The sequence below is a fragment of the Hemiscyllium ocellatum genome, chromosome 31, assembly GCF_020745735.1.
Source record: "Hemiscyllium ocellatum isolate sHemOce1 chromosome 31, sHemOce1.pat.X.cur, whole genome shotgun sequence".
In the NCBI taxonomy this organism is placed as follows: domain Eukaryota; kingdom Metazoa; phylum Chordata; class Chondrichthyes; order Orectolobiformes; family Hemiscylliidae; genus Hemiscyllium; species Hemiscyllium ocellatum.
Genome location: NC_083431.1, coordinates 35,434,029 through 35,506,117, shown reverse-complemented (window position 1 = coordinate 35,506,117; position 72,089 = coordinate 35,434,029). Strand labels below are relative to the sequence as shown.

At 40.1% G+C, this 72,089-nt stretch overlaps 2 protein-coding genes across 2 annotated transcripts; both read left to right on the top strand.

The window, feature by feature from the left end:
- The first annotated feature begins 2,176 nt into the window (after positions 1–2,176).
- Positions 2,177–12,948, top strand: LOC132830256 (collagen alpha-1(X) chain-like). The gene is made up of 4 exons (XM_060847801.1): positions 2,177–2,243; positions 2,878–2,956; positions 7,896–7,954; positions 12,197–12,948. Exons 1-4 carry the CDS (start codon positions 2,177–2,179, stop codon positions 12,946–12,948), a joined length of 957 nt encoding a protein of 318 aa, XP_060703784.1.
- Positions 12,949–56,058: 43,110 nt separating this feature from the next.
- LOC132830254 (complement C1q tumor necrosis factor-related protein 5-like) lies at positions 56,059–66,100 on the top strand. Its single transcript, XM_060847800.1, has 5 exons — positions 56,059–56,069; positions 58,118–58,179; positions 59,773–59,934; positions 63,146–63,307; positions 65,343–66,100. The coding sequence occupies exons 1-5, from the start codon at positions 56,059–56,061 to the stop codon at positions 66,098–66,100; spliced, it is 1,155 nt and encodes a 384-aa protein (XP_060703783.1).
- Positions 66,101–72,089: the final 5,989 nt, after the last annotated feature.

Genomic DNA, 72,089 nt, shown 5'->3' with positions numbered 1-72,089 from the left:
CAGTCAATGCTCCTGTTTAATATTATAAGAATTCCTATCTTATTCATGCCTGAAGAATGTCAGTGTCATACCAACTTTAATATGGTTGCTGCAGCATGTATGTAATGAGTGGTTCTTGGAAGTTTTCTTTCCTCTGAATTGACACTAATATAGCAGTCTGACTGCTATATAAATATCACTTCCAAATGGATAAACAATCTTTTCCTCAGTTTCTAAGAGTAGCAAAGTGGGTAGATTGAGTGAAACTGTCCTGGCAGTTGAAGTGTTGAAAAAACAGATGGGGATAATGAAAACAATTAGCAACTGGCCTTTCAGAAGTCAGATTAAGAAACACTTCTGCATGCTAAAGGTGACAGAAGTTCAAAACTCCATTTCACAAAAAATAAATGATGCCAACTCAGTTTTAATTTCTAAATTGAGATTGGTAGTTTGTTTTGTTAGTTAAAGATATCAAATAAAATGAAGCAAAATACGTAAACAGAGTTAGGTCATAGATTTTCCATTATCTTATTGAATCACAGAAGACATTCATGGCATTAAGTGACCTATTCCTGGCCCTATGTTTCTAAATGATTTTTTTATTTGAATGCTTATTTAAATTGTGTTCTAAAGAATAGTCATACTGGATTTGAAATGTTAGCTCTGGTTTCTCACTCCACAGATGCATGACAAGTTTCTCCAGCACTTTCTGATTTTATTTCAGTTTTCCAGAATCTTCAGCATTTTGCTTGCAGTCCTCATTCTTAGAGCCATTCTCATCAAACTTAAATGTACCATCTTCAATCTCATAATATCCTTCTCAAAATGTGATGCCCAGAACTGGATGCAATTGCTGAAGTCAAAAATAATCTTTTCAATGGTGTTTTCATTAAATTTATTTCATTATAAACTTAGTTTATATTTTTTTCCTTTTCTGTCAGTGATATTTGTCAATCACTTGAAAGATCAAGAGTTGAACTTCTCTCCTATACTCAAAGCAGACCTGAATGATAAAATTGTTCACATTGTAGCCCAACATTAATTCTCAAATAAGTTTGTCTTGTGGCCCACAGGAAATTCTACCATTTGGATGGAAGCAGCCTTTTTCACTGGCTGTGAGGAAAAATAAAACTGGATAAGTTTAAATTGTGACAAATTTTGGACACCATTCTGGAAAGCATGAGACACCTAATTTTTCATCACACAGACCAAGCTTACATCTGAGCCACTTGTACTCGAAACTTCCATGCAGAACTCGATATAACCTACTGTGCAGAACATTTAAAGGATTTTTAAGAAGAACAGCCATCAAAGACTAATTGACCAGTTATCGAAATAAAGATAACTGATTGGAACAATTGCATTAGTTTGATTAACTTTACTGTTAAAGTTCCATCCCTTTATACAAAACCTGGAGCATTCAGCTGACACATATATCTCTCTGAAAGAATTTTTTTAGTCAGTAAAACTTATATGATAACCTTTTGCTCATTTGCTATGAATGTCACAGTATGCTGTTTTTACCTTTAGTTAGAATTATACAATCACCTCTAATTATGCACGATGCTCAGTTGTATGCTTTATGTGAAGGTCTTTTTAAAGCTGGTGACACTGATGATTGATTCTGTGCGGTGCCTGGCATTGTACAAACCCATATAACTCACCGGGTATAGTGACAAGCCAGAAAGGAACTGAAATATGCAATTAATGGGAGGGGCTATGTTATTTAAAAGGCTGAGAATCTGAAACATGTTCAGAGAGATTCTGAAAGCCTGAGGTGAGTGACAGTCTGCCTCCCAGTCTGGGGGATGTGTAGGTCACTTGCTGGCAACCAGCAGGCCCCTGTTATGTAGAGACTAGAATAAGGGAGCCAAGCGTTCATGCCATCCAAATAAGAATATTGAAAGAGCAGATATAATTTCAGGATTGGATTAAGGGAGTAAGAGCTTTGATATGAATCTGAAAACACAGAGCTTCATTTTCAAAATTGGGATTAATTTAATAAGTTAGGGTAAGGACCATTCTTGCATAAAACAGTAGATTTCAAGAAATATTTAGTCTTTAGTGTTTGACCATATTAGTTAGTCTTCAATCATTTACTTATTTCCATTCTAAAGGTATGTTTCATTTTTGTTATTTCTGCGTCTATCTCTGACCTGCCAGTCCTGACTCAAATGCGGAATGTGTTTCTTTCAGAATGGTGCCCATGTGGTTGCTGTGCCTCGCTGGGCTTCTCCTCCCTCAGATTTATGGGGTTTCTGCAGGTAAGAAGCTCCAATTACTTCAGTAATCTTACAGAGTAGGACAAGCTATTTTTGACTTCCCACATCTGCAAATGCTGGGAATGGAGCGACTGCTCAGAGAGCACTGAGGGACTGGAGTGAAAGATAAAGATATGAGACAGTGCAAAATGAGAATCCGAGATTTGAACAATAGAAAGTAGGAGAATTCCAACCAGAGTTTATAGCAAGATTGAGGCTCTGCAGAGTCAGAGCTTGGTATTGATGGAAAATAGCTTTCTTACTTATTTTGCCTTGCTATCTGGGATCACTGTCTTTACATACAGAGTACGAAATTGTGCCTGCTGCTTTTTGTGGAGATTTTATTTCACTATGTTGAAACATAGCTAGACTGGAGCCAGATTATGATATAGTTTTATTTGGTGTTTATCCATAATAAATTATCAGTGTTGCTTTTCAGACACCTGAGTTGCCTGCATAGGTTAAATTGAGTCATATGTTTGAGGCCAGAAACTCAGAATGTGAATGTACTTTCCTTTGGCTGCCCAGTCAGCTGGAGTCTACATTCAAGGTTACAATTCTAAACAGCCAGTAAATTGTTGATAAGGATAATAACATTATGTCACTAATATGAATTCTACCTCAATTGTATTTTTAGATTCTGGAGCTGCCGTGGCAGATATTGCTGCACCGGATCCCATTGGTCTAGTGGAAAGAGACTACCTCTCTGGTGCCGAGTAGGTATCCATCGCAATAACTCTGCTCTCTATTGGGTTGTCAGTAAATATTGGCATTTTCAGTAACAACATTAGTCCAGGATGGAACTGTAATATACAAAATAGAAAACTAGAATATTCCAATCATGAACATTCAAATATAGAGGAATTTTGATCACCTTGGACACCTTGAAGCCATATGAATCTCCCTCTAGCATGTTAACCAGAGGACAGTGGGACTCATCTCCTAATGTCAACTGGGTCCATCACATGTTAAGGTTGGGACTGGAAACCTGGTTGTAAAGTCCCAGAGTGTTATTTCTACTGCCCACATTAATTATTAAGTAGTTAACTACACCAATGACTATGGAGTGGCCAATCAGTGACAGGTTATGATCATTCTTGTGCCATGGGAAGCTTTTCTCTGGAACATGGTATTAGACAAAACAAAATCTTTACTTTTATTCTTTCATAGGATAAGGCATCTGCTAGGTCCAACATTTAGTACCCACATCCAATTGCACATAAGAAAATAGCAATGAGTCACCAGTTGATCCACAAACACAATTTGGAACAAACTAATTGCACTATGCAATTCTGTGAAGTAGATTTAATTCATTGTAGTTGAGATTCTCCTGCATTTCAATATTATGATTTATATTAAGTCTAAACATGAAGCAACCTTAGATAGTACACAGATACCTCATTTTGAGGTTCAGCTAAATTGATACCACTTGGCAGAAAATAGATATAAGCCCATCATAGATAAGGTCCATTTGCCTTGTAGCTCTGTGATACCTTATGCTCAATGCAGAGAGACATTTCGGTATACAAAATTAAGTTGGTAGTGAATTGAGTCTCACTGTTCCATTTATGAAACTAATTAGTTTTGGGCAAAAACATATGTGTCTCAGCTGTACTACAGCTAATTTTCATCCTTGTTTTATTCTTTCAATGATTATAAATGCTTGAGTCATTGGATATGTTTAACAGCCCTGTAACCGCAGTCGTAAATGAATAATGGAAATTCCCAGTTTTATTCATTATTATTCCAAAAGTGAAAAACATGTGAAGATTAGGCATGAAATTCTAATCAATTTTGTTAAGATACTATGTGGAAAGATCATGAAAATATTGAAGACAAATAGCTTATAGGTGGTGTGTTAACCAGAAAACAGAAAGTAAGAAGTGTAAAGGGTAATAATTCAAATTGGTTGTTTCATAGGGTCAGGACTATATACTAATTAGCAATTTTCTGTGATATATGACCCTCAAGTTAAATAACCATCAGTCTCTCTCCAATGAGAGAGCAGCTCCACGGTCCAGAAGACAATGTTGACTTTATTCCATTCAATTAATGCAATTTCCCACGGAATTAAATTTAGGTCATTTCTGATTAAAGACTGGTGAGGTAGCTACACTCAGGTAATGAGTGAAAAGGAGAAAAATGGATATATCTGGAAGCTGTAAGGACTTAGGAATATTGAATAAGAAGAATAAATGCATGAGTAGGATCGTACTATCTTACTGGATGTTATCTAACAATGGAATCTACAGCAAAAAAAGCAGAGTTATGAAAGATCTTGTTCACTTAATATGGAAGTCATTGCTTAAGATTGAAAAATGTAATTAGTGGGTAAGGGGCCAACTAGAACAGGAATGAGGCAGAAAATGATCATTGGTCGAGGAAGAAAGAATTCCTTTTACTAGGATTAAGGATTACAGACACGTGATTGCTTATTTTAAACGTAGAGTAAATACTTGGCTCAGATGCTGAAATCTGCAGGCAGAAAGTATCTTCAAGACCCTTTCCAGTTTTATTGTTGCATTTCATTGGAATTTTGTTAGAGAAAAATTGCAACTGATAGTATTTAGTAGGGTCGTAAAATAGATTAAATCAACAAATAATTTTAAACAGCATCAGTCTTACACTTTCATTGAACTAAACATCTTAAATATAGTGGTCAAGATTACACTGATAGTTGAACATGATTTCAAAAAAGGAATTGACTTGTAATAGCTTTTAAAATGTTTCTGTTTATTTAAAAAGAGGGTCAATGTGTGTAAATCTGTTTAGTTCGACTATACTTAAGTGTGGTTCACTAACATGCACTACACACAAGCAGCATCTGATTACGCACAAGTCCCAGTTCTTTGCGAACAAAAAGAGAACATCCACATCTTGCATTTTTTCTGTATTGGTGAAATTACCCATCACAACTGCAGCACCAATTCTACACATTCTTACATTTTGTTCTGTAACACAGCTAGTTTTGTTTCAGGCAAACAACTGGATAATTTCTTAATGTGTTGCAAGTAAGATGTAAAGATTAAGCACAGTATTGAGATCAGCCAAATACAGTTACTAATTGGATCTGGATGAGGTCAGACAAAAAGGAAAGAACACAGACGAAGTGAAAAGGGAATGGAAGAGGATTGGAATAGATGAGAGTGGCACCTCGGGTTGAGGGGTAATGGGAGAAGGAAATGGGAGAAAGAAAGGAAAGATAAAAGGAAAATATGGAAAGGCATGGGATTGGAAAAGAAATGGAATAGCGAAGAGGAGGGGTCAGCGGACAAGGACACAAGAGAAAGGCATGGCAACTACCTCAAATGAGATTGAATGGTTGTCAAGTCATGAATTGCTGACTTAAGGGTCGCAATTAATAGCAGGGAAGGAAGACTGTTCATAGACCTTCCTGGTCCAGACTTTATTCTGACAGAAGTGCTTAGGTGGTGGGGTCACCACTTGACACCCTCCCACCCAATTAAATGATCATCCACTCCCCCCACTGCCATCAAACTCTCCAAGGGATAGACAAAAGATTCTGCTAAATGTTTCAAGTTAACGACTTTTCAGCAGAATTGTGAAGGTTAGCAATATAACAAGTTCTGGGCGAGTGAAAGGAATGAGAAATGACAAAAAGAGGAGGTTTGTAAAAGGTGAAAGGCCGGAGAGATTGAAGGAGATGATGATGGTGTAAGGCCAAAGGCAATGTATGGAACAAATAAAGAAACACAAAATGTGTCTCAAGGAGGGGTGAGAGATGAATTCCGGCAGACTGAGCAAGAGAGTAAGACCAAAACTGGTAAACAATATGAAACAAGATGGAGAAGAGGTTACAGTCTAAAATTGTTGAACTCAATGTGAAGTTTGGAAGGCTGTAAAATATTTCATTTAAAGTAAAACATTGATCTTCAAGCTGATGTTGAACTTCATTGAAACAATGCAACAGGCCAAGAACAGAAAAGAATTTCTAACACAAGTGGCGAGAAGCTCAGGGCCAAGCTGGCGCGTTGAACAGAGGTCTTCTGCAAAACAGTCACAAAGTCTATTTTGGCCTCCCCTATGTAGTGCAGTTTGCATTGTGAACAGGAACATAGTATAGTAATCTGACAGGAACATATAAATCACTGCTTCACCTCAATGGTCTGTTTTTGGGCTAGGACAGTGATAAGAGAGGAGTCTAAACATGAGATGGTACATCTGCTGTTGCAAGAAATGAATCATGGGAAGGGGCCAGAGTATTGGGTATGAGTGAGGAGTTGATCAGGGTGTAGCCAAGAGAATGGTCACTTTGGAATGCAGAAAGGGGGAGGAGAGGAAGATATGTTGGATGTCAGTATCATGTTGGAGTGTGAAAAGTATGAAGGGGGCTTTTCAGTTGAAAATAAAAGAAAGAGATATCAGAAACACACGAATAGAAAATTGCATAATTAGAACGGATGCAATAGAGATTGCAAAATTGGAAAAATTAAGAGGAGAATTTACAGGATACAATGGGTGAAATTTAATAACTGCATTCCCTTGCAGCAGATCGGAGGTAAGGGTGGCATTTAATGGGTGGGAGGGTAGAGACCCTGCTACCTTTCCTGTTCAACCCAATTAATAATTCTGGTCAGAGATGGTGTGTGTATGGCTTACCTACACAAATACTAAATGGGACCCTCGACTGGGAATTTGTTTCCCAGTTCACAACAATAGCACTGATATAGCCATTGTTGTAGCACAAAAAGAGGTGAGGAATGGTGCCTCAAAGACTGAAACAAAGTATATTCCACATATCTCACAATGCAACAAGCTTAGCTAGGACCTATATGGGTACCCAAAGGGACATCTTTTAAATACAAGATGTGAGTGGATTAAAAGGGAAAGTTGTTCGATCTGAGAACAGGGTTAGTCAGGTAGTGAATGCAGATTGGTTGGGCCTTCATATGAGAAAGGAACAAAGAACCCTCAGAACTTCCTCGTAGAGAACCAGCATGCAGAAAGGTTAGATATTCATGAAAGTGAGATCACCATGGCCAAGAAATCTAAACCTGTTAAAACAACTAAGGGCAAAGAAAAAGTCATTAATGTAGGTAGAGACAAACTGAACAAGGATTGAAGTAGCACAATTAATGTGTTTTGGTAGTAAACTTATCAATAATATGCCTTAAAAAGATTTATTGCAACAACTATAGAGTTTTGTGACCAACCTGCTATCTTTAATATATTATAGATTGATAGCTAACTGTTAATGTGACTTTGCAGAAAGCTCCCCAGTCATGCTATTTTCTAAACAGTGCTGGCCTGCTTCTGACTTGTTGTAAATGAACTTGCTGTCAGGAAGCAATGAATGATGGATACAGTCTGCAAAGCAAAGAATACAGACAAAATAGTGGATACATTAAACATAGTGGGACGTTACAATGAGGAGAGTTAGAATATTTAGTTTAAGGACTTAAATGGGTAAGTAAATGGCTTTGTTGGAAGATTTGAAGTATGGAAACATTCATAGCTGTTAGATCATTGATTATTAATGGGACAGGAGAATATTTGGCTCATCAAGTCTATGAAGGATACCAAATGGTGGACTGCATTGAAGCACTGCAGAATAACCTTGCTTATAAAGAGTTCTTGTTCAGTGGTATTCCCTTTATTAGGTCAGTTCATCTGCTTCCTTCTTTATTCCACCAGCTCTGAAATCCAAAATATTGAGGGCGTGGATGAAGTTGATGGTCTTCAAAAACGTCACTGTGAGTCAAAACATACTTTAGCTGCATTCAGAGAAAATACAATGGGAAATAGGGTACAATGTAGAGCAGTAGGCCAAAAATTGGTACTTATTAAATTCCACTGAGATGGAAACAACTTTAATATAATACCTATCTAAATGTGTGACCCTATGTCTCCACCCAAGGCTATACAAAGCATGTTGGAGTGAGCAGTATTAAGTAAAGTGACAAAATGACTTCTGGGCTGCAAACTGACAATCCTGCTAAAGTTGCATAAAATGGCTTTTCAGTTACTAACTGCTTCAAGAGAGTGACATTTTTACTCATTACAATCAGGCAAATTTCAGGGTTCTAAGCACAAATTTAGCTGTTAGTTTGCTCTATAATGGGGTCCAGGAGCGAACAATATAAACTCAGAATCATTTCCCACGAACTACAGCAGTTTTATAGATTCTGGAACATTTACTTATTTAATCTTTAGTTATGTTTGACTAACCTTGTTGGGTCCAGCTGATCTTCAAAGAACAAAAAGAGTATTTACACAATGACTCATGAAAGCCACAGAGAAGAGCGAGAAAATGTAAAAAAATCTTATTTGTTTAGAATTCACAGGAGTCGGAGATACAGACAATTTAATAATTGCAATAACAGACATGAGGGAGTTTAATATTCACATGTGGAAGATACAGAGCACATTAATCATAATAACAGGAGATATAGATTTCATATTCATTGTATAAATGTTTAATTTCCTGTCCCTTAATATACTTTTGATTTCAGATCGCCATTGTGGCAAAATACCTGTAGTTACACATGGAACCTGCAAGATATACCAGAGAAAGGTCATTTTCACTTGCAAGAAAGGATATGCCCTTCTGGGATCAAATGTTGTTTTCTGTACTGCCAGAGGTTTCTGGAGCTCTATCCCACTATGTTTACGTAAGTATATTAATGGACCAGTGGGTGTTTAACATTTTCATTGATAGATTGTCCCATTAATTATATCTTATCACAGTAACAGAAGAAATCATGGAGAGTTTCATACAGATGATTTATTCCATTAAATCTATGTTAGTCTAACAGTGAACACAGAAATTCCTAGGCTGTGAGAGGATGCAGTGAAGTAAAGTGCATTTGGAAACTAACATATTGGAGTGGATTTTCATTTTAGATCTATTTGAAAATTTTGATTAGTAATGCAGATGGAAGAGGAGGGTGGAGTGCAGGGTGCAGTTTACACAACTATTGTGAGAGTTTCTGTTTTGTCTAGATGTTTCATCCATCTTTCAATTAGCCACCTAACTCCCTATTGACATAGTCATTGGCAATGCTACATAACATTTTGAGAATTCCATATCCTAAGCTCTGCATAAACAGGTGGCATGGTGGCACAGTGGTTAGCACTGCTGCCTCACAGCGCCAGAGACCCAGGTTCAATTCCCACCTCAGGTGACCTACTGTGTGGAGTTCCCACCATGTCTGTGTGGGTTTCCTCCCACAATCCAAAGATGTGCAGGTCAGGTGAATTGGCCATGCTAAATTGCCTATAGTGTTAGGTAAGGGGCAAATGTAGGGGAATGGGTGGGTTTCGGGTCGGTGTGGACTTGTTGGGCCGAAGGACCTGTTTCCACACTGTAAGTAATCTAAACCATTTCTTTACCTAATTCATTTTCCCACGTATTTAAATATGCTCCACCTTAACAAGCAGAAGCAAATTATGCTATTACAAGCCCGTGTAATTTCTATGCCCTGAAGCCCTAAAATTCTCAGTCTTTCTTCATTATTTGTCCATCACATCTTTCACCTCCTAACTAATATGGCCATGTTACAAGTACAAATTGGTAAAGTGCCAGAGAGGGAAGTTGAATAACATTCCTTTGCCTCACACTGACTTCAAGTAATGATTTGAAGGTGCTGGTGTTGGACAGGGGTGTACCAAGTTAAAAATCACGCAACACCATGTTATAGTCCAACAGGTTAATTTGGAAACACTAGCTTTCGGAGAGCTGTTCCCTCATCGGGTGATTGAACATCTACCTGATGAAGGAGCAGTGCTCCAAAAGCTAATGCTACCAAATAAACCTGTTGGACTATAACCTGGTGTTATGTGATTTTTGACTTCATGTAAATTATTCTTATTCCTTCACATCAGATTGAAAGCAGGTTGGCCATTCTTGTTTTCCTTGTGTTACATCCAAGTACTTAAAGTATCTCTTTGCTTGTCTTTTCGATGGAGAGTTTTGATAAAACGATTAAAAGGCATACTTACATCAAAAAATCCAAGTATGTCAGATGCTGGAAATCTGAAATAAAATCTGTGAATGTTGGAGAAACCCAGCCAGTCTGACCTCACAAAAATATTACAAAGAACCGTCAATATCCGTATATCATAAAAAGTGTCACATTCACACTGGAGAGAACATGCACAAGCTTGGTTAAGCACCAAACACTAGTGAGGAGCCAGTGAAGATGGTGACAGATGGAAAGCAACAAGTAGGAGAGAGAGCTAGTGACAAAAGTACATCAGGATCAAAGGAATTGCATATTTCAGATGTCCGTAAACTAAGTTACACTTCTTCAGAAGATTGCCATATAGTCCTTTGAGAATCTACACAAAATAGCGGTGAATATATATTGTGAAAGCTCCAGCACACACATAGGTACGTGAGAGTGTTTGGAAATTCACAAGATATCATAGCGCAAGTAGAACCACCAGAATCTACTGCAGAAGAACAACAGAGAATGGACTTCCCAAATCCAAAGGCAAGTTTACTGATCAATAGCACAGCTGGCTCTCTCCAAAATAACTCTAGGAAACCAGCTCCATGCCTTTTACTTCCTTAGCCACCTCAGTTAAAAAAAGAGCTATTTCTTTGACTTCAGAACTCCGGAGTACCAGGCTGGGGTAGATTGAGTTGCTCCCTTGCTAGCACGTACAGCTCTCTCCAATTCTGCAAATTACCAAGTGCCAAAAACCGGAAATTGAATTGTTGGACTCAGAAAGGTTGGCAGACCTGCTCCCCCGTGACACTAGAACAAGCACACAGCAATGTGTAGGACTGCATTCCTTCTCCAGATCTGCTCTCAGAACAACTCTGAAGCAGCAATGCATTGCAAAAGGCAGTCTTTCAAATGAGATATGAAAGTAAAGGGCTGTTTACCCATTTAGGTGAGAGTCAATATTGCTATATCACTATTTGAAAAAGAATGGGAAATCACTCCTGTTGCTCTGACTAATTCATTCCCCAACCAATATTTGAAAAACAGTGTAATTCGTCATCTCTCTATTACTGCTTGTGGTACCTTGCTGTGCAGGAATTGCTCACTATTTTACCTAAAATGCTACAGTACCTACTCTTCAGAAGCACTTTATTAGCCAGGAAGGGTTTTCGGTGTTTAATCTGCTATCCACATACATGTTGCTTCTTTTTTAAAACCCTGTCTACACCAGTCAGTAGGACTCTTGAGCACCCACCCCCACCTACAAATGCACACAAACACGCACATGCGCAGGCGTGCACACATATACACACACACACACACACACACAATCATCACATTTTCATTCTCTGAATTCAGGGAATCATTAGAGGATTCTTTGGAATGACTACATTGAGGATGACACCTGTGAAGATAGTAATCATCTGAGTATAGATACCTTTGATAAAACAAAACCTGCAGAAAACAGCAAGAAAAATATTGCTGCAACTCAATGTGACGTCACAACAAAGTCAAGGTTTCAAAATCCCACCACTTGAAGTGAAGATGAGCTGTATGGAAACACCCAATGGATAAGCAGTACACTCAGAGTTCATTGCATAAGAATGTTTTTATTTTGCGGGGGAGGGAGGGTGTGACATATTTTAACCTGTAATTTATTTCAGGATTTTAAAGAAATCTAGCAACAAGTGGAAATATAATCTTTTTTTTTCTCAGCTGGGCAGTGGCCACGAGATGTGTGTTCAATTTCATGGTTCATTCAGATTCTCTCCCCAAATGTAACATCAAACAAGCTATGATATCTTGCAAATTTCATGTTCACTGCTCAACACCTAACTTTCTTCCAATGACATAATGTCATCTTGAGGGACTTCCTACTTCATGTTGATTCCTACACTGACATCTGCTCAATTACACAACAATATGTCAGTTTTCCCTATCAAGAGTCTGAATGTTGCACTCAAATTTTGTGAAAGAGCATAGATTGCTTTATCAAATGATAAGCATCAGTAGTAAACTAAACTCTGCATATTTCTTTTATAGCAATGCCAAAATTCTATCCAGGGCCAAAAGGAGAACCAGGTGACCGTGGAAGAATGGGGCCAAAAGGTGAACCAGGTGAGGCTGGACATCCAGGAATGATGGGACGTCCAGGACGCCCTGGAAAGAATGGACAGCCAGGTCCTAGAGGTGTTCCTGGGACTCCAGGAGCAAGAGGCCGACCAGGTTACCCTGGAGCAGCAGGAACACCAGGTGAAAATGGCAGGAATGGAATCAATGGGCAAAGAGGAATGGACGGTGACACTGGAGCAACTGGAGCGCCAGGACCTCAAGGAAACCGAGGAGAAACAGGAATGAAAGGTGAAGTAGGTGACCCAGGACCACAAGGCCCTCCAGGAACCTTCTTTGTGTGGAGGCCATGTGCCTTTGCAGTCAAGTTGGGTGCTGGCAGTACAACATCTGGGCAACCAACTGAATTCCGAGAAGTTCTGTATAATGAACAAGGTGCTTTTAACCTTATCACAAGCACTTTTGTTTGCCCATATAGTGGTGTATATGCCTTTTATGCTCACTTAGAAGTGAATAGAAGAGGTGCCCTTGTTTCAATTGTGGTAAATGGTCAGACCATTTATCAAAATTACCAGTCATATTCTTCATATTCTGAAATGTCAACTGTGGCTACAATTGTAAAATTGAAAGTAGGTGATAAAGTTTGGATACAACCTGAAGATTCAGAAAATGGTATTTGTCATAACACTTACTTCATGGGATACCTGATTTATGAATGTAAATAGAAAGTATTATTTGCAGACATAAATTCATACTTCATGTGTATCTAATTCCAATATTGATCTTTACTACATCATCTATTTGCCATCCACAGCTCCACATCTGTTATGTTTTCACAGAAAACTCGTTAAGTAATTCCCTCAAAAATCAAAATGCATTTAATTTAGTTTTATACATCTGGTGGAAAAGTACAGCAGACTTATTAATAATTTCATTCTTGCCTGTATGTAAAGAAAGCTGAGTTTCATGACTTCCCTGTTGCAGGATTGGGAGAATAAATTCCACTCTTTTTAATCCTCCTCTTTGCTCCAGTGATTGATAAGGGCCAAATTTGAAAGGTCACACTTCAGAGCCTGGATTCAGACCAGCAGATTGATCTGCAGAGCAGTAATACATTTAATTAGTGCATTCAGACAGATCAGCCACCAAAATGACTTCTTAATAAAATATGATAAATTTGGCTACCTTAAATTGTCATCGCTGAATTAGTTTATTCAGGAGATCTTCATTTAAAATAATAACATTGAAAAAATAATAACATAACTTATTTGAGCCTTTGAGCAGTTTATACAATTCTCTGTGATTCTCAGAATTTAGATGTGCCCCATTATGAAATGCGATTATCAGGATTATCAGCAATAGATCATTAGTGCTGTAATAATAACACTGATGATCATTGCATCTGCATTAATCAGACAGTCCACAGCCTCAATAATATGCTATCAGTAACAGAATATTGTGAGAGCTATGAATCCGAGGGGCTTTTTACACCAACAAATATTTAACTTTAGAAAGGTAAAGGCTCTTATTTGAGTTCATTTACTCTCACGGGATAATGGATCTTTCCACTTTAATGCCATCATCCTTTCTACGATATTCAGCAGCTCTGATCAAGATTACTTTATGTTAAGTAACACTTATCAGCTCTTAAAACTCTGATTTGTGTGCACCTTTAGATTGTAATCCTTTGTTAATAGAAAAAAAACAAAGTCTTCTGTTCCATCCTATCAACTATTACATCAACATGTCAATGGCATTTGTGATCGAGATAACTTGCTGAAGGTATCTGGACCCCAGTTCTACAGTTCACTGCTCAATGTTACTGGCAATAAATTGCAGAAGATCTAAAATACTAAGGGACATTTCTCCTCTTTTTATCCTTTTCATGTTCTGGATTTGTCTGCCTTAGAGTCCCTCACTTTCCCTGTCATAATTTTGACTGTGACTCATATTTAATATGTGTATAAAGGAACTGATCATTATTTGTTGAATTACAATGTGCACTGTAATTCATTCTATCAATGCCATGAATGACCTACTATGACACAGTGGCTGGATTAGCAGTGTAACAAAGTCCAGTAGGTTAATTGGACTGAAATAAAATTTCCTTCAATTTTCTTTCCAAATGTTCGTCGTTCTCATATGATGATTCTATTGAGATTTTCAAAGATACACAATAAAGAATATCCTGCTTTCACATGCATTGTGGCTTCAACTGTAACTTATTGGTTTTGTGTTGTTGCAAGTTTAATATTTTGTCTTACATTTTCTGTTCAATACGGCAGTGCAAGCCAATTCCTTTAGCAGTCTTACATTTAGTGGTGTGTCCCTATTGTCAAAAGCTATTTTAATAGCATAACCCCAAGGTGTAGCAATCCTACCCCTTGTTTTGGGAACTTGATATCCATACATCCTAATGACATATGCTTCCTTAATCTACTCAAAGAAGATTACAAGGAACATTTGATGAGATAGGGCCTGATCCGACAAGTGAACACTCAGAGAAAGAGTTGAGATCAGATTTCCTTAACACAATTAAAGTCATCATTGTCTAATAACACAAATAATAAATACACAATACTTCCTCAGAAAAGTGATAGACTTTTCACACTGACTGTAATCCAAGTTATAACCAGGCACAAAATATTTCTCTTCTTGAATACAGGGCTTTACAAGTATACAGTTTTATAAGATGGTGATGTTTTGGGACTGTGTCTTTAAGGGAAAATGAAGCAAATCATATGACTTGTTCTGAAATCAAACAACGGGCCTGGGTGATGGGACCGTTAATAAGAAAAGGAAGATCCCACCGGTTTTGTTGGGAAGCAAGTGTAATGTGGAACCATGGTAGCAGTTTTTGGAGTTTGAACACTATTCTCCAAAGTCTGAGAAAGGTGTTAAAATGTTACATTATAAACAGTTGAACTTTAAACTGTCCATTTGATTCCAGGGTAAGGTACAGTTGGAATTAAAGAATAATTCTTCAGTTTTTCTAAAAGATGTAAGGCCCATGGGAATCACATTGGATTGGGTTTGAGAGGGGTTAGGTACAGAGGAGACCATTGTTAGCTTGGGTCATATGCTTTAGTACAACACCACTGAATACTACAGACAATATTAGTCTGCCATGGTTTTGGAAAGGGAGAGTAGTATATCTCTGTAATATGCCTCACAGGAATACAGGTCAGAGCTTGTGTTTGGAGCAAAAAAGAGCAAATTTGTGCAGATTTGTGCTAGAGGAGACATTTCCAGGAAAATCCCTCACTGTGAACGACAGTGCTGGGGTAAAATGTGACATGTGAGAAAAAGAAAGGAATAGAAATAATCCCTCAGAAACTCAGAATGCCTTTGGACTGGGTTGCAGAGAATGGAATGAGAACTTAAGGGAAATCAATGAAATTGTTTGTCGATTGTGTTGTAAGTAAGAAGGGAAGTTCTCTGTTGTGCATTGCCAAAAAATAGTAGTCTTTAGTCAACAGTGTTTTCATTTTCAAAAAGTAAAACCATAAAACACAAAATCATGTCTTGTCTAAAGTTTGAATTTCATTTCTAACTTTACACAGCTGCATTTTCCTTCAACAAAATTAAATAAGATAGGTGCAAAAATAGGGCAGGAACTATGTCCAACGAAAGGAGCTGGTAGGAGAAAAATAATACTTTCTGATGGATGATCAGGCATTTAAGCTTAAATGCTGACCTTGTCGACTGTGACAGTGAGTAGAGTTGAAAATAAATTTAGTGAGTGAATGAAGAAGGCATTTATTGTATGTGCAAAAGAACAGAGATTGTGAGAGGAAATTTGAAATGCAGGTACTTTCGATCAGATATTTTCTGTCCAGTGCTCCACCTTTTCTCTCATAAGTGAGGTTGGAGGCATTGTTTCTGTCAAGCACACCCCAGCAAGAGGACTACATTTGATGAAGGCAGGCATCTCTGACGAGACGTTGGTGAGAGTAAGGTATTGTCACAAGGGTGGCTTCCTGGCTAAGGGTTGGTCAACCTGGAGACCCCACCCCAAGCCCCGTCCCCCACCCACTCCTTGGGAAACTGTCAGGTTTTAATATGTTGTGTTTTGATGAGGTGGAGGACCCATGGGAAAATACTAGTGGCAGGGAAGACGCCACGAAATGGTCTTTTTCAACAATTTGGAGTTGCCCTCCACTTCTATTTTCACAGGTCATGTGTCATTCAGCCAGAAAGAGAACTGTTGCATTCTAAGAACCAGAAGATGGATATGTTTAACAGTAAAAGCTTTCTGAAGGAGATGTTTACTTTCTAGACAGCAACATTAAACTACACTGTTTCCCATCCAAAATGATCAATGATGTCATTGTTGTCACATGATTGGACTCTTAAAGTGACAGGCAAAAAAGCTTACACAAATATGCAGCATCCCTTCCCCATACATCAGAGATTTCTGCAATGAAAACATTCATAATATGTGCAATTGTTTACACAACAGAAAGTAGGTAAGACATTCTGAAGGAGGTGGATTCCTTCTAGTTGTTGATACATTTCAGGTATCAGTTTATTTTTCTCATTCACTTTAACCTCTGGTACTTAGATGTACCAGGACTGTTATCTGTTGGTGTCTTTTCCTGAAATGATTGAATGTTTGGAGGTTCACACCATCTCATGGTATTGTCCACTAAGGCACACTACCTCTCTCACATGCTCCAATTACTGTTCTGTCCTTAGGTATATCCTGGTCCTTTTTTTTCTATTCATTCACAGGATCCGGGCATTAATGGCTCAGCCAACGTAAATGACCCATCCTTAATTGTCCACAGGGCAATTGAGAGTCAAGCAAATTGGTGTGGGTCTGGAGTCACATGTAGGCCAGACCAGGTAAACACAGCAAATTTCCTTCCTGGAGTGTTCTAGATGGATTTTACCAAAAATCGAGACCAGTATGTTCTTAATTCCAAACTTTTTTTATTGAAATTAAATTTCACCATCTGCTGTGGCAGGATTCAAAACCAGATTCCCAGAACTATAAGCAGAGTCTCTGGATTAATAGTCCAGTGATAATACTCCTCCCCTTGTACAGTTATTTGGGGATCTTTAATTCATGTGATCTCTGAAACATTCTTTCTGTTTGCCACAAATTGTTTTGCATGCCTCTCACCAATGTTTCTTACCTGTCCAGTACAGGGGACCATTCCAATCTGATCTAGAGTGATGGCTGGTAATTTTCTTGCCAGTGGTGGAATTCCTCACCAACACTTCTGGAACTTGTTGGAAAACATGGCATTTGGTCTTTGCCTCTTGTTGGAAAAGCTGATTCTGTTGTCTCCTGTCAACAATATCTTTTGTCATGGGTGTTTTCAACAAACCAAATACTGTGCAACCGTTTCCTAACCATGAGCACTGTTGGAGAACTTTGAATCAGGCGGGTTGTGTTCTGATATCTTAACAAAAATTGGCTCAGTCTTTGGATAGTGATCCTTGTTCTCGAGTTACCCTTACAGAATGTTTTATTGTCTAAACAAATCTTCCTGTGGAACCATTTGTGGCTTTGTAATATGGAGTAATTGGATATGTTGAATTCCATTCTGCTTCAGTCCACAGACCCTTGTGATATTAACAAAAAGTTGTTCTGATAACCAAACTTCATTCGCATCTCCTAAATTTGTCAATGGTTTTCTCTGAAGATTTCATCTTCATGGTGGCAACTTCAGGCCAGTTAGTATGGGCACAAACCATTTTGAAAATCATTTGCCCTTCAAATGGTCCAGCATAATCAAGAGAGATTCTTTGCCAGGGGCTTTCTGGCTATTCCCGGGAGTGTAATGGTGATAATTAAGCTAGGTTGCAAACTCTTGCACAAGCTGCACATACTCCCACCTCCTTTGCAATTTTACAGTTGAGCCCTGGCCACCAAAAAGAGAAGCTTCTAGCTATCACCTTCATTCTGACAATGCCACAGTGACTTACCTTGCAGTTGATTTAAGACACATTTCCTTAGCTTTGATGGAATAAAGACTTGGGCTTGTGCCCGAAACGTCGAATTTCCTGCTCCTTGGATGCTGCCTGACCTGCTGCGCTTTAACCAGCAACACATTTTCAGCTCTGATCTCCAGCATCTGAAGACCTCACTTTTTACTTAAAGACTTTTATTCCCAAGATTGGACATCCTGCTTGTTCGGATAGGTCTAACTTTGATCTGACATATGGCTTCAGTTTTGGGGTTGTTCCTTGCCACAAAATACTATGACTATCACTTTTGACAGTAGTGGATAATTTCAGGTGTACTTCTTAACTTATCCTGCCTTACCAGAATGTTCCGCACTTGTTCAAAGTAGAAAACATCTATGCAAGAACTGTTTGTAGTCAACTTATTTAGCAAAGGTAATCTAGAAAGCCCATCAACATTTCCATGACAGTTGAATTGCTGATACTTCATTGTATGAGCTGATGGCAACAACATCTCAATCTATGTATACACTTGCTGGTAGAGAAGGTATTCCTGTATGATGTCCAAATTATTGTGGTCAATAGTCTGGCGTGCAGCTAGAGTAGAGAACATGGGTCAAATAGCCTCCTTCTGACTGAAACATTTCAGTCTGTTAGTAGACCTGCACATTTTTGGACTGTGGGAGGAAACCAGAGTACCTGGAGGAAACCCATGCAGATGCGGGGAGAATGTGCAAACTCCACACAGCCGGTCACCCGAGGCTGGAATCGATCCCGGGTCCCTGGCACTGTGAGGCAGCAGTGTTAACCACTGAGTCACCATGCTGCCCTCCAATTTTTGAGGGTTGCAGTGCAATAAAAGTCATAGAGTCATAGAATCAGAGAGATGTACAGAACCAGAACCTTCAGTCCAACTCTTCCATGCCAAACAGATATCCTAAATTAATTTAGTCGCATTTGCCAGCATTTGGCCCATATCCCTCTAAACACTTCCTTTTCATTTACCCATTTAGATGTCTTTTAAATGTTCTAATTATACCAGCCTCCACCATGTCCTCTGGCAACTCATTCCATACATGCACCACTATATGCGTGAAAAAGTTGCCCCTTTGGTCCCTTATAAATTTTTCCCCTCTGACCTTAAACCTATGCCATCTTGGTCTGGACTCCCCAGCCCCAGGGAAAAGACCTTGACTATTTATCCTATCCATGCTCTTCATGATTTTATAAAAGCTTGACCAGGTCACCCCTCAGCCTCTGACTGAGGTAACTCCAGGGAAAACAGCACCAGCCTATTCACCCTCTCCCTATAGCTCAGAGTCAGCTGCTTTTAATACACATTTCTAGGTATCAATAAAACTGCTACTCTAGGGTCCACCTCCATTCTTACTGGTTTACCATTTAGAAAAGGAGTGACCCAGTATTAGCTGGTGACACCAGAAATGACCAGTATGCTTAATAACAGCTCTTCTGCCGACTGAGTCTGGACTTCTCTCGTGCCATTTTTGTACCATGTGGATTTTCTTCCTACTGTTCGGTTTCTCAGTTTTTGCTCTATCTTGTTCATATTTCTTCTTCAAGCTCGCCAATTCAATGTGCCCTTTTTTGCTCCAGTTTCTGCATACAGAAAGAGGCTTGAGAGCAGCATAACTATCAGCAGAAACTTCTTAGGCGATTGACTTGATTTTGAGCTATGTACTGCACATAATTTTATTTAGTCAGAGCATCAGTCAACAAAAGGGCATAAACCTAACGTATCACTCACAAAACAAAGTCAAAGGGTGTGAGAATTTAAAATCTTTGACTTGTTAGTTGTGGATAAGACAATTGGCAGTGAAAACAGGATTTAGTTCGAGTGCAAGGCCATGTACATCAAATATCAACTTTCAATAGTCTGCAGCAAAGCCCAGACTGCACTCATCCAGCCCATTCTTGTAAAACTGACAATGTACCATCTAGCTGTGATTTCATGGATAGACAGCACTCTCTGGCCAATCTTGGTGTGCTACAAATTACACTTACTGTTGGGTGGTACCATTGGCTCACGTACAATTGCTGGAAGCTACATATAGTCAGATGTGAGCAGCTATTATCTGCAGAGGAAAAGAAACAGCTCATGACTTTGTGCCTTGTGTAATTAAATCCAAGTTGGAAGGACAATCGGTCCCTGTTCCATTGTCCATGGCAATGACTTGAACAAACACAATCAGCATCCTTTAAATTCTGCTCCCAGTAAAACATCACATTCGTCCATCTGTCTAGATGAGTGCAAGATGCAAAATTTCAACAGCATGTCCACTTTTTTCAGCAAAACAAAATCAATAACAGCATTTCCAATGGAATGATACGAACTGCTGTAAATATAAAACCTGAAACACTTGAGAATGGCATAGAAGTGGAAACAAAGGAAATAGAACTTTCAGAGAGTCAATGCAGTTGAAACTGTAGGGTAAAAACTGAGAAAATTGCAGATACTTTAAATCAGAAACAAGAACAGAAACTGCTGGAGAAGCTCAGGAAGTCCGGCAGCCACTGTGGAGAGAAAGTATTGCTAATGTTTTGGGTTGAATGACCTTCCTCAGAACTGATGGTAGCTAGGAAAGTGTCAGTTTATGGGCAGAAGATGGGGTGTTGGGGGGGTGCTGGGATGGACAAGGAGTCAACAATAGATGGAGATAAAACCCAAAGAGAGAATTGGACAGACAAAGGAGTGGATAGTGATCTGGCTGGTAGGGTGAACAGTGGTTAATGGAGACTGTTAGTGGCTAATATGTGTGTAATATGTGTGGAAAAGCAGAATATGTGTTAACAAGGCCTGGTGTGTAGGGTTGGAATAAGGATTTAGGAAAGCTCAAGCCCTCAAACTATTGAAGTCGGTATTGAGTGTAGAGGGCCGTAGGGTCCCCAAGTGGAAAATGAGGTGCTGTTCTTCCAGCTTGTGCTGAGCTTCACTGGAGCACTGCAGTAAGCCTAAAACAGAGATGTTGGCCAGGGAACTAGGTGGTATGTTGGAGTGGCAAGCAACTAGAAGCTCAGAATGTTTTTTCCGGACAGAACGTAGGTGTTCTGCAAAGCGGTCACCCAGTTTATGCTTTGATTCCCCATTGTCAAGGAGCCCACATTGTAGAGACCCACAGTAGACTGGATTGTGTGAAGTGCAGGTAAAGCGCTGCTTCCCCTTGGAGGTGTGTTTGGGCCCTTGGATACCGAGGTTGGAGGAAGTGAATAGGCAAGTGTTACACCTTCTGCAGTTGCAGGGGAAGAGAGGGGGTAAGGGCTGAAGTTAGCCTCCAAAATGTTCACCTTCTTCCTCAACTGAAGATTCACTAGCCTCATTGTTGACAGAGCCCTCAGCCAGGTCCGACCTATCTCCCGCACTTCAGCCCTTACTTTTCTCTTCCCTCCCTCTTTAGCAAAAGGGTCACCCTTGTCCTCACCTACCATCCCTCCCATCCCCATTTCCACCATTTTCAGTGAGATGCTATCACCAGATACCACTCCCCTACATCAGCAGCCTTCCACAGGGACTGTTCCCTCTGGGTCCTCTCTTCCTTCACACCCAGACTCACGACACCGTCCCCTGCAACCATTGAAGGTGTAACACTTGCCCATTTCCCTCTTCCCTCCTTAGTATCCAAGGGCCCAACATATCTTCCAGGTGAGGCAGCACTTTACCTGCACTTCACACAGTCTAGTCCACTGCATTTGCTGCTCACAATGTGGTCTCCTCTACAGCAGAGAAACAAAGCACATTCTGGGGGACCTCTTTGCAGAGCACCTATGTTCTGTCTGGAAAAAATACTTTGAGCTTCCAGTCGCCCGCCACTTCAACACACCACCCTGTTCCTTGGGCAACATCTGTGTCTCAGACTTGCTGCAGTGCTCTGGTGAAGCTCAGCACAAGCTGGAAGAACGGCACCGAATGTTCCACTTGGGGATTCTGCAGCTCTCTGCACTCAATATCAAGTTCAATAACTTTAGGGCTTGAGCTCTCCTGTGTCCTCATCCCAACCCCCACACATCAAGTCTTGTTAACACATAGTCAGCTATTACCCACAGCCATTGTGAGCCACCAACACTCCCCATTAATAGCTATTCAGCCTTCCAGCCAATTTGTTACCCACCCCTTTTTCTGTCTAACTGACCTTCTCTCCATTTGGGCTCTATCTTCACCTATCGTTTGCTCCTTACCCCTGCTCCCCACCCAATTTTCTGCATATAAACTGACATTTTCCGAGCTCCCCATTGGTTCTGAGAAAGGGTCATTCAGTTTGAAACGTTAACTCTGATTTCTCTCCAAAGATGCTACCAGACCTGTTGAGCTTTTCCAGCGATTTCTGTTTTTGAAACTGTAGGATAGTTCCCTTCTGTACATTTGTAACTCAATGATAAAGTCAAAATCAAATTTTCTCATCAAAATATGTAAGATTTAAGTTTAGGGAAGGGTGGAAAGACACAGGAATGTTTAAGATTAAGCAATTACAGTATTCACTTCCTTGTTTGTGGATAAATTATTTAAAAAAAGCTGACCTTTGAGAGAATGGTGCCCTCTGCTGTCAATAATTATATGACAAACCCTAGAGATGAGGACCAACTTTCAAGCTGCTTTAAAAATGCAGGGGACCTCAGAGACTGACTGGAACAGCTGCTGTCCGTACCTGCCATGGTTTCAGTACAATTCTCCTTAAAAGATGTGATTTGGAGGTGGCAGTGAAGGAATGGGTATCCAAAGTTAAAAATCACACAACACCAGGTTATAGTCCAACAGGCTTATTTGGAAGCACACTAGCTTTCGGAGCGCTGCTCCTTAAACAGATGGTTGTGGAGTATTAGATCGTAAGACACAGAATTTATAGCAAAAGTTTACAGAGTGATGCAACTGAAATTATATATTGAAAAATCAGTATTGTTTGTTAAGTCTCTCATCTTTTAGAATGACTATGCTGGTTTCATGATTTGGAGATGTCAGTGTCGGACTGGGGTTTACAAAGTTAAAAATCACACGACACCAGATTATAGTCCAACAGGTTTAACTGGAAGCACTAGCTTTCAGAGCGACGCTCCTTCATCAGGTGATTGTGGAGGGCTCGATTGTAACACAGAATTTATAGCAAAACTTTGCAGTGTGATGTAACTGAAATTATACATTGAAAAATTGATTGTCTGTTAAGCCTTTCATCTGTTAGAATACAGTGATAGTTTCACTTCTTTCATGTGTAAATTACAAAACCCTTTTTTTTAAACTTGCATTCTCGGGTTAGCTGTTAACAATGGTGATAGCTAGACATTATGTTGAAGGTGTTGTCCCCCTGTGTTCTCTGTCTATGACCTGATGTTTAGATTGAGCAGCTTTTGAGCTCAGAGTTCTACATGAATCCATGCAGTTTTTGAGCAAAGGCTGAGCAGAGGCTGATAGCTAAGTTCGGTACCCATAGGGAGGGCCTCAACCGGGACCTTGGGTTCATGTCACATTACAGGTGATCACTATTCCACTACACACACACACACAGATATTCCTACACACACACACACTCATATACACACGAACACAGGTACACACAGACACGCACACAGCCACCCACTCACATGCACCCCCTCACAGACTTAAGACACTCTGCACTCACTATACACACACACACGCACGCACGCACACACACAGAAGTTTATGGGGTGAATTTGTACTTGCAGAATTACATTTTACTTTGTTCAAAAACTGCATGAATCCATGTAAGGTTCTGTAAATCCGATTTTTAGATGAGAATCAGTCTCACATGGGGCAGCTCACACCTTCAATACATTATCTGAGTCGACATGACTCCAATTAAAGTTCACTTGAGAATATAACTTTTAAAAAGTGCTTTGCAATTTACATATGAAAGAACTGAAACCAGCATGGTCATTCTAAAAGATGAGAGATTTAACAAACAATCCAGGTTTTTTTCATTATATAATTTCAGTTACATCACACTGTAGACTTTTGCTATAAATTCTATGTCTTACAGTCTTATATTCCGTAACCACCTGATGAAGGGGCAGTGCTCGGAAAGCTAGTGCTTCCAAATAAACCTGTTGGACTATAAGCTGGTGTTGTGTGATTTTTAACTTTGTACACTTGGCACCTCCAAATCCTTTTTAACAATAGGTGCCACGTTGACCCAGATAATGTATTGAAGGTGTGAGGTGCCCTGTGTGAGAGTGTCTGTGCCCCAATGGTCAGACTGATTCTGATCTAAAAAAAGGGATTGACAGAATCTTACATGGATTCGTGCACTTTTTGAGCAAAAGAAAATGTAATTCTGCAAGAACAAATTCACCCCACAAACTTATATGTGTTTCTGTGTGCATGTTGATGAGTGTATGCAGAGGGGTATGAAAGTCTGTGAGAGAGTGTGTGTATGTGTAAAGGGATATAAGTCTATGAAAGAGTAGATGTGTAGGTGTGAGTGTGGGTATGTATGCGTGAGTGTATGAGAGAGAGCTTATGTATAAGACCCATACATGTACCTTCTCACAGATATTTACCCCTTTTCACTGACACTCGCACACAGACACTCATACTCCCCCACACATACACACCCACACGTACACACATACATATAAATTTGTGGGGTGAATTTGTACTTGCAGAATTACATTTTATTTTGCTCAAAAGCAGCATGAATCCATGTAAGATTCTGTAGATCCCTTTTTTAGATTAAAATATGTCTGAACATCGGGGTACGACAGCCTCACACAGGGCACCTCACACCTTCAGTACATTATCTAGGTCAACGTGGCACCTATTGTTAAAGTTCACTTGAGAGTGTAACTTTTAAAAAAAAGTTGTGGGACCAACATATGAAAGAACTGAAACCAACATGGTCATTCTAAAAGATGAGAGACTTAACAAACAATCCAGACCTTCTTCATTATATAATTTCAGTTACATCACACTGTAAACTTTTGCTATAAATTCTGTGTCTTATGATCTTACACTCCACAACCACCTGATGAAGGAGCAGCGCTCAGAAAGCTAGTGCTTCCAAATAAACCTGTTGGACTATAACCTGGTGTTGCGTGATTTTTAACCTTAACAGATGAAGACCATATTTCTGGAGGGACAGATAAGGCTGTGATAGAGCAGCCATTATGGGAATATCATGGAGCAGACTGAGAGTTTCCGAAACATTAGTTACAAAACCCATTGATTTCAAGAAGGAATTAGTTTGTATCCCTCAGTAGTCACTCTGGTGTATTACAAGAGACAGTGTAACGTCCTGTATTAGTGTATTAACATCTTCACAGATTACATGTTGGCTTCAGCTGCTACATCAAAATCAGCATGAAAACCACTGACTCCTTCAGTATGAACAAGGAATATGATAAAACTGTATACTCTCCCTATTCATTTTCCCTTTGGCTATTCATTTTATCATAAGGAAGGAAACAGTAATACCACCAGTTTATGGAACTCAATTTTACCGGCACTATCAATTTGCTGACTGAAAATATTGTTAGACATGCTGACCAGTCTTGAGAGTAATGGCATCAAGATTATTATGTGCATCAGCTGAGAGAAGACCTAGTCAATAACAAGTGAACCCCAATAAAACCGTCCCACCAACAGTGAGCAACATAAATGGAGGACATTGATCACTTCCTCTCCCTAGAAAGCAACATCTTGGGGTGGGTTGGGGTTAAGTGGTATGATTATAGACATCAATGTCTACAGAAAGATCAGTGAAGCAGCTTTAGAATGTCACCACGGGAGCTCTGCAGGGGAGTGTTAAGGCCCTATCATTTTCAGCTGCTTCATCAATGACATTGTGTCCATCATAAGGTCAGAAGTGGGGTGTTCACTAATGGTTGCATTAAAACCCAGGACCATTCACAATTCCTCAGGTACTGAACCATCTGTGCCTAAATTCAGCAAAACCTGGAATTTATTCAAGTTGGGTCTGATAAATGGCAAATAACTCACATGCAGGCAATGACAATCTCAGAGAGAACCTAACTAACTTCTCTTGATGTTCACTGACATTACTATTTCTGAATCCCCCACTATCAGCATCCTAGGAGTTACCATTGACCAGAAAGTGAACTGGGCCAGCCAAATAAATGCTGTGGAGACAAGACCATAGAGTGATAGAGTATTACAGCATAGAAAGGAGCCTTTCAACTTATTGGTCCACTTTAATCATCAAACACCGATCTACTCTAATCCCATTTTCCAGCCTTTGGTCTGTCACCTTGTAAAATGGTCTTTCATATATTCACCTAAACATTTCTTGCACATTGTGGTGATTCTCATCTCTACCATCCTATCAGGCAGTAAGTTCCATATATCCCCTATGGTCTTGGTGAGAAATCTTCCCTCAAATCTCCTCTAAACCTTCTGACTCTTAGGTTAAATCTATGCTCCCAGGTTGTGATCTCCTCACTAAGGGGAAAGGTTTCTTTCTACCTACTCCATGTATGGTCCTCATAAATTTGTAGACTTCAATCAGGGCCCCTATCAGCTTTCTCTCCTCCAAGGGAAACAACTGCAGCCTATCTAATCTCTCTTCATAGCTGAAGCATTCCAGACTGGACAACATCCTGGTGAATCCCCTCTGCACCTTTATCAGTGCAATTATATCTTTCATATAGTGCGATCACCAGAACTGCATAACTGTTCTGGTGTGGCCTAACTAGTATTTTATATAGCTTCAGCATAATCTCTCTGTTCTTGTATTTAAAGCCTTGACTCATAAAGGGAAGTATCCTATACGCCTTCTTAATCACCCTCCTTGCATTTACCTTCAGTAGATTGCAACAGGAGAACCTCTGATATTCTGTATTTCCCACAGTCCTGCCATTCACCCCTTGCCTTGTTAGAAGTCCCAAAATGTAAAACATTATACTGACCAGGATTAAACTCCAATCTACAGTTGTCCTGCTCATTTGACTCACCCATCTACATTATCCTGTAATCTAAGGCTTTCCTCCTTTTTTCTTACCACACCATTGTGTTTTATAATGTGTGAACCTACCAATTAAATCTCCAATGTTTATATCAAGATCATTAATGCACATTAAAAACACAAGGGACCCGGCACCAAACTCTGCAGTGCACCACTTTACAGAGGCTTCTAGACCCAAGACAAAGCACCCTTTGACCGTCAATCCAGTTTTGAAACTTTAACTCTGCTTTATCTCCACTGCTGCTGTCAGACCTGCTGAGTTTCTTCAGCAATTTCTGTTTGGAATTGGAGGTGGCAGAAGTGGGAAATGGATTTATAATTAAAGGACACTACCATCTAAAAGTTATCATGCAAACCACACACTTCCTGTCTTGGAACCACACTGCAGGTCCTTCATCATCACTGGGTTCAAATTGTGTAACTTGCTCCAGTGTAGTGTGAATCTATACCTGTGGGTTTCTTCCAGGTGCTTCGGTTTCCTCCCACAGTCCAAAATTGTGCAGGTTAGGTGAATTGGCCATGCTAAATTGCCCGTAGTGTTAGATGAAGGGGTAAATGTAGGAGAATGGGTCTGGGTGGATTGCACTTCGGTGGGTCGGTGTGGACTTGTTGGACCAAAAGGCCTGGTGGCACACTGTAACTAATCTAATCTAATCTAATGGGTCCAACTTGTGGAACTTGCTCCAGTGCTGTGTGAACCTATACTACATGGGTCACATTATTTCAAGGAAATGTCTCAGCTTCAATTTCTCAAGGGAAATTAAAGGAAGGCAACAAATGATGACCTCATTATTTATCCATACACACCTTGAACTTGTGAAAAAAAGGAATTGCAACTCGTGTCAAAGCCAGTCCATTCCACAAGTGATGTTAATTGCTAGTTCACCAAATGTTGAGTTGTTGAGCCTTGGCATTGGGCTTTAAACGTCTCCTGTTTGACTTCCTGCTTCACCTGCTATGCTTGCTCCTCTCTAAGGAAGTAGAAAGCAGTTCAATATAAGTATGAGGATCATTGCTCAGAATATCACAGTGTTTCATGATATTAATTTCAAGAACTCAGGAAAAGAAAGGTGCTCAGGAACTCATAAAAATGTTCAATATACCTTTCCAGTGATATCACCTCATTAAAATTGATGCAATGGGTAATTACAACACTGGGTGACAATGGCAAAAATTAGGATTCCTCAGCATTGTTGCATCTCATATATGAAAATAATCTCTCAACTGAATATAAAGTAATAGTGATTGAACAGTTTTGATTTAATGAGAATACAGAACAAATTACATTATTACCTTATTCTACATTGACCAACATGATTGAGTACCATTTACAGACAGCAATTCCTCAATTTTCTCTTACAAAATCTAGATGAGAGAAAGGGGATGGGTCATGCTTAGTTTCACATGTGACAGCACACTGATGGCAAAAGAACTCCAATTAAAGGGAAAATGTACATGGATATCGGTCAGAACAACTGCTTAGTGGCACAGACATTGAAATGTATATATAATCAGATTCTCATGCCTTTCATTATAGGCAGTTCTAATAACTCAAATTCAATTTATATTATATGACATAATTACCGGACCAAACCCAGTTCACTTGTTTGTGAGTTGCTGATTATGAGATTGGCCTTTTTTGCACTGACATTTACTTTACTATGTAATGTGTAGAATCTGAACTGGTTATCTTGTTCTCAATCACAGAGATCCATTTTGGATAACATTGGAAGTTGGCATCAGACTGTAACAAAAAATTCACATGAGCAGAACCAATTAGTCTATGGATGGTGGTAGCTAAGAATACGTGTTTAATCTTACTTTAAAAATTTCACTGAAAGCAGAGAGCAGGGCATTTGGTGTTCCTTGATATGTGCATGAAAGATTTGTAGTTTGAAATTGATTAGATGCAGCTGTATGTGGCAGTAACGTTCATGATGTTTTCAATGGATTGAAATGTTCCCACTTATTTCCAAAGCAGTCATTTTGCTAAGAGGAAGCTGCTAAACCTTAGCTCTGATACACTGATTTTTTATGTTTTTTCTTTACTGTTTATGTTTTGATGTCGATACTCAAGCTATTACTGTTCAAGCCATGCACCATACAGCCCTTTGGCGTAATATCCAGTTCCTCAGTAGAATAGGAAGGTAGCACGTTGGCTCAGTGGCTAGCACTGCTGCCTGACAGCATCAATTGGGTGACTCTCTGTGTGGAGTTCGCACACTCTCCCCTCCCCGGGCCTACAATCCAAATATGCGCAGGTTAGATGTCTTGGCCATGCTAAACTGTCATAGCACCCAGGGATTTGCAGGCTTACTATGTTAGCCATGGGAAATGCAGGGTTTAGAAGGATAGGGTGGGTCAGGGTGGGATGCTCTTCAGGTTTGGGCTGAAGGGCCTGCTTCCACACTGTAGGGATTCTATGAATATCTAGCCTTTCCACATATCTTGGAAACCAATTGCAATTACAAGAAACAAATGAACTTGCACTGCAAAAGTTTGGAGAGCAAGGAAATAACTAGTTAAAAGGCTAAAGTAGAGTTGCTCCATATCTAAAGCAGGTTTGAAAAACCCTGATTAAAGCTGCTTAAGCACTCAGATATGAATGTGAAAAAGCAGTTACAGAGATAGAAATTGGAAGGGCACAGAAAGTGCAATGCAGGAAATCATGCATTTCTTGAAACCTTGTGCTAATGCACCTTTCTCTTTCAATGCCTCTCAACCATCATCTGGCTGAATGGGACTACACTCACATGGTGGTCAATATCCTCTCTTCTCACCCTCCTGGATTGATCCTTGACTTTCTCATTTTATAGCAACTTCATATATGGTGCATGGCTTGGCTACATCATCCAAAAACAAAGAATCGCTTCCATGTATGCCAACAGTTCCCAGCTTTGCCTCACCAAAATTTCCTTCACTGTCTTTAAATTGTTAGATTGCAAATCCAGCATTGAGTACTGAATGAGCAGAAATTTTCTACCAGTAAAGATTAAAAGAAAATATTATTTTTCATCCCTGACACAAACTCCATTCATAAGAGCATTATCTTTCATAATGGACAATGCTTGAGGCTGAACCAATGACATGGTAATCATGATGATGAGCTTTTGTCTACATATCTGTATCTTGACTAAAACTTCTTGTTTGTACCTGCACAATATACCATAACTTTTTTAAAAAGCTCTTCCTCAGGTTGTCAGCATCCCTGGCTAATTCATCATTTGTCCTTGATATCTAAGTGCTTTTGAGACTGTAGTGGTGAGCTGCTTTCTTGCTTACAATATTTGTGGTATATATACATACACCCACAATGTTGTTAGGAAAGGTGTTAACCCAACAACTCTGAAGGAACAGCAATGTAGTTCCAATCCAGGATGCTGTGTGGTTTGTAGTAAGAGCAGAAGTAAACATTTGGCCCCTTGCGCCTACTGCACCATTGAATAAGATCATGGCTGATGTGTTTTGAAATCCACATTTCCACCGACACGGTGGCACAGTGATTAGCTCTGCTGCCTCACAGTGCCAGAGACCCGGGTTCAATTCCCACCTCAGGCGATCGACTGTGTGGAGTTTACACAATCTCCCCATGTCTGCGTGGGTTTCCTCCGGGTGCTCCGGTTTCCTCCCACAATCCAAAGATGTGCAGGTCAGGTGAATTGGCCATGCTAAATTGCCCGTAGTGTTAGGTAAGGGGTAAATGTAAGGGTATGGGTGGGTTGTGCTTCAGCAGGTCGGTGTGGACTTGTTGGGCCGAAGGGCCTGTTTCCACACTGTAAGTAATCTAATCTATAGACACATTATAACCCTTGCTTCCCCTGTCCAACAAGAATCTATCCACCTCTTCTTAGAAGCATTCAATGACCCCCACCTCAATTGAAAAAGGTTTGCTTCAGAGTATCAAGAGAAGATGGTTAGATTCTTTCCTAATGGAGATTGTCAATATGTGCTACAAATGTGACTTGCCACACCTGATGCCTGGTCATTCTCCAGATCTTAGTGAAAATTTCAGAAATAGTAGTGACCATTTTACAATCACTAGTGAACACCCATTCTGACATTATGGAGGTAAAGTGAGTGATGAAGCAACTGAAGATTATTGAACCTATCACATTACACTGAGGAACTCCCACAGTAATGTCTTGGGACTGAAATGAATGAATTCCAACAATGATAAGCAACATGCTGCACGATCTGATTTCAACTGGTGGAGGGCTTAATCCTGATTGTCGTGCACTTTAGATTTGGTCGGATCTTGCTGCCACACTGGGTTAAGTTCCAGTCTGTCTCTTCTCACGTCTCCTTCCCAAACTTAGACCAAGATTATATGATGCGCAGGAACAGAAACTGATTATTAAAGATCAAGTTATTGAAATATAGGTGCCACTTGACAGAACTATCAATGACGGGGAGAAAGAGTGTGGTGCTGGAAAAGCACAGCAGTTATGGCAGCAACCAAGGAACAGGAGAATCGATGTTTTGGACAAAAGCCTTTCATCAAGAATGAGGCTGTGAGTCAAGGGGGTGGGAGCAGGGTGGGGCTGAGGGCAAGGTAGCTGAGAGTACAATAAGCAGATGGAGGTGGGGGTAATGGTGATAGGTCAGAGAGAAGGATGGCGTGGGTAGGTGGGAAGAAAGATGGACAGGTGGAACAGGTCATGAGGGCAGTGCTGAGTTGGAAGGGTGGATTTGGGATAAGGTGGAGGGAGGGGAAATGAGGAAACTAGTGAAATCCACATTTATCCCATGTGGTTGGAGCATCCCAAGGCTGAAGATAAGGCATCCTTCCTCCAGGTGTCGGGTCATTAGGATTTGGTGATGGAGGAGGCCCAGGATCTATAGGTCCTTGGCCGACTGGGAGGTAGAGTTGAAGTGTTTGGCTATGGAGCAATGAGGTTGGTTGGTGCAGGTGTCCCAGAGATGTTCTCTGAAGCGCACTGTGAGTAGGTGTTCTGTCTCCCCAATTTGGAGGAGACCACATGGAGAGCAATGGATACAGTAAACGACGTGTGGAAGTGCAGGTAAAACTCTGATGGATGTAGAAGGCTCCTTTGGAGCCTTGGACAGAGGTGAGGGGTGAGGTGTGGGTGCAGGTTTTGCAATTCCTGTGGTGGCGGGGGGAGGTGCCAGGAGTGGAGGGTGGGTTGGTGGGGGGGGATCATGGACCTGACAAGAGAGTTGTGGAGGGAATGGTCTTTATGGAAAGTGGATAGGGTGATGAGGAAAATATATCCCTGGTGATAGGATCCATTTGTCAGTGGCAGAAATGGCAGAGGATGATGCAATGTAAATGGAGGTTGGTGCGATGGAAGGTGAGGACCAGTGAGTTCCGTCCTTGTTGTGTTTGGAGGGATGGGGGTTCAAGGACAGAGGTGTGGGAAGTGGATGAGGTGCATTGGAAGGCTGCATCAGTCACATGGGAGGGGAAACCGAGCTCTTTGAATAATGAGGCCATCTGGTATGTTCTGTGGTGGAACCGGTGCTACTGGGAGCAGATGAGGCAGAAGCAGAAGAATTGGGAATAAGGGATAATATTTTTACAGGAGGGAGGGTGGGAGGATGTGTAGTCCAGGTAGCTGTGGGAGTTGGTGGGTTTGAAATAGATGCCCGTGTTGAGTCGGTCACCATTAATGGAGGTGGAATGATCCAAGAAGGGGAGGGAGGTGTCTGCGATGGTCCAGTTGAACTTAAGATTAGGATGGAATGTGTTGGTGAAGTTGATGAACTGTTCAACCTCCTTATGGGAACACGAGGTGGCCCCAATAAGGTTATCAGTGTAGCGGAGGAAAAGATGGGAAATGGTGTTGGTGTATCTGCGGAAGATAGACTGTTTCACATAACTGACAAGCAGATAGGCATTGCTGGGGACCATGCTGGTGCTCATGTCTACCTCTTTGCACTGGAGGAAATAGGAGGATTCAAAGGAGAATTTATTGAAAGAGGGTGTCAGTGGAGGGATACAGGTGGGGACATTGGGAGAGGAAGAAATGGTGGGCTTGGATAGAGGTGTACAGGGACTCGATATCCATGGTGAAGATGAAGCATTGGAGGCCAGGGAAACAAAAGTCTTGAAGGAGGTGGAAGGTGTTGGTGGTGTCCTGGACTGGGGGGATAGGACAATATCAAGGTATGTGGAAATGAGTTTGGTGGGGCTGGAACAGGCTGAGACGATGGGTTGGCCAGGGTAGTCAAGTTTGTGAATCTTGGCCAGGAGGTAGAACCGGGTGGTGCAGTCTTCCTGGACTATGAGAACTATCAATTACACTTTTCTGTTGATTATTTTGAATACACTGATTGTACAGTAATTTTCTAATTAGGAGTTTTCTGCTTTTGGTGCACAGGACTTACATGGTCAGTTTTCACATTTCTAGATCATTGCCAGTGTATGAAAGCAGCTGAGCTAGAGGTCCAGCTAGGTTTGGAGCACAAGTCTGTAGAAATTGGATGAAGACTGGTCTTTGTGCCACTGGCACTCCATGGAGATGCCAAGACAGTACCACCTACATGGCACTTCAAGCTGACCCCATCCCTGCCTCAGTCCATCTGTTGTTGAAGCCTTTGCCTACGGCCTTTATCACCTCTTTGACTATTACAACATACTCCTTAGTGTCCTGCCACTCCCAACCCTCCGCAAACTTGGAATTATCTACAACTTTACTGCTTGTGTTCTAAATCGCATCAATTTCCATTCACCATTACCCTGTGTTCACAGACCTACATTGGTTCCAGATTAATAAATAATCATGATTTGGAGATGCCAATGTTGGACTGGGGTGTACAAAGTTAAAAATCACACAACACCAGGTTATAGTCCAACAGGTTTAATTGGAAGCACTAGCTTTCGGAGCGACGCTCCTTCATCAGGTGATTGTGCAGGGCTCAATCGTAACACAGAAATTATAGCAAAAATTTACAGTGTGATGTAACTGAAATTATGCATTGAAAAATTAATTGTCTGTTAAGCCTTTCATCTGTTAGAATACACTGATGGTTTCACATTTTTCACGTGTAAATTACAAAACCTTTTTTTAAAAAAGTTGCATTCTCAGGTTAGTTATTAACAATGGTGATAGCTAGACAATATGTTGAAGGTGTTGGACCCCTGTGTTCTCTGTCTATGCCATGATGCTCAGATTGATCTTAATCTAAAAAGTGAAATAACGGAGTTTTACATCAATTCATGCAGTTTTTGAGCTCAGAGTTCTATATGAATGTATGCAGTTTTCAAGCAAAGTACAATGTAACTCTGCAAGTACAAATTCACCCCACAAAATATATGTGTGCGTGTGGGTCTGTGTGTGTGTGTGTGTGTGTGTGTGTGTAGGAGGTTGTGAGTATGAGAAAGTGTATGTGTGTGTGTGTAGTGAGTGCAGAGTGTCTCCCCTATCACCTGATGAAAGAGCAACGCTCCAAAAGCTAGTGTGCTTCCAATTAAACCTGTTGGACTATAATCTGATGTTGTGTGATTTTTAAATAAATAATCAATAATTGTATTGTTTAATGACGAAACCCAGTTGTGAGAAAAAAAACGAGGAAAACTTGTTAGTGGCACATACTGATCTGTCTTGCATTGTGTACCTCAGAACAGGCATCCAGTATGATCAGTGCACTCATCTCTAGGGAATACTGTCTTTGTTTTACTGTTCTGTTCCACTGGGTGATTTTTTTTAATCATTGTAAACCTAATATTGATCAGGTGTATAATTGGCCCCATGGGAAACTGGGCCAGTACATTTAAAATAATGTGACCCTAAAGTGGTGGAACTAGAAAACAACTTCAGTCATCACAAAACAGTTAAGAGTCAGTCTACATTGCTGTTGGTCTGGAATCATGCGTAGACCAGACCAGGTGAGGATGGCACCTAAAGGACATTAGTGAACCAGATGGGGCTTTTCCACCAATCAGCATTGGATTTATGGCCATCATCAGATGACTAAATCCTGATTGTTTTTATTGAATTCAAATTCCACAATCTGCCATAGTGGGATTTCAACCCGAATCCTCAGAATATTATCTAGATCTCTGAATTAACAGTCCAGTGATAGTACCACAAAGCCATCACCTTCCCTGTTTAAAATGGCAGAAGAAATTGAGACTTGATCATGGATTTGACAAATACCTTGGAAATGAGGCTTTACGAATGAGCAGCTTGCAGCTGCAGATTTGAGATAGCAAATTTTAAGGCATTCTCTTCTTTTCAGTTTTACCACTAAACTTTGGAGAGAATGTGGGCTCATATCTACTCACCAAAGTTAGTGTCCATCAAAGGAATCAAGCTGTGCAAAGTTGTGCAAACAGTAACTAACCATTGAAGCGTTGGCAATTTTTGTAGAGCTACCCCATTACCCTGATAAAAGGAGGTTCAGAGCTGCAGAGCTCACTGTTGTCTGAAGGGCTGGGTTGACAGCTAGAAGAGAGTAAATCAAAGAGTGTGAAGCATTGAGGCTGCCCAGTTCAAGGCCTGTAGTGATAATGCAGATGTTGTGGTTGCTGCTTGTGGGACTGCCATTGTTTTGTATTTGTTGCTGCCTAAACAGCGTACTCCTTTCTGGTATGGCTCCTTCACTGAAGACACCAACCAATCTTTGAGTTCACTCTGCCCCCAACATCCAAACTCATTTTAAATAGGTTGGAAAAACCAATATTTTCAATGAGACAAATACTCACTCTGTTCATGGGGCTGGATTCAGAGGCATATTAGTGTAAATAGGTAAAATAAATACAGCATGTACTGTCACCATGGTGGAGTTTTTGTGAAAGAAATTCATCACAGATGCAAATAATTTGGAAATAAAATGGTTTTAATTTATTTCGCCATAGTTATAGATTTATTTTAGAAAGGAAAGCTTAAAGCAGCAGCCAATGAGCATGCAGGATATTTTGATGTCCAGTTTGTTATAATAAACAGTATGACATGCAATGTACCATTATGTGAGACAGTACAATTTGTGCTTAGATATAATGGGTGAATGTCTTTGTAATTAGTGTTGATGCATGAGGCTGTAGGTTCCATCAATCATTTCTTGCCATTTCTCTACTCTGCCAAAAATTAAGGCTTTGCTTTTTGGTGCTGTTTCTTTCTAGTTAGACTTTCCTAGTTGATAAAATTTTCACATAGCTAATGAGTTCCCCACTTGAAGTGTAATTAGCCTAACTAATTAAACATGTTCTCAGGCTTGACAATCGCATGTTTTAGTACATAAATGAACAAATATTTTTAAATTCAACTTCCCTTCCTAGTTCCTTTGTTATTTGCCCATAGTGTTAGGTGCGTTAATCAGAGGGAAATGAGTCTGGATGGGTTTCTCTTCAGAGGGTCAGTGGGGACCTGTTGGGCCTAAGGGCCTGGTTCCACACTGTAGTGAATCTAATCTGATCTAAAAGTGTGAATGGTTTCTTATGTTCAGATGCTAACTCTCTCCCTTTCAAATTTGTCACAATCAGCTGGACAGGTTTTGAAGTTTTACAAAAACACAGCATCATATTCAATATGAGCTCTGACAACTGTTACTTTAACCTCACAATTACTTCTCTTAACCCTGTCCACTATATTCGTTTTGTGACACTCCCCCTGTTTTTTGATATCCAGTACTCTGGGAACAGAACGTCCTCCAAGTAAAGATTAGGAAGACCAAAGAAATTATGCTGGGGTCCCAGATAAAGACTCTAACTATCTTCCTAGCAATGTGTGAACATGAAGCAAATATTAACATCCTATTGAACCCTGAGATGTATAATACATCTTCTTACATGCTACTTCACCAGGGTCACCTAATACCTAAGGTTAGCTTTGCTGTCTCACAGCGCCAGGGACCCAGGTTTGATTCCAGCCTTGTGCAACTGTCTGTGTGGAGTTTGCACATTTTCCCTGTGTCTGTTTCCTCTGGATGCTGATGCAAACATAAGAGGTACAGTTAGTAAGTTTGCAGATGACACCAAAATTGGATGTGTAGTGGACAGTGAGAGAGTTACCTCAGATTACAACAGGATCTGGACCAGATGGGCCAATGGGCTGAGAAGTGGCAGATGGAGTTTAATTCAAATAAATGCAGGGTGCTGCATTTTGGGAAAGCAAATGTTAGCAGGACATATACACTTAATGATAAGGTTCTAGGGAGTGTTGTTGAACAAAGAGACCTTACAGTGCAGGTACATAGCTCCTTGAAAATGGAGTCGCAGGTAGATAGGATAGTGAAGTAGGCATTTGGTGTGCTTTCCTTTATTGGTCAGAGTATTGTGTACAGAAGTTGGGAGGTCATGTTGTGGCTGTACAGGACATTGGTTAGGCCACTGTTGGAATATTGTGTGCAATTCTGGTCTCCTTCCTATTGGAAAGATGTTGTGAAACTTGAAAGGGTTCAGAAAAAATTTACAAGGTGTTGCCAGGGTTGGAGGATTTGAGCTATAGGGAGAGGCTGAACAGCCTGGGGCTGTTTTCACTGGAGCGTTGGATGCTGAGGGGTGACCTTACAGAGGTTTACAAAATTAGGAGGGGCATGGATAGGGTAAATAGGCAAAGTCTTTTCCCTGGGGTCGGGGAGTCCAGAACTAGAGGGCATAGGGTGAGAGGGGAAAGATATAAAAGAGACTTAAGGGGCAACTTTTTCACGCAGAGGGTGGTACGTTTATGGAATGAGCTGCCAGAGGATGTGGTGGAAGCTGGTACAATTGCAATATTTAAGAGGCATTTGGATGGATATCTGAATAGGAAGGGTTTGGAGGGATATGGGCCGGGTGCTGGCAGGTAGGACTAGATTGGGTTGGGATATCTGGTTGGCATGGACAGGTTGAACAGAAGGGTCTGTTTCCATGCTGTACATCTCTATGACTCTATGGCTCTATGTGCAGGTTAGGTGAATTGGCCATTCTAAATTTCCCGAAGTGTTCATGACTGCAGAGGTTAGGTGCATTAGTCAAGGGTAAATATTGGGTAGGGGGTGGGTTACTCTTTGGAGGGTTGGGTGTGGACTTGTTTGGCCAAAGTGCTTGCTTCCATACTGTAAGGATTCTAATTCACTGCTCAGAAGGGATAGCCCATTGTTGAATATTAAGCTAGAATTAGACATATATTTGGTCTTTCATGGAAGCAAGAGAAATGGGAGTGGGCTTGAAAGTTTTAAGGCTGAAGATTAGCATTGTATTGAAGGATGGAGCATGTTTGATAAGTTACTTTTTTTTACTTTATTCATGGGATGTGGACATCACTGGCTAGGACAATATTTACTGGCCTCCTCTATTTGCCCAGAGAGCAGTTGAAAGTTAATCACATTACTAAGGGTCTGAAATCACATTTGGGCCAGACTGGGTAAAGGTGGCGGATTTCCTTCCCTAAAGGACATCTGAGAGATTTTTCTCTTTCCCCTGACAATCAATATTGGTTTCATGGTCATCATTACACTATGAAAGCTGGATTTTTGTTGAATTGAAGTCCCACCATCTGCCATGGCAGGATTTGAACCTGTACCCCCAGAACATTACATGGGTTTGTGGATTAATAGTTTTAAGTTGAAAAATGTGTTGCTGGAAAAGCGCAGCAGGTCAGGCAGCATTCAAGGAGCAGGAGAATCGACGTTTTGGGCATAAGCCCTTCTTCAGGAATGAGTAGGGTGTGCAAACCAGGCTAAGAAAAAAGGTAGGGAGGAGGGACTTGGGGGAGGGGAATTGGGAATGCGATAGGTGGAAGGAGGTTAAGGTGAGGGTGATAGGCCGGAGAGGGGGTGGGGGCGGAGAGGTCAGGAAGAAGATTGCAAGTCAAGAAGGCGGTGCTGAGTCCGAGGGTTGGGACTGAGATAAGGTGGGGGGACGGGAAACGAGGAAGCTGGAGAAATCTGCATTCATCCCTTGTGGTTGGAGGGTTCCTAGACGGAAGATGAGGCGCTCTTCCTCCAGGCGTCATGTTGCCATGGTCGGGTGATGGACGAGGCCAAGGACCTGTATGTCCTTGGTGGAGTGGGAGGGGGAGTTGAAGTGTTCAGCCACAGGGCGGTTGGATTGGTTGGTGCGGGTGTCCCAGAGGTGTTCCTTGAAATGTTGTGCAAGTAGGCGGCCTGTCTCCCCAATGTAGAGGAGGCCGCATCAGGTGCAGCGGATGTAGTAAATGATGTGTGTGGAGGTGCAGGTGAATTTGTGACAGATAAGGAAGGATCCCTTGGGGCCTTGCAGGGAAGTGAGGGGGGAGATGTGGGCGCAAGTTTTGCATTTCTTGCGGTTGCAGGGGAAGGTGCCGGGAGTGGGGTTTGGCTTGGTGGGGGGTGTGAACCCAATGAAGGAGTCAATACCACTAGGCCGTTGCCTCTGTTTGTGGTCTATTATTGCTTCCACTTCTTACTTTCAATACCTGGCCATTGTCTGTCTCTGATCCACTTCAGTTCATGTCTTACTGAAACCCTTATCCAATTTTTAATGCAGTTGCTGGCCGATGAGAAGCCTCAGTCTCTTGGCAATCACCTTGTCTGGCCTTCCTGTTCCTTCAGCCAACCACTGCCTCACCAGGGTTTCTCCAAGATGAAGGCATTGTGTTTGCTCCAAGAGTGTGTGAATATATACTGACATTATTCAATTCTTCTGGATAAGACTACCTGGCTAGTAATGGCAGTGTTTCCTATTTGCACACGCTGTTGTAGTGTCATATCTTTGCTGCAGTTTTGGGAACCCTGCCACCTGGTATAAGTGAGTCTTGCGTTGCTGACTCCTTTCCACAGAGAAAGTGATAAAAATATTTCTTCTGGCAAACAAGGCCTCTGTCACTGGTTTGATACATTGATCCATAGAAGACTGGCGGTTTTGGCAGAAGTCCCTGACAGTGCCTTCTAAATAACAAAATGTAGTCACCTCTTTTGCCACAACCTGTTGTAATAACTGCATGGATGGCATGCTTAATCAAAACCTGGAAATCTGTGACAGCTTCCTTTGTGAGTGGTGCATAATGAAGACAGGCTTCTTTGACTAACACAGGTGGAAATGATTAGTCATGTGCATGTGGCTTCTGGATAAAGGGCTTGTCAAAATGAACACCTTTGAAGCAACTATATATAACTGCACAGAAATATTCCTTTTAAAGTCCACCTGCCTCAGAATGTCCAAAGGAATTGATCTGCAGAACACTCTGTTTGGTTTTAGATAGCAATGATGTGCAGGGATTTGGAGAAAAGGTTAGAGGTTAGCACTTAACAGAGCCACACTAGATAATACAGGCAGAGTGCTGCTCAAATTATAAGAGATTCTGTTTCAACCACACTTTAAGGCAGTAAGGTCCAGACTCCTTCCACCCTCTTTGTGGAAAAAAAACAAAAGTCTTCTCTTATTCTTTTTCCTCTTAATCTTCCTCTGGTCATTGACCCATCTATTGATAGGAAAACTGCTAAGTCCTGACTGGCATTGAGCTTCTTGATTTTAAGAGAGCCGTACTCACCCAGTGTGTGGAGACTATTCCATCACACATTTTAAATGGAGGAAAGCAAGTGGGGAAGATCAAATATGTTACTCACCACAGAATTCCCTGACTAGCTCCTGTCAGCACATTATTATAATGGCCGATCTAGTCCAGTTTCTGGTCAGGGGCTATCTTCAGGATATTGATGGAGTAGGAGTCAGTGATAATAATGCTATCGAATGTCAAAAGCAGATGATTAGAGACACTTATTGCCTCATATTAATGAAGAGTGAATATTAAATGCCACTTATTAAGCCAACATGGTGTCCAAGAATGTAATTTCCAACACCCTGGAGTGCCAAAGCAATGGGGAGACGGTTTGGAAAGTATTAACATAAAAGGGAGTAAAACACTTGATATATATATAGAGAAAAATATCTGACTTTCCCCTTAAGCATTAAATAGTGACTTCAGAATTTTGCTATTAACTGGTGACTACCTTATTCCCATCCATTTAAATCTTTATGGCAGCTACACTCATATTATCTCTATTGCCAGCTTCAATTCTCCTCTCCTTCCTTGAGAAACTGAATCACGTAAATTCTAGGCATGAAAGTCAGAGATGGTTGTGTGGTTGCTGCTTGCTTATCTGGCCTTTCTTCAACCCAGTCTTCACTATAACATCCCTGCATTCCCCATGGATATGTTCCTCCCCAACCCTACACTCATATATGTCAACATCAGCAAACATCCAGCCTCACCATTGATATTCCCCCACTGCACATCAACCTCAGAGCTGGTGAAACAAATTCAAATTAATTTTGCTCACTGTATCATTCTGAGACCAACTCACACATCATTTGTCCTTCAGGGTTCACTTGAATTTGGAGCTCAGGGATGCCATTGACTTACGTATTGTTACCAGGTCACATTGTGTGCAGGAATATGTGTCTTCTCATGCATATAAAAAGGATGCCATCTAATGGCTCTTAGTTTCCTTTGGCAGTCAGCAGGATAATGAACAGCACCAGGTTCTCCAGGTTCCCCTTGGGGAAGCAGGGAGCTAACCTGACTTCATGGGCCATACCCTCTGGGATAACAATGCAGACTCAAAGTTTGAAGAGCTTGCAGGGTCTGCAGTTGTGTGGAGCTGGATTTTAAACATGAACGGCATGAATGCTGGATTTTATCAGCAGCAGTGATTCCATGAAAAATGCATTGTGGAAACCAGCTGAAAATTAAGAGGTAAAGAGCAGATAATTACATGAGAAAAGTTGCTATGAACCATGTTGTATGGGGCACTGTGAATCTCACTCAACAAAACAGCTAAACTTCAAATGAGAAGATTCAACTCCAGGTGTTGCTGCAAATAGACAGGAACTGCTTCAGTATGAGATAGCTTCTCAAGATTATGAGCAGTTGTAAATCATGGTAACTAAATCCCTTGTAGGCCTAGTGTGGATGCATCAGCTCCACACGTTGTAATCAAAAGGACTTCTCCTGACAGATAAAATGATAGGTATTTTAAATAGCAGTATCTTCAAGGATATTTGGCCCCCCAGAAGCTGATTGCATGCTTGAATGGGAATGTTTAGCACAGGCATTCATGAACATGTGTATGTCAGGTTTCTTGAATTTGCAATAAATGAATCAGAATGACAGATTGACATCCCAATTTGCTTCCTGGTTAATGATCCCAGCTCTTGCAACACATGCCTGCATGAACAACCATCCATAGATCCACACCCAAGTGCACACACGTTTTCTTAATCAATGTCTTGCACATGCTGGGAAGATGATATTGTTTAATTTGACTGTACTGCCTTTCCCAAATACGATTCACCCAAACAACTGCATTGATGCATTCTTAGGAGATAACGCAATGTTAAACGAAAGTCAAGCAAAATAAAAACTTTAATGTAACATTTGGAACATGAACTCATGACAAATAGCATTCAACTTCAATTTAATCTGTTCCTGAGAACATTTTGAAGTTGGATGAATTCATGCTCCAGAATAGCTTTTTCCAATGGATTGTTTCTTTCTTTGGACCATCTTATGCATAATCAAAGCACACGTTTTACTCATTACTCCAATTAGATGTAATTCAGTGAAATGATTGCTGGCTCCTGCATTAGTGAAAGGGTCCAAGCAGGAAGAATCGCCCATCATGGGAAAATGCACTGTACTTTGATATTGTTCGCTCTCATGCTGTTCCCCTGTAACTGTGTTGGCTGATGTGAGCCCAGCAATAATTTAGTTTATGCTAAACTCAAAATTGCTGTATAATCTATACCATCACAGTTGTATATGATGGAGGACATGATAACCTGTTTACATGTTATATATTTAACACAACCTACCTTCTGGACCAAACAGAAATATCCATCCAAGTCACACACTGTACATTAAGTGGGGCAGAAAGCTGTAGATTTGGTTGAGTGACTCTTCACAATGTCTTAGCAGAGTCAGATCTAATCTGTTACATCTCCATCTGATTGAGGGCATGATAACCGGCTCAACAACATAATTGGCAAAGCATAAAACAGGTCTTACTGACCAGAAATTATCCACATAAACTAGTCATTATTCAATTTATTGCTTATCTCTGGAGAACGTCTCGAGTCACTGCATGCTTTGCAGTAATGGAAACATGCCATATGTCACTGGGCTCCACATTTCACAGTTGCCACCTTTACCATCTTCACAGTAGAATACATTGGAAAATGAATCTCATGGGTATTTAGATTCAGATATTTATGAAGTTTGAACTTTTCTTTTGAAGTAAAGTTGAATTTATGATTGAAATCTTCAGGGTTATAAATATTTTTTTTTATTCATTCACAGAATGAGGGTGTTGCTGGCTAGGCCAGCATTTATTTCCCAGATGGCAGATGAGAATCAACCACATTAATGTGGGTCTGGAATCACATGTAGGCCAGACCAGGTAAGGATGGCAGTTTCCTTCCCCCAAGGACCTTAGTGAATGAGATGGGGTTCCCTCCCAAGCATCAACATTTGAATTCTTATTACATTCAAATTCCACCATGGCAGGATTTGAACCTGAGTCCCCCAACACATTGCTTAGGTCTCCCTGGATTAACAGTCGGGCGATAATACCACCAGGCCATTGTCTTCCCACTTTATGAAGCAAATAGTGGTAAACTTCTTCCACTCTTCAGTGGTATATTAATGAGGTCACATTTTTAAACTAATTCCAAACAAGGTTGCAATGACACTTAAAAAAACTTTACAAAAGTATCCAGAATGGAATTCTCTGCTTCAAGTCTTTGCTGAAGCTGCATTCAACAATTATTTTTTTAAAGGTAATTCAATAGTTATGGAGAAAGAGAATCATAGAATCCCTACAGTGTGGAAAGAGATCATTTGGCCCAACAAGTCCACACTGACTCTCTGAAGAGTAACCCACCCAGACCCATCCCCGTATCTTATTACTCTGCATTTACCCCTGACTAATGCACTAACCTACACACCCTGAACACTAAGAGTAATTTGGCATGGCCAATTCACCTACCCTGCACATCTTTGGAAGGTGTGAGGAAACGGGAGCACCCAGAGGAAACCCACATAAGCAAGGGGAGAATGTGCAAACTCTACACAGACAGTTGCCCAAGGATGGAATCAAACTTGGGTCCCTGGTGCTGTGAGGCAGCAGTGCTAACCACTGAGCCACCATGCTGCCCATAAGATCCTAAAATATTTAGGAACAAGCAGGATAAATACAGTTAGTGTAGGTAGCTGGTGTGGAGTAAATCCAGCCAGACTTGGTGACTTTCATAGCCTCTTTATGTTGCAACTCACCACGCTTCTATATTCTATAAACTTTGTACTCCCTTTCCCCTTGAGCTTTCAGAATGTCCAATGATTAAGAATCAATAGAGCCTCCAAAACCTTTTTAACTGCACACCATGTCACTTAAAAGATATAAAAAAGTGATTTGTGAAGCATTGGAAGTTGTTTTGAGAGAGACATTACCTTTGGAGATGTTCTGACAGGTTTGAAACTAGTACAATAGCTGACATATTGAAGAAAGTTCATAAAGAGAAAGCTGGCAGCTGCAGATCTATGACTCTGACTTCAATAACCATAAACATGTGGAGGGAAATCATCAATAAAGGCCATCTTGGGGGTCTAAGTCAAGATTCCTTTAGCTCATAGCAGATAATTAATCCAAAATCCAATTCCACATATTAGTTAAATTTAGAACAAACCATAAAAATGTGAATAGTTATGAACTAAAGGATTCAAGGATAAGAATGGAAAAGTTGCTAGAATTTGAAACTAAGTTAATCAGCGAAATAAAACGAGTGAACAGAATATGCATGGTGCTGCACATTGAGAATAGAAGTGGTAGGTATAATTACGGGGACAAATATATAGCAGGGTAAGGGACTCATTGAAATATTCTTCCAACTCCAAGCATTACTGAAAGTTTATTAAAGTTCTCCCATTCTAACATCATACTCTAGTTTGTAAACTGTTAATTCTTTTTAAAATTCTGTTCTCAGATGATTTTTCCTGGTGTTACGTTTAGAAATGTTACTGTATAAAGTGAAGGATTTCAGGTGAATCAGCAATCAGAAATTCCAAACTGATCTTTTTGATGTTTTTCATCTCTCAACCAAGAAACATTTGCAAAGATCCCAAGACTTACAAGGTAATCACTTCAATAAACATTTCAATTTGACCTCTGAGAAATCATTTTGGCTTGCTATGTGGTTTGCCTTCGATGATTGATGTCTTAGATAAATGTTGTGGTGTTTGAGTGATGCTTTGGTCTACTAGTCGTTGCTATTGTTAGCCTAGAATGCAGAGTTTAGCTGAATAAACTATTAAAATTTTTGTATTTTTCACTTGATTTACTGAGGCATGATTTCATCTATTTTCATAAATTTTTCATAAATTATACTTTTATCTGTGGAAGCTGCAGAACACGTATGGCCCACAATAAATATAGAGGCTTCAAAGCAGCTATCATTGTCAATTCTTGGCAATGTACTAGTTTACTGCTTCAAGTCTGGGCAAGTTTTATTCAATAATGTAGCGAGACAGATGAATGATCTGACCAAAGAAAAACAGACAAATCTCTACTGCTTTTCATATAGTACCTTTCTTGTGTTGTAATTTTGGAAAACACACAGCAGCCAATTTTAAGCAACAGAATTATGGAGTTTTTACAACACAGAAGAGGGCCATTAAGCCCATTATTTCCATGCTGGTCATCAAGCACCTCGTTGGTCTAATCCCATTTTGCAACACTTGGCCTGCAACCTTGGATGTGCTTCAAGTGCTCATCTAAATACTTCTTAAGTGCCTTCATGATTCCTACCTCTACAACGCCTTCAGACAGTGAGTTTTAGTTATCTCATTCTCTGGGTGAAAATATGCTTCCTCAAATCCCCTCTAAACCTTCTGCCCCTTACATTAAAACTGTGTTCCCCTTGGTTATTGACCTCTCTACTGGGGGGGAAAATGGTTCTCTTCGTTGGATTTCCCAAAGAACAATGTAATAAAATTGTGTCCATTTTGGAGGATAGAGAACCTTAGCTGGGATATTGAGAGATCTCACTCGATTTTCTTCAAGCGGGCGTCTTTGTGTATTTGAACAAGAAGACAAAAGCATCTCAATGACAGTACTTCTAGCAGCACAGTACTTTCTCATATTAATCTGGGTCGTAGGCTCTAAACTACGGAGTGAATCCTGCATTTAAGACTTACTGAGTAATCAGTATGCATTTCACCATTAATCAATGATGAAACAGTAACACTAAGAGGAACAGAGGTTTATTACATGGAAACAGGCCTAACTTGTCCATGCTGCTCTCTTTTCACAATTAATTTAGTCCCATTTGCCTGTATTTGATCTATATCACTCCAAACCTATACTAACCATGTACTTGTTCAAATATTTCTTCTCTCAGTTGAGAAGTAAAAGACATTCTTTGAAAAGTCCTCAACAAATGGCCTCATGTCTTCAGAATTCCAACATCGTTAATGAACATTTCACCATCCTTGAAAAGGTAACTAGAAAAACAAATTATTCTGTGCAGTTGATAAATATTTACGTTTGAACAGATTATCATTAATACAGCCAGATTATGCTATTTATGCAAGATTATCTTCAGTTATGGCTTAATTATCCTTGAGACTGATATTATTATTGGTTGATCGTGTTGATTGTAGTTTCATGTTTGGAAACTTTCAGTCAATAATTTCCCTCAAAAGTATTTTTCTTCTCACCTTTGTTAATAGAAACCTTAATACATAATAAGCCTATTGAAAATTAAATCGTAAACTTTTGGAATTTCTATATCATAAGTTATTGCAATGATGCTGCCTTTTCTTTTCCATTCTCAACACTTTATGCCATGCAGATTCAGCAAAATTAGTAGAGAACATTCAGCATTGAAAGTGCTGGAAACCAAATGCTTAATCATAGATGGAGCATAGAATCAGTTAGAGAGCAGCACCTTTAGGATACATTATTTATTACACTTGACCATAGTTGTACCTAATATTTAGATTTGTCAGCCTCCAGTCATAAATATGGCTAAGTTCAGCTGAATTTCTCTAAGAATCCTTTGTATTTGTAAAGTGAGTAAAAGACATTCAAAAATCACTGAACATTTCTCATGTTTATTCTGAAATTGATTCTGAATTCTTAGCATTCTTCCATATTGTAATCAATCAGCTTGTTGGTCCTTATAACGTTGTTGAGAGTAGTTTGCTGCTCAATTGCTTAGGCAAAGGTGCCAGTTTTAAAATAAAAAAAACACTTTATCCCCAACAACAATAATAATTAAAACATTAACATAGCGAGGAAGGGCAAAATCTATGATTGTTTCAAAAGAGGGCTGTAATTCAAGATGAACGTCAGATCTGATCATTTTCTGCTCCACATGAATAACAATCTGGTAAATCTTCTGTCTGCTATCTGCAATTCCCCAAGGCTTTTCAGGACATGCCTCGGGGAACAAAATGATACCCTGAAATTCTGCCCAATATGCCAAGGGACTCTATTCCAGCTAATTGCAGGGAGGGTGTTATACTGAGACTTCAGATTCAATACAAGAAAAAGAACTCGATCACCAGCAGATTGATTATCTTCCCATAATTGTCAAGCTCACCTCAAATTGCAGATTAAGGTGTCAGTTGCCCCATTTGGAGTAACAGGGTGCTGCTTCAGGACCCTGTTCACTCAGACTGGCCACTCCCAATCTTCCACTACAGGAACAGGCTTCCAACTCTAACAAAGTAAATAAGTCTGCCTCATGATTTGGTTAAGATCCACTGTGGCAGACATTCTAAGGTCAGGTATTTTGGGGTCAAATGTGAATACTTAAGGTGGGATGACTTCAAACAGAAACACTCAGTCTTTGATAGTGAGTCTGATAGCCTGGCCAACCTAATGGCTGGATTAATGCTATAATGTTTACCGAAAAACCTGCTTAGTGTTTTTGAATACATTGCTGAACCAATTTTTGTTAACATTTTAGTAATTGCAGCTCAGTTTAGCAGCACAATTAACAGCCAACAAATCGCTTATACATTTCAGGATCTGGGAAGATAATAATTTGTTTTCTTTTTTGTAAAGTCCATTTTATATTTTTTGCATTTGGCCTTCAAGGTAGTACAAAAGCAGACTGTTTTGTCAAGTGGAATGAATGAGATCCTCTAAGTGACTGTATGATTCTAAAACCTGAGGTGTGAAATCTAGTGTGTGCTATTATAGTGCCAGGTAGTTTTATGTTATGGGTGAGGCACCAAATAGATATGCAATTGCTGATGTAGTGGTAATGTCATTAGACTTGTAAGATTGGAGCGTCAGGCTAAAGTTCTGGAAACAAAGATTTGAAGCTCATCTTGTCCCAGATTTGAATCCAATTAAATCTGGAATTAACCCCGCTTGGTTTGTTACCTTAAAGAGTGGCTATCTGCCATTCTCACCTGGTCTAGCCTACAAATGACACCAAGCCAACAGCAATTTGGTTCTCTTTTAATTGTTCCCAGAAATGGCTGAGCAAGCCACTCATTTCAAGGGAAAACAGGGAAAGGCAACAAATGCTGGCCTTCCTAATAAAGGAATAAAAAAGTCAGACAGTTGGAATTATGGAAACTTAGATGGTTTAAGTAAATAATAAATGATTCATACTTATTCACTTTTAATGCTGGAATGTGTATTATTATGAAATAAACTCTTCAGTTGCGTGAAGTTACACTCTAGGTTTTGTACAGATAATAGGATTTTGAAAAGTTCTTTTCTTTGGGACAATTGTGTTAATGTCCATGTTAATGCTGGAAAAGCGCAGCATTCCTGAAGAAGGGCTTATGCCCGAAACGTCGAATCTCCTGTTTCTTGGATGCTGCCTGAACTGCTGCACTTTTCCAGCAACACATTTTCAGCTGTGATCTCCAGCACCTGCAGACCTCACTTTCTCCTCGAAGATAATGTCCATTAGTGACCTAAGTTGAGAAGTGTCACTGGCCCCATGTTTATATAGGTTCCCGGTTTGATGATTGAGTAACCAGTTTTCAGTCCACATTTTATTACGTAAGAATATCCCACCAAACCAATCAGTGGACTTAATCATCTATCCACTGCAGTCTGTTGGAAGTTTATCTGGTAATGAATCATCATTAGGTGCAAATTTCCTTTATCAATGTAGCAGCCATACAATTCAGCAAGGGATATAGCCTAAAACATAAATGTCTTCAGGATGTGCGCCTTTGTTGTATCAATAGTTGCATCTTCTTGTGCTACAAAAATTTTGACATTCTATCATCCATTCTTTGGAGAAATAGACCTTGTTTCACAAGTAATTTGAAAATGTTTACCTTTTATTCCAACTGTTGCTGATAGTCGATTTGAATAAAACCTCAAATACTCACTTGTATTTCCTTCTTTCAGAATTTACAAACTTAAATGAAGAAGGTCCCTTTAAAGCTGGTGACACTGATGATTGATCCTGTGTGGTGCCTGGCATTGTACAAACCCATATAACTCACTGTGTAAAGTGACAAGCCAGAAAGGGAGCAAACTATGCAAATAGTGGGAGGAGCTACCTTATTTAAAAGGCTGAGAATCTGAAACATGTTCAGAGAGATTCTGAAAGCCTGAGGTGAGTGACAGTCTGCCTCCCAGTCTGGGGGCTGTGTAGGTCACTCACTGGCAACCAGCAGGCCCCTGTTATGTAGAGATTAGAATGAGGGAGCCTCGGGTTCATGACATCCAAATAAGAATACTTAGGGAATCAATGTGATAGTAGGATTGTGAAAAAGTAGGAAGAGTTTTACTAGGAACCTGAAAACCACAAGATTCTCATTAGACATGAGATTAGTCTTAACATTTTAGAATGGGGATCATTTTAATATAGAGTTTGAGGCTTGATGAACGTTCAGAGTTTGGTCCTATATGTCTCCTTACACATGAGCCTTTTGTTATTTCTGAGTCTATCTACCAGGTCTGATTCATCTGCGGAATGTGTTTCTTTCAGAATGGTGCCCGTGTGGTTGCTGTGCCTCGCTGGGCTTCTCCTCCCTCAGACTTATGGAAATCTTGCAGGTAAGAGACTGAATTCAGCTCCATAGAGTGTGTTGCAGAATAGAAAAGATTGAATGAGGTATTGATACCAGAACCTTAAAGAAATTTAACAAAGTGTTGTGTCATTTAAATAACCCATCAAAATGTTGATCATCAATGAAATCCAGTTTTAGAGAGGGGGTTTAGTTGAGGAAGCAATTATGTGTGAGCCTACAATTGTTCAGGCCACATAATTTAAAGAATAGAACTTAAAAAAAAGTTATTTTAATTCTGTAACCATTTAATTTCTCAGAGATGGAGAGAAATAAAGGCATGCAATCTGTTTTATAGAATAATGCATTGGATTCTCAAACCAACTTACTGTCAATGCATAAAGTATGAAAACAGCTAGTGATCCCTCCAGTTAGGATGCTGTAGCAATTAATCTGTTGCTGCTCACCAGATAATAGCACCTGTTAAATTGTCAAATTTTTGCCAGGTTAGATGTTTTCTTTAAACCATCTCAACATATTGTCACAATTCCTTATTATGCAATGACTGAACTGAGAAATCTTTGGTGTGCAGCTCACTGACATTAGATCTGACGGGTAAAATCCTTGCCTCTGATTTTGTAAAGTGTTGCACAGGCTTTTCATTTATAAGCAGAAAAAGAAAACAAAATAAATCTGTGTCCTTCCTATTAATGCATGTGAATCAACCGTGGAACATGGAAATTTAGGATTTTCATACATTCTCCCATCATCTCACCATCTTTTAAAATATCTGATTGTGACCATCAGCAAGATTTATCAGCAAGACAGGAATGGTAGGTCAGGAAATGGAACATTTATTTTTTGATAATGTATTCATCCAAACATTTCAGGTGGTGTTAACAGCAATTAAATTGTTTTCAAGACTGGACTAAGTTGTTGTATAATCTTACTGTATTATTAATAATGTATATAACAGCTTTCTACATGTGTAAGTGTACCAACTAAAAATATGCTATCTATAACATGCACTACTGTAGCAGGCATTGCACCAATATCATTTCTTGACTTTCTGACAGATGGCATTAGATCCTATTGTAATGTCATTGTAATTTTTCAGTCTTAGATCCTACAGTAGAGAAGGAAGTTGGACAGGCCATTATGATTTGAAAGAGCAATCCAATTAGTTCTAATCCCTCTCACTTTCCATGCAATATTTATCCTCTTTCATTATTTATCTAAGAATCTTTTTAAAAAGTGCCTCCCACTACCATTCCATCAGTGCATTCTAGATGATGACAACTTAGCCTATTTTCACACGGTAGGGATTCTATCATTCTGTCTGTTATTTTCTTGACAGTTATATGAAACGTGTATCTACTGATTACCAGCATTCTGGACAGTGGCAACAGTTTCTCATTTTCTCTATCAAAACCTCAGACAGTGGAATGTTGGGCACCTCTATTAAGACTCCCCTTAATCCTCTCAAATTTAACAATAAAAATCTCAGTCTTTGTTTTTTGCCTAAACTGGCTATTCCAATCCTCTACACAAAAGGCCAATTTATAGAAGGTTTCCACAGAGTCAGGCAGGGCAGATGTTTTCTACTGCCATTTCTGCTCCACTCTCTCCTAAGATTTCCTTGGTGTTCAAGGTCTATATCATCAGCTGACTTGGCATAGGTCTGGCCCACATGGTTTTCGGATTGGTAACTTGCCTCAAGTGCATTCGTTGAGTGCTCATTGACCATATGCTAATAAGAGCCCTTCCTGATGAAAGGCATTTGCCCCAAATGTCAATTTTCCTGCTCCTTGGATGCTGCTTGAGCTGCTGTGCTTTTCCAGCATCACTCTAATTTTGACTCTAATCTCCAGCATCTGTAGTCCTCACTTTTGCCAGATGCTAACAAGGCCTGGCAACCAAATTAGTTTGGTTCCCTTGTTGCTATCAGATTGGCTGCATTTGTAGCAACTACAACCATCCACCCAATGGCAGATGAAAAAACAAAATCCGTTTCCTTAAAATATTGTATATCAAATATGGCATTAGTTTCTTATCTTTGGTGCAAAACCATTTGCCCATTGAAGTGCAGATCACTGATGTAAAGTATTTTGCAGGTTACCGAGTGTTAATGTGCTGACTTTTGAATGAAAAAATAACATGGAAATGCTTTGTGTTGAAGTTCTGAAGTCTCTTGGAAAAGCCGTGTCTATTCCGGTTATAACATTTCTTTTTCTCTGCAGTGTTAACTTAAGGCTGAACTTTCCCATTTTCTAGCAAAGCATTTTTATTCTGAGTATGATTCAGGAAGCTAATTCCCCATGGCTGTTGCTGACGCTTCTCATGTAACCGCCTTCTCTTCAGTTTACTAATGGTGTAGCCAGCTTCTCCAGTGCCCATCTAATGGAATCACATGACAGGAAAAGTGGTAGTGACTTTGTGATGTTCATACCACTGCTGGTCTATTTAAAGACCACCAGGGCATCACATTAGGTGAAGTAATCCATGGACTTGTCTCTAACACTGGTTCTGAAATGAAATCCTGAGGGACATGGTCTAGAAAGGCATTTTAGCTCTCACTCATTAGGATCTAGGGTGCTGGTGAATGCGGTTGTGGAGAGGGAAGCAACACCCTTTCCTGTTGACCAGCACAGGATGACACACCATCAGATACAGCCTGTCGGGACCAAGATAGCTGACTCCAGGTCAAAGCAGTATCCCATGTAAAATGTTACGCTCAGCAGTGTAGAGAAATGTTTAATGAGCTTCTGTGGTTCACGTGGGTAAGTGTCACAATCTCCTCTCTACTATTTTATACACACATTCCATGTGTCATGTCTACTCAAGAGTTATTACCCACCTTATCCTCTCAAACTACTGACCCTTCCTGCACTCTGCACTTCCCATTCACTCACTTGGAAACCTCATCACCTCTTCTGCTCATGCCACCACTAACTCCTCTTCCATCCACTTCCATCATACTCAATCCCTCACTTTGTGTCATTTCAGGAAATATTAGAATATCCCCCTGGACTGGAATTGGATGAGTCCTTGACTGAGTGGTAGTATCACCTGACTGATCATAATCCTTCTTAAACCAGCAAGGACTGGTCACTTTTCATCTTCAGACATGGCCTATTGTTTTAAGGACGTGCAGTACATTTGTTGCATAAGCTATTGGCACATGTTGTGATGTGATACTGATGTGGCACAGTGTCATACATCAACAGACTACACCCTTATCTATTCAGTGTGGAGAATTATGATATATTTTCCACCTCTCTGTCTGTGCTAAAAAAATGTTTGCCACCAAAGCTGTCAGACTCCAGGTAAGCATAAAGGGAGTGCTAAGTGAGTAAGTCACAGCTATAAGGTGCACCTGACGAAAATGCATGAGATGTATATGTTCCTTGTGCATAAAGAGCCCTAGCTGAAGCAGATGAGTCATCGATTGCCCTATGCCCCAAAGTGAACTGCTGAAGGATTGAAGTGAGCCAGTACGAAAGCAACTGTGTTGTTGTAGTGAGGCAGCTAGCTTGGTAATTCCCTCTTGTCAGGACAATGGGGTGGAAAAGGATAGCATCTCAGGAACATGCAGGGATATCACTGCGAAGACAGTGTTGTCTGAAGATCCGGAGAATCTTCAAACCACTGGGTTACTGCCCTGACTTTATGTCAGCAATCTCTGCCATCTTGTTTCTCAGGAAAGGCAAGGAGAACCTGGAGTTGCATAGAAATTAGATGTAATGAGCGAATAATGAATGCAAGTTTATGGAGATAAGGTAGTCACTACACATTAGCGAGATTCAGAACTTTATGTTCAAACCCAAAGGGATAATAGAATATTCTTTTCTCGATGTTGAGTATCCAATTTTTCCACTTTCTCTGTACTTTCCAGCTTTTTGTCAATGTCCATGCTGCTCAAGGGAGTGGAAAATCCCACTTTTGTGATTCATTCCAACACTGACTAATTTATCATTCAAGCTTGATCAGTTTCCTTATGGTTTCAGATCTTACACATGCATTCATAACAAATTGGAGAATATGGAGGAATACACCATTGCCACAACTGCATGGTTCTGTCTGTAACTAGCTTCCCAATCTTGACATGCTGTACTTTTGATTTCTCCATAGATTCTGAGGACATTGGTCTAGTGAGGAGAAACTACCTCTATGCTGACAAGTAGGTATTTCTCACAATAAACTGCTCTTACTCTGGATTGTCTGGAATTGGTAACACTTGCAGTAACAATGTTGGATTCAGGGTGAGAACGCTCTTTTCAAAGAGTGTGGTACTGGAAAAGTACAAACGGTCAGGCAGCATCCGAGGAGCAGGAGAGTCAACCTTTCTGGCATAAGCTCTTCATCAGGAATGAGAATGTCCTTTGCAAAATGGGTGCCCCGAACCATCACAAGCTGACCCACGTACAATGGAACTGATCAAAAGGAGAGGTTGATTTCTTACCCATCTCCAGAATGGGCTTGCTGCTTCCTTCGGAGCTCCATGTTGTGTGCTAACCTGGAGATAGCAAATCTAGTCTGCTGAGGTTAGCCAGATCAATAGTGAGTCAAGATTGGGATGGAAAGCATATTATATGGTACCAATGTGATATTTCCACTTCCCACAGCAACACATCTGGTAGCTCTGAGTGTAGAGGCTGACTAAGTATTGCTGAGGATAGAATATGTATGAGGTGTGGCCTACTGTACTTTGCAATCTGGAATATTATTTTAAGAAAAAGCATTGATATATGAAGGTGATCAGAGATCCTGAAAAGACTATAAAACAGTTGCCATTTTGTGTTAATTCAATACAATTACACAGCTTTCCTGACAGCCTTGTCTTTGTTGATGCCCTGTAACCACGATGTTGGGGGAAAGAAAATCATTTTTATTAAGAGCTACTGAGGAGCCTATAGGCAAATTTAGATTCAACAAACTGCTTTGAAAAATCTGCTTACATATTGATAGCTGTGACAAATTCAAGCTGAGATAATCCAGAGCAAAATTCTGTACTTAAAAATTCACAACATACCAGAAGAAAAAGAGTCAATTTGTCTTATCTTCCATTTTTACTGGATCCATCAGAAAAATTGCAGGATCCAAATGTTCATTTTTGCCAAAATTGAATCAGTTCTTCCTTGCATAATAACCTTGTTTCGGTGAATCAGTCCACTTTAAAGTTTTACGATTTATTGTTTACAAATAAACTAAATGAGCAGCACTGTGGCTCAGTGGTTAGCACTGCTGCCTCACAGCAACAGGGTCCCAGGTTTGATTCCAGCCTTGGGCGATTGTCTGTGTGGAGTTTGCATATTCTCCCCATGTCTGTGTGGGTTTCCTCCGGGTGCTCCGGTTTCCTCCCACAGTCCAAAGATGTGCAGGTCAGGTGAATTGGCCATGCTAAATTGCCCATAGTGTGGGGTATATTAGTCAGAGGGAAATGGGTTTGGTTGGGTTACTCTTCGGAGAGTCGGTGTGGACTTGTTGGGCCATAGGGCCTGTTTCCACACTGTAGGGAATCTAATCTAAAAAAAGGGTGGAGAAAACATTGCTTCCATCCACCTAACAAAAATACTTGTTCATTGAAGATGGAAACAGAATTCAGTGAATCCAAATATCTTCCATATGAATTTGTACGTTTGTATATACCATTACTATTTCTGAAAATTTAATGCACTAGTTAGCTGCTTTATATGCGGCCTGAACTAACTGACTGAATGCAAGGAAATTTTAAAAAAACACTCATGCAATCAGAGTGATCCAAAGAAATAAGTATTATTCAATGAAATGACATCAATAAATGGTAATTCCTATCACAAAACATTATAATCCCAATTATAATCAGTGAACAATGTCAAATTCTTTACTAATAGTTAATTAGGCAGAGGTGGTAATGTAATGGTAATATCACTCCTCTAGTAATTCAGATCCCCAGGCTAATTTTCTAAAGATATAGATTTGAATTCAACTATGGTAAATGGTGAAATATGAATTCAATATTAAGATTCCGAATATACCAAAGCTAGCTGAAATGTAACCACTGTTAATTGTAATATCTTCAAGTTTGCGAATGACACTAAGGTGTGTGACAAGGTTGGCTGACAAGAAAATGGAAATGCTTCAGTGTGATTTGGACACGTTGAGTTGGCAAGTGGGTGGCAGCCAATGTATAATGTGGATAAGTATGAGGCTACCACATTGGTAGCATAAACATGAAGATGTTTGGAGCTTATTCCAAACATGCACCACCTTCCATGTGAAAAAGTTGCCCCTTAAGTCACTTTTAAATTTTTCCCCTCTCACCCTCAACCTAGTGGGCGGCACGGTGGTTAGCACTGCTGCCTCATAGCGCCAGAGACCTGGGTTCAATTCCTGCCTCAGGCGACTGTCTGTGTGGAATTTGCACATTCTGCGTGGGTTTCCTCTGGGTGCTCTGATATCCTTCCACAGTCCAAAAATGTGCAGGTGAGGTGAATTGGCCATGCTAAATTGCCTATGGTGTTAGGTGTTGGGAATGGGTCTGGGCGGATTGCGCTTTGGTGGGTCGGTGTGGACTTGTTGGGCTGAAGAGCCTGTTTTCACACTGTAAGTAATCTAATCTACATGCTTACTTTCAGCGACTGGTGTACAAGGACCCCCAAGTCTCACTGAACCTCCCTCCTTTCACAATCTAACACCATTCAGATAATAATCATCTTCCTGTTTATGCTACCAATGTGGTATGGGTATATGAATAGGAAGGTTTTAGAGGGATATGGGCCAAGTGCTGGCAAATGGGACTAGATTAGGTTAGGATATCTGGTTGGTATGAATGCGTTAGATCAAAGGGTCTGTTTCCATGCTGTACATCTCTATGACTCTATGACCAGATAGGATAAAGACAAGAAAAATGTTCTTGAACACCAGGGAGTCCAAACCAAGGGTCACAGTCTAAGGATACAGAGTAGGGCAGTTAAGACTGAGATGAGGAGAAATGTCTTTAAAGAGTGGTGAACCTTGTGAAACAGAGCCAAAACATGGTAGATCTTCAAGAAGGACTTAGATAAAGTTCTTAGTATCAAAAGGGATCAATGGGTATGGAGAAAAAGAGGGGCATAGTACAGAGTTGGATTATCAGCCATAATCATACTGAATGGCAGATCAGGCTTGAAGTGCTGAATGACATATTCCTGTTTCTATCTTCTATGTTTTAAAACCCATCTCTTTCATTAATGTCCTTCAGAGAAAGATATCTTACATCCTTTCCTTAGCTAACCTACATTACACTGGAGACACATGGCAATGCTGTTGACTTGTAGTTGTCCTCTGGACTATTACAGATGGACAATAGATGCTAGCCAGGCCAACAACGCTATCATTCAAAGGGCAAATTAAACATGATGGCTAACCCAGCAGTGTGACTCTTAATCAAGCCATTTTCTGTTTCACAATATAGGCATGCTTCTATTTTTCAGCAAGTTGCTATTATCAACATTATCATGATTAATATGTTTAAATAGAATGATAAATATTCAACATTATCTAAAATAAAGTAGGAAGGCCTAAAACATCGTAGAATACAGCAGGTGAGAGAATCTGGCCACTAAAAGGATGGTGTGAAATGGATGTAATGTCATACAGAAATAAGAAATGACAGTACCATTAATGCACTGGAGGATAACATTTAAAATGAGCACTACATGACCAAAAATGAACTTTAGTGAGAGAACCAATATGGATGTTTATACTTGGATAAAGATGAATGTTTATACTTTTCTCATTATATGCAGTCGGTTCTGATAATAGCATGATAGTTCCGTTCTCATGCGATCTTGTGTTATAAGAAAATCGTGCAATAGCTGTGCCATTAAAGTAATGGAGACTGAGTCGTGCTGTAGCTAATACAGGTAAGGAAAGTCCACATTCTACAGATCACTATGTAAATTCTTCAACTGCGTTAAAGCCAATTCGCGTTGAAGAAATTTGCATTATAGCAGAACCAACAGAACCTCTGCTTTAATATTCTTCAACTGACCCCATGAAGCGTGAGAAAAGTCTGCATTGTTGATTCATCAGAAATTCCTGTGTTTTTACATACTTAAACTTTCATTAATAAAGTCATTTCATCTGGTTCCTTCCTTATTTTACAGTATAATTCCAGCATCTTTAAAACTTGAGGAAAGTGTTGATGGTCTCCAGAAACGTGCTTATGGTAAATTGAGAAACATATTTTGACTCAATCAAGGGATTAACATAAATGGATGAGAAAACATAACACAAAGACTATTTATTCAATTAGTCCCAGGTTTCCCATGAATGAGGTTATTATGGAATACTATATGAACCCTTATGAAAATTCTGGCATCTACCCTCTGTTTGATCTTTCATTCATCCCTCATTCCTGATATTGAATAGCAGGAAAGTGGATTACAAAGTAGCAGATGGATGGGCTTTGATGGCAGTGTCAATATACAGAACCGTTGGATTTCAGAGAGACAAACATCACTTGTTTTTACTAATTTTTAAAAGTCAATTGTGAAATCCCTATCATCAATTTGCTGGCTATAAGAAATGATAGACCATCCATTTTTTCATGTACATAAACAGTAATCAATTTACAAGTTGATGGCTCGTCTCCAGTACGTTGATGAGTCCTGATCACCAAAACAAGACCCAGCCTCATCCCATCCGATCACCAAAACAAGACCCAGCCTCATCCCACCTGATCACCAAAACAAGACCCAGCCTCAACCCATCCGATCACCAAAACAAGACCCAGCCTCATCCCACCTGATCACCAAAACAAAACCCAGCCTCATCCCACCCGATCACCAAAACAAGACCCAGCCTCATCCCACCTGATCACCAAAACAAGACCCAGCCTCATCCCACCTGATCACCAAAACAAAACCCAGCCTCAACCCACCCGATCACCAAAACAAGACCCAGCCTCATCCCACCTGATCACCAAAACAAGACCCAGCCTCAACCCACCTGATCACCAAAACAAGACCCAGCCTCAACCCACCCGATCACCAAAACAAGACCCAGCCTCATCCCACCTGATCACCAAAACAAGACCCAGCCTCAACCCACCCGATCACCAAAACAAGACCCAGCCTATCCCACCTGATCACCAAAACAAGACCCAGCCTCAACCCACCCGATCACCAAAACAAGACCCAGCCTCAACCCACCCGATCACCAAAACAAGACCCAGCCTATCCCACCTGATCACCAAAACAAGACCCAGCCTCAACCCACCCGATCACCAAAACAAGACCCAGCCTCATCCCATCCGATCACCAAAACAAGACAACTGATATGCACTCCATTCAAAAATATCAATAACTCTGGTACTTTCCTGGTCAACTGCCTATGCTTCAGTTTCCACAAACTTCAACCTAACCTATGGCCATAGTGTATTACCACTCTTTATCATAACTATCTATACCTTTGTAAACTTTACTACCTATCCCAAAGTTCCATTTCCTCTGTCTCAAGCAAGTTAGACATTCAATTCACTGAATCGCTTCTTGTCATTTATCCCGACATTGACAGGTGTGCTTGAGTAGCTAGGCTTCTCTCCCTACTCACCTATGAATTGCCTACTTTAAGAACCGTGAAACAAGCCTCTGATCAAGACTATTGTCACCTCTTCTAATCACTTTTCCAAGCCTCACACTGTTTTTTCAAATGGTTCTCTGAAGTGACTTTGTACATTGTTCCACGTAAACAGTTCTGTTTAAGTGCTGTTGTATTTATTGTAATACATGATTCACAGATAATTTTGCCTTTAATTTAGGGACTGGTTGTGGTCCAGCACCAAAGGTCAATGGCGGAGAGTGTGTTATTACTGGTGACACAGCGACATGTGCATGTGATCCTGGTTACTCAATGTTGGGATCATCAATACTACACTGTCTAGATTCAGGCGAATGGGACTGTGAAGCACCAAAATGTACCAGTAAGTAATTTAGTTGAATACATTCAAAACATTAACTAATAATAATTGGTCTGTGTTTTCTTTAGCTACACTGTCTTATTTTGGGCTTGAGCTGTAGCAATCAGTATAAGGCAAGGGCATACACAACCGAGTCCGAACCCTAATTTAGCATTCACCTTCTGCTACGTTCATAGAGATGTTTACCATCCATGTCAAATTCAACAAAGTCAATGAAGGAAAGCAAAGATCAGGTTTTGCTAAATATCTCATTTTCCACATTCCCATAATACCCATAAATTGGTAATGAGGGAGGACGAAATGACGTCAGTGGGTCAAACTTACAAAATCAACCTGTTTTCTTTAACTGTAGTACCTCTACCTTTCAGCAGATATAGCGACTGTCCCTTTGTAGTACTGCATCTCTTCCATTTGCAGTGGTGGTTCTCCTCAAAACCTTTAAATTTGATTGACTCTAACATAAGAAAATTGATCATGATTATCATGACCAATGGAGAAACTCCTGCCAAAAACTACAATTAGTAAACACATACTCTGGAAGAAATTCTTCAAATTTGGAAAGATAATGTTTGAAAAGACAATCTCCAGTTTTCGAACTTTTAAGTTGATTTATTAAATGCCAGATTTAAATTGTTAGTCCATTGAAATGAAAGGATCAGGAGCCATAACACTTTCACTGATCAATCCTACTCCAATTCCAGTTATTATTTTTTTCCAGGTCTTAAGTATCATGTGAGAACTTGATTACTGTTTACATTTGAGTCCTTATAACATACATTACATTTGAAATTAACTTGCATAATAATTGGCCAGTCTACTAGTTGTACCAATCAGTAATGCATTAAAGGCCCCAAGATCCTAAGAAGTAATGTTTGTGCCACACTAGTGCTGAGCAATGGGCATCTCCAGCAATAAAAAATCCAAATATTACCCATTGATCTTCAATGATATTACAATCATTAAATCTTACACTATTGGCACGGTTGTGGTTCAGTGGAGAGCAGTACAGTGGCTCAGTGGTTAGTACTGCTGCCTCACAGCACCAGGAACTCAGGTTTGATTCCACCCTCTGGTGACTGTGTGGAGTTTGCACATTCTCCCCATGTCTGCGTAGGTTTCCTCTGGGTGCTCCAATTTCCTCCCGCAGTCCAAAGATGTACAGGTTAGATGAAATGGCCATGTTGAATTGTCCATAGTGTTCAGGAATGTGCATGTTAGATGCATTAGTCAGGGTTAAATATAGGGTAGGGGAATGGGTCTGGGCGGTTTACTCTTTGGAAGGCTGGTGTGGATTTGTTAGGCTGAAGCGCCTGTTTACACATTATAGGGATTCTGTGTGGGGTACCACTGACAAAAAAACAGAACTGGACTAGCCATATAAATACATCTCCTACAAGGGCAAACCAGATGCCAGGGAGGCTGCGGTGGCACATCAAAGTCTACTCACCACTAACAAGGCATTAACAAATCAGTAGGATTACGATGAGGTTTAGGTTTATGGTTAGGATCAGTGCAGACAGAGTGAATGCTTTGCAGAACTCCTGTTCTGTCCACAAAGATGACCCCGTACTTTTGGCTGCATGCCATGCCAACATACATGTTCCCCAGCCAACATCTCTGTCTCGGGTTTGCTGTAGTGCTCCAGCAAACCTCAGTGCAAGGTGGGAAAGCAGCATTTCATTTTCCACTTGGGGATTCTGTAACATTCAGGAATCAATATTGAGTTCAATAATTTTAGAGGCTGAGCACCTTCTTCTTTGTCTTTTGCCTTCCCTCCAGTCTCCAGGCCCTATCATGCATTCTGTAAAGATCATTCCATCCATTGCGCCTTTGTTAGGTCCATGCCCCCCACCAACCCACCCTCCACACTCGGCATCTTCCCATTGCCGCTGCAAGAGGTGTAACATCTGTGCCCACACCTTTCCCCTCATCCCTATCTAATGCCCCAAAGGATCTTTTCACATCCAGTAGAGATTTTCCTGCACATCCACCCAGCCCATCTACAATAACTAGCCTTCTACAGCCAGACAGCAATGCTGTACACTTAACAAATCTTGTCAATGGGAAAGTCACCGTGGTCCTAACTTCTAACTAGAGAGAGACAACTGCCGGTGATTTAACCTTAGGGTCACCCCACCCTCAGATTAGGGGAGAGACTTTTATGGTATCCTTGACTGATGTGAATATTGAACTGTTGATGTTACTTTGCATGACAAACCAACCATCCAGCCACTTGAGCTAACCTGCTACCTAATCTACTGTCTTCATTGCTCTTAATGTGATCTCCTCTACATTGGGGAGACAGGACGCCATCTCACGGAGCATTTCAGGCAACATGTCTGGGACACACCCACCCTACAACCCACCGCACTTTGGCTGACCACTTCAACTCCTCCTCTCATTCCACTGGGTACATGCAAGTAAGTCCTGGGCCTCCTCCACCGCCAAATCCAAGCCACTCAACAACTGGAGGAAGAGCGCCACATCTTCCACCTTGGGATCCTTCAGCCACATGGCATCAACGTTGACTTCACTAGTGTCGAAATCTCCCCTCCCCTCATCCCAGATCCAACCCTCCAACTTGGCATTGCCCTCTTGACCTGTCCCACCTGTCAATCTTCCTTCCCACCTATCCACTCCAACCTATCATCATCACCCCCTACCTACTTCCACCTATTGCCTTCCCAGCTGCCTTCCCCAACCTAGCCCTAACCCTACCCACCTATTTATCTCTCAGTCCCCTCCCTGCCCATCATTCCTCATGAAGAGCATGTGCCCAAAATGTCGACTCTCCTGCTCCTTGGGTGCTGCCTGGCCTGCTGTGCTTTCTCAACGCCTCACTTTTCAACTCTTGCTTTCATCACAGTCAACCCATTTTCACCAAAAATGGTCTCTATTAGCAGCTTTTCTTCCTCTCTGCCCTATATTATCAATCCCTCTGCCTGCTGAACTGCTGTCTCTATTTCTGGAACCTATTTCCATCTATCAAGTACTCCTTCCACCCTCTCCGCCCCCCTGTCATAGACTGTCTTCAGCATAAGTACCACCTTTTCCTAGCTCCAATCAGCGCCGCTGAACCCGAAACATTAACACTGCTTTCTAGCTGAGAGTCTCCAGCAATTTCTGTTTTTGTTTATAGTTCTTAGTCACTGATTTCTCCATTATTGATGTGAACTGTGCAACTACTAAAATTATTCTTAATTTTATCTTGCAGAGGTCACGTGCCCAGTTCCTGTCAAAATCCCACATGGATTTTTCAAATATGTTGGAAACTCTGTGATATATTCCTGTGAACGTGGCTACTATCTTCTAGGGAAAGAATGTCTCACTTGCCTTATCACTGGTAAATGGGATGGATTTACACCACGCTGCCTCCGTAAGTATTAATTATTCTTTCTAAATGCAGTGTTTCAGGAGCTGTTTCAGGCACATTGGGTCAAATAGTCTCCTGTATATGAGGATAATATGTTAATGTGAAGCAATAAAATATGAAATGAGTTTGTAGAAACCTTTAGTTTATAATTTGTTGAGCTATACATTTCGGCCTAAAGTTTCCACCATTGGAGATTTGGGGAAAGTGGCTGTTGTGGTAGAACGTTCACCCATTACAGTGACGCATTCTTAATCCCAGTTGATTTCCTGGTCCTAGGATCTTTTAACACATTCTATGCATTCTCTCAGCCTCTGTGAGGCTGACAGGTCAGGATGTGGATACTTACTTGCACATGAAAGTGTTTTTGAAATATTCAGGAATATTTAAATTCTCTCCTTTTTGAAAAAGCAAAATTCGACTCTGAGGCAATCGTGCCCTCTGCCATCAATATAAAATATATTGGAGGATGTATTTCACCTAATTTATCTGGTAATATTCCTGTATGCAAACTGTTGAGTGATCTGCAGAATGTTAGATTGAATTGCACTATTGAATGAGGTGATGAAGGGATTGCAAGTGGTGGGTAGGGTGCCATTCAATCAATGTCTGGATGGTGTTGAGCTGTTTGAGTGTCGTTGGAAGTACATCTGCCCAAGCAAGTGGGCAATGGTTAGATAATAAATGCAGGCCTAACCAGCAATGTGCGCACCCTATGTACAAATAAAAAAAATGACATTCCATCACATTCCTCACTTGTATCTTGGAGATGGTGGATAGGCTCTGCAGAGTCAGGAGGTGAGATACTCAGCACCGAACTCCCTGTCTCTGATTTGGTCTTGTAGCTACAGTCATCTTTTTAAAAAATCGTTCAAGGGATGTAGGCGTTGCTAGCTCAGCCAGCATTTATTGATCATCCTTAAATATCCTGAAGTAATTAAGAGTCAACCTGGCATCACATGTACTCCCAACCATTTAAGGAGGGCAAATTTCCCCCAATTTGGGTTTTACACAACTAACAATGATAATATGATCTTCATTAGATCAGCTTTTAATTCCAAATTTCACCATCTGGCATGTTTGGTTTCAAACCCATGTTCCCAAGATATTAGCCTGAGATTCTGGATGACTAACCCAAACACATTATCATTACACCACTATCTCCCAAGTTGCATGGCTTGTTCAGTTCTGTTCCTGATCAATAGTAATTCAACAATAGCAATGCCATTGAATGTCAAGCGCAGATGGTTTAATTCTCCCTCTGTGTTGCAAATGTTTACTTGCTACTTGTCAATTCAAAACTGGATGTTGTCAGTTCTAGCTGCGTATGAACACAGGCTAATTCAATGTCTGAGGAGTCATGAATTGAATTGAACATTTTTCGCTGACTATTGCACATTGCTGCTTCTGAACTGACAATGATGAGAAAATCATTTCTCAATTCTTAATTTGTCAATCTTGTACTGAAAGGAGCCTAAATCTCTCCCAAATACTGTGGCCAGGCACAATTTGTAAAGGACCTTCTGGATTGTGGTTGAAGCAGCTGAATACATGATCACAACTAGTGACTGGGGAAGAGAGGATTCAGGGAGATATATAGTTGGCAAAAATCAGAGGATCTTAAAATGTGGCATGGGAATATAATTTTTGGAAGCATTATAGAAAAATAGGGGCTTCAATCTATCGAGAAATTTTCAGCTTTAGACCTTCAGAAGACTAAAGTCAATATACATTTCCTTACACCATGATACAGAATTTGCAAAGCTGCCCAGAGTTTCAAACTGATTGCTTTCCTTTGTTTATTGTTACCTTAAAGTTTATCATTTTTAATTTTCAGACTTCATTTTCTGCACAACACTCCCTACTTTAAAGAAATATTTCCTGCAACCAATGTCTGACATAATTTTCATATTTTATAACTTAATGGTGATTACAAATATCTCACATTGCCTGTGGTGATTATGCCAATATATAATTTCAAGTGTTATCACAAGATATGCATAAAGGTAACTGAAGATGACTGCCATTTTGTCTAAAACAGCCATACGTGCTCCACGTGGGCCACCAGGAGATCCAGGTCCCATGGGTCCAGAGGGACCAAAAGGTGAGCCAGGTGCAAATGGAGAAAGAGGACCTCCAGGCTCTTCTGGGTTACCTGGACGTCGAGGGGAACAAGGTCCACCAGGCTATCCTGGGCAACCTGGATCAAGAGGCTCACAAGGTGCCAGAGGACCACCTGGGTCTAAAGGTCAAAATGGTTCTAATGGAAGACCAGGTGCAAATGGGAACAGAGGTGCTCCTGGACAAAGGGGACAAATGGGTGCGAGAGGGGAAATGGGACAAAGGGGAGAAAAAGGAGACCGTGGACCTGTAGGACAACCAGGAACTTTACCAGTGATTAACTATGTAACTGCAGCTTTCTGTGTAAGTCTGGGCACTTATAATCCAGCACCAAATGTGCCTATTATATTTCGAAATATAATATACAATGGTCAAGGACTTTATTCTACCCAAACAGGCATGTTTGTGTGTTCTATTCCTGGAGTCTATTTTTTTTCATTCCACCTTGAAGTTAACAGAGTCAGTACCTATGTTGAACTCACAAAAAATGGCAAAGCCGTTGTTGCAGCCTACCAGGCATATCACAATAGTTATCAATCAATGTCAGGAGGTGCTGTGTTAGCATTAGATGCTGGAGATAAAGTTTACTTGAGAACTTCAGAAGGGAAGATTGGTATCACTAAATCAAGCATTTTTTCTGGACACCTGCTTTTCAAATGTCCAAAATATGTTCGTTAAAGACAGGCATTGTGTATCTAATTCTACTAATCTCACTATGGACCTTATTTAATGACGACATCATCTCCCAACTTTAACATTTTATTTTAGGACTACTGAGAAATGCAATCTCCTAGGGAAAACATAAGCAATGTGATTTAGTTCTAGAGATTTAAAAAGTAATTATCATTTGGTCCAATTTTTACCTTTGAATTATGTAACTGCGCCTCTCCCGTCAACACCAAAGATTAGTCAAGTTTGTTTAATCTGTTCTATAGCTGGACATGATTGAAGGGATGACTTTCTTCAAGATAGATAAAGTGATAAAGTAACATCAAACCAATAGTGCATACAAACTGAACAGTAACTGTTTCAGATACTTATTCTTTGAAACTACCTGTGAATGTACATCAAACAGAGTTGGAGCGTTGTGTGCCTCATTTGGACAAAATGATTTATAATCAGAACAAAACAAAATCACTTAAAAATTAAACACTTTAAACTTTTCTGCTGCTATCTGTCACTGTACTAGCTTCACTATCAGATTTAACAGAGGTTAAATGATGTTCTGCAACAGACCTTGGACTAGTAAGAACTCTACTTCACAGCTATTCCTAAACTAGAGTCATCATTAAATGGATATAAAAAATCTGAATTCATTTATTATATTCTCGCTCACCAGCAGATTCCTTGAGAGTTTACAATTCAGATCAATGATGGTGGGCTTTTCTTTTACTCTTTTCCAATCCACTAGCTACAATTTGCCATGGATTATTCCTTTTTCTGCCCTGCCCCTCATTGTTTGGGGCCCCAGTGTGCAGAAGTTGTGCTCAGTGTTTCTGGTAACAATTATGGAAAAGTTAAAATATGAAAAAAGTTCCTTTTCATTTTATGCCTGAATTTGTCTGATTTAAAACATTTCAACTGACCTTTCAATTTAATTTGTGATAAAATACTAATGTGGATTATTATGGGACTGATAAATGTTAAATAACAAAACATGTCTGTAATTCCACATCTTGAATATTATGACTAATTGTAAAGAATCAGTTTCTAACAGAGTGACTGAGTGAACAGTATAGTAAGAGCTTAGTGGGTTAGTCCAGCGGGAAACAGATTATTAAACAGTCCTTTTGAAGTGGTTGTTTCTCTAAAATCTTAATTGTATGGAAATTGAAGCATTGATTGTTTGGAAACTTGCAAGATACACAATAAAGAACACTGCACATCATTCCAGAACTGATATGTTTATTTGTGAAGTTGATATTGAATTAAGAAACTGCCTTTGCTTTAACTTCCATCATGCTAAAGCTCAGAATAAAATAGAAACAAAGAAACATAAAAACTGGGAGCAGTAGTAGGCCATTTGGCCTTTCAAACCTGCCTCATAATTCAAAATGAAAGAACATAGACCTATACAGCATAGGAATGGGCCCTTCAGCCCACAGTGTTGTGTCAAACATAATGCAAAATGAAACTATTCCCTTCTGGTTGCCTTTGGTCCATATTCCCCTGGTCCATATTCCCCCATACCTTGCATATTCATGTGTTTATCTAAAAGTCCCTTAAATGCCTTTATTATATCTGTTTCCACCACCATCCTTGGCAGTGTGTTCCAGATTCCTACCACTCCCTGTATAAAAAACATTTCCCTCACACCTCCTTTGAACTTTACCTCTCTCACCTTAAATTCATTCCCCCAAGTATTAGACATTTCAACTCTGGGAAAAAGATTCCGACTGTCAACCCTATCTCTGCATCTCATAATTTTATAAACTTCTATTACATCTCCTCCACAGCTCAAGAGAAAACAGCTCGCATTTTACTAGTCTCTCCTTATAGCTACAATCCCTCTATGGTAGTAAATCCTTTTTTAGTTCAACCAAAACTGCATGAAATACATCAGATATGATCGCAACATGACTGTATATACCTGCAGTAAGATATCCTTGTTACAGAACTCAGGTCCTCTTGCAATGATAGCCAACATACCAGTTACCTTTCAAATTACTTGCTGTATCTGCCTGTCTAATTTAGTTGACTGATGTAGACGGATACCCAGATCTCTTTATTTGCCCACACTTCCCAAAATATCACCATTTAACTAATACACTTGCTTTCAGTTTCTTACACCAAAGTAAATAACTTCACACTTCATCACATTATATCTGCTGTGTGTTTGCCCACTCATTCAACTTGACGAAATCACCTTGAAACCTCCTTGCATCCTCCTCATAATCCCACCAAATTTTGTCATCAGAAAATGGAAATGTTGCATTTCATTCTGTCATTTGGATCCTTTATATATATATCCTGAATAGCTGGGGCTCAAGAACCACTCCCTGTAGTACACCTCTCATTACTGCATGCCTCTTGGACAAAGAACCACTTATCCCATTCTCTATTTCCTGTCTGTCAACCAATTTTCAATCCTTGTTGATATATATCCACCCATCCCATGTGTTTTAACTCTGCTGATTAACCACTTATAAGGTTTGTCAAAAGCCTTCTGAAAATCCAAAGTTACCACATGTACTGTTCTCACTTATCTATTCCATTAGTCACATTCTCAAAAATATTCCTGCAAATTTGTCAAGCATGTTTTGCCTTTCATTAGACTCATGCTGATTTAGTCCAATCTTGTCAATGCTTTACACCTGTTTGATTATCATGTGTTTTATAATGGTGTAATGAACCAGACAAGACCCCCTCAAAATATATTAACGTAGCCTAGATTCTAACTTTTTTGTATTTTAAAGGTAAACGTCAGGTGCTATATTCCAGATGCAATTCAATTGGTCAAATTACTCGATGTTAAGCAAAACACAATTTAAGCAAACACTATTACTAAAATACGACGAAAAAGAGAGATACTTGGAATAGCTTAACTCTGTTGGAAAAATTAACAGAATGATAGATACAGTACCTATTACTAATTAACTTCTAATATAATAACATCCCATAAACACACCTTGGCAAAAGGCAAATTCAGAAAACAGATTACCTCTCGTGCAACTCCAATAGCAGGCATAGAGCCCCCAGCTTGTGGCTGTAACTGAGAGAGGGAAAAAATAGCTTTCACTTCTTCAAGACCCCAAAGCTAAATGAAAGAATCTGGTTCTGTGGATAGGAGCTTGACCCACCCACTCCAGCTGCTTCTATTATTCCAACTTTAAAAATGAACACAAGGCTTCACAAGTTGTTCTCTCTGTAAAAGAAACTAGGGAAAAAAAAACACTTCTTAAAGCCACAGTATTGTCCCAATATACTCAGCAGTGTCCCCACTAATGATGTTAAAGCTGATTGGGCTTTATTTTCCTGATATTTCTTTCCCTCCTGTTTTTTGAAATAGTGGTGTTATATTTGCCATCCTCCAATCCATAGGAAATGTTCCAGAGTTGAATTTTATAAAATGACCACCATTGTGTCCATTACTTCCAGGGGCACTTTCTTTACAACTCTATGGTCTAGGTTATCAGGCCTTGGTGATTTGTCAGCCTGTAACCCTATTAATTTCCCTAACACTGTTCCCTACAAATGCTGATTTCCTTCTTTTCCACCCTCTTACTAGACCCTTCGTTCCCTCACATTTCTGGGATAATATTTGTGCCCTCTTTTTGTGAAGACAAAACAAATGCAGGTGTTCAATTTGCCTGCCTTTTCTTTGATGCCCGATATACTTTCCCTGATTTCTGACTGTAAGGGACCTATATTTATCTTTACTAGTCTTTTTTTCTTCACATAATCGTAAAAGTGTTATGGTCAGTTTCTATGTTCTCTGCAATTTTACTCTTTTACTCTATTTTCTTGCTCTTGACCAACCTTTTTTGTTCTGTTTTGCCGAATTCTAAACTGCTTCCATTCCTTTAGATTTGTTTTTCTAGTAATCTTACATATCTCCTCTTAAAATCTAATAGTAGTCCTAATTTATTTTGTAAAGCCATGGTTGAGCCACTTTTTTTTTTGTACCAGACAAGAATAACTAATTATTGTAATTCATGTATATGTTCTTTAAAGAGGAACCATTGCCATCCATCTTACTGAATGAATCCTTTCAGTAAGGTGCCCAGTCAATTGCTGTCAATCAGGCCTCATACCCTCATGACTCCCTTGATTTAGATTCAGATTCGACCATTTCATTCTCCTTCTGAATGGAGTCCATCATATTATGGTCGCTCTTCCCCGAGGGATCTCACAGAACAAAGCAACTGAAGGAACTGTGGATGCTAGAAATCAGAAACAAAAACAGAAATTGCTTGTAATAATCTGCAGGTCTGTCAATACCTGTGGACAGTAAGCACAGTTAACACTTTAGATCCAGTGACCCTTCTTCAGAACTGATGGTAGTTAGGAAAAGGTTTGTATTTATGCAGACGATAGGTGGGGAAAGAGAAGAAGTAAATGATACATGGAGATGGAGTCCAAAGAGAGAGAAAAACAGACAAAGGAGTGGGTAAAGGTCAGCGTGGGAGAATGAATAGCTGCTAATGGAGACTATTAAAAGCTGACAATAGGTTGAATATGATGTCAAAGCCTGAGGTGTGGTGTTTGGGGTAAGGACATGGGAGAAGGTGTTCAAGCCCTAAAATGATTGAACTCTATATTCTGCCCTGAAGGCTGTGGGGGTCACCAAATGGAAAATAACATGCTGATCTTTCAGCATGCACTTAGCTTCATGAGAGCACTGCATCAAGCCTGGGACAGAGATGTTGGCCGGGAAAATGGTGGTGTGTTGAAGAGGCACTGAACAGAAAGCTCAGTGTCATTTGTATGGACAGAATGTAGGCGTTCTGCAAAGCGGCCACCCAGTCTGCATTTTGTCTCCCCAATGTAGAGGAGACTATATTGCGAGCAGCAAATATAGTAGACTAGATTGAATAAAGTTCAGGTAAAGTGCTGCTTCACCCGGAAGGTATACTGGGCGCTTGGATACTGAGGAGGGAGGAAGTAAATGGGCAGGTGTTACACCATCTGCATTACACGAGAGGGTAACTAGGGGCTGTAAGGACATGTTGGAAATGAAGGACGAGTGGACCTGGGTGTCCCAGAGGGTACAGTCTCTAAAGAAAGCTGGCAAAGGAGAGGAGGGGAATATGTCTAGTTGTGGCATCCTGCTGAATGTGCTAGAAGTGGCAGCTAATGATCTTACAGATGTGGATGCTTGTGGGATGGTAGATGAGGATAAAAGGGACCCTGTCATTGCTATGGGAGGGAACAGAATAGGTGAAGGCTGAAGTCCAGAAGATGGGTTGGACCCAGCTTAGGGTTCTGTCAACTGCAGCGCTCACTTGTTGAAGATGGCATCATCAGAGCAGATGCAATGGAGACAGAGCAATTGGGAGAATGGACACTATTTCATTTTAAACTAGATGACCATCATGACCACAGAGAGTTATTGGTTTATACCGATCATAGCCTTTGTGGAAAAATTCAGAAAATACAATACAAGAATATTTTGGTAGAGTTTGTTGTTAAACTTTTCTCTTCCAAAATTTGTTTAGATTATAGTGAAAAATAACCACAAGATATATTCAGATACTTTGTCAAGAATGCAACTTTGTTTGAATTTTCTAAATTCTAGAAATATATTAGATACAGTTATGTTGTCTATTTGAAAACAGCAAATGAGAATGAGAATGCAAAATGGGTCTTGAAATTTAAAAACATTTTTGTCTTGCCCAGATTTTATAATGCTAAACATTTAAAATGGAATTTCATTTTCTAAGGTGAGCATGGTACAAGTATGTGGTTGGCAAGCTCAGTTGGCTGAATGGCTGGTTTGGAGTGCAGAATTATACCAATGGCGTGGGTTCAATTCCTGCACTGGCTGATGTTATCATGAAGGACTTTTCCTTCTCTTCTCTGACTCTCAGATTAAACAACCAGCAGACATCTCTTTCAAATGAGAGGGCTATCTTATGGTCTGGTAAGACAATGGTGATTATTTTTATATTTAATCTTACTTGGAGGACCTACATTTTGAAGGATTCTGGTAATTTTTTTTAAATTT

Coding starts and splice junctions, on each gene's coding strand:
- LOC132830256 (XM_060847801.1), top strand. CDS start 2,177: ATGGTGCCCATGTGGTTGCTGTGCCTCGCTGGGCTTCTCCTCCCTCAG. Junction 2,957..7,895: donor GACTACCTCTCTGGTGCCGA/GTAGGTATCCAT, acceptor TTATTCCACCAG/CTCTGAAATCCAAAATATTG. Junction 7,955..12,196: donor TGGTCTTCAAAAACGTCACT/GTGAGTCAAAAC, acceptor TTTCTTTTATAG/CAATGCCAAAATTCTATCCA.
- LOC132830254 (XM_060847800.1), top strand. Junction 59,935..63,145: donor TGAAGCACCAAAATGTACCA/GTAAGTAATTTA, acceptor TTTATCTTGCAG/AGGTCACGTGCCCAGTTCCT. Junction 63,308..65,342: donor ATTTACACCACGCTGCCTCC/GTAAGTATTAAT, acceptor TGTCTAAAACAG/CCATACGTGCTCCACGTGGG.